Source organism: Thamnophis sirtalis, unplaced genomic scaffold (genome assembly GCF_051295495.1).
Source record: "Thamnophis sirtalis isolate CommonGarterSnake01/CBP01778 unplaced genomic scaffold, rThaSir2_p1.2 scaffold_3, whole genome shotgun sequence".
NCBI classification, from domain to species: Eukaryota; Metazoa; Chordata; class Lepidosauria; order Squamata; family Natricidae; genus Thamnophis; species Thamnophis sirtalis.
In genome coordinates this window covers 94439427-94500119 of record NW_028261383.1, presented here as the reverse complement: position 1 = coordinate 94500119, position 60693 = coordinate 94439427, and the positions used below count along the sequence as shown (strand labels likewise).

The 60693-nt window shown below is 36.6% G+C and overlaps 2 protein-coding genes across 8 annotated transcripts; one reads left to right on the top strand and one right to left on the bottom strand.

Annotated features, from left to right (window-relative positions):
* Positions 1–1001: 1001 nt before the first annotated feature.
* Positions 1002–42417, bottom strand: CDKL3 (cyclin dependent kinase like 3). 6 transcript variants are annotated; one of them, XM_087709536.1, is made up of 14 exons: positions 41397–41544; positions 39483–39664; positions 35309–35503; positions 33822–34000; positions 32179–32291; positions 24185–24324; positions 23805–23860; positions 14453–14606; positions 12534–12862; positions 11936–12029; positions 9255–9417; positions 6163–6260; positions 5128–5221; positions 1002–2170 (listed from the first exon to the last, which is right to left on the bottom strand). In XM_087709536.1, the coding sequence occupies exons 2-13, from the start codon at positions 39645–39647 to the stop codon at positions 5186–5188; spliced, it is 1722 nt and encodes a 573-aa protein (XP_087565662.1). In that variant the 5' UTR covers positions 39648–39664; positions 41397–41544; the 3' UTR covers positions 1002–2170; positions 5128–5185. The 6 variants fall into 6 exon arrangements, with proteins under 6 accessions (XP_087565662.1, XP_087565664.1, XP_087565663.1 ...); XM_087709538.1 differs by lacking the exon at positions 23805–23860 and adding an exon at positions 16591–16679 and having other exon boundaries at positions 39597–39664; positions 41397–41543; XM_087709535.1 differs by lacking the exons at positions 23805–23860; positions 41397–41544 and adding exons at positions 16591–16679; positions 42302–42417 and having other exon boundaries at positions 1004–2170.
* Positions 42418–42593: 176 nt separating this feature from the next.
* On the top strand, positions 42594–54466 carry UBE2B (ubiquitin conjugating enzyme E2 B). 2 transcript variants are annotated; one of them, XM_014065571.2, is made up of 6 exons: positions 42596–42782; positions 47052–47132; positions 47576–47601; positions 52111–52200; positions 53660–53748; positions 54029–54466. In XM_014065571.2, exons 1-6 carry the CDS (start codon positions 42739–42741, stop codon positions 54155–54157), a joined length of 459 nt encoding a protein of 152 aa, XP_013921046.2. In that variant the 5' UTR covers positions 42596–42738; the 3' UTR covers positions 54158–54466. The 2 variants fall into 2 exon arrangements, with proteins under 2 accessions (XP_087565667.1, XP_013921046.2); XM_087709541.1 differs by lacking the exon at positions 52111–52200 and having other exon boundaries at positions 42594–42782.
* Positions 54467–60693: the final 6227 nt, after the last annotated feature.

The following is a 60693-nucleotide window of genomic DNA, read 5'->3' as shown; positions in this document are numbered from 1 at the left end:
CAATGCCTTGATTCTTTTCTTTTTCAGTCATTCTGTTGTAAATTTGCTGATGTGCTTGGGATCATTGTCCTGTTACATGGCCCAGTATCAGTCAAGTTTTAGCTGTCGGATAAATGACCTCACATTTGACTTTAGAATATTTTGCAATACAAAATACTCAACTAATACTCAGTTTTCTGAGCATTACATGATCTGACCTTGGGGAAAATTTCTTGAGACGTCTACTCCTGAGAAGATTGGCAACTGCCTTGAATGTTTTCCACTTATGATGTTCCTCACTGTAGAATGATGGACTTTAAATTGTTTGGAAATGGCTTTATAACCCTTCCCAGATTGTTGGGCAGCAACAATTGCTTCTCTAAGATCATTGCTAATGTTTTTACTCTTTGGCATTGTGTTAACACACATACCTCAGTGCTGGAGACCAGCAAACTCCTAAAACTTTGGCTTTTATAGAGTTAGTCGTACTTACTGATCAATATTTTTTTTTTAGATTTTATTTAACATTTTTTTTTTTTTAGATTTTATTTAACATTTATAGGCCGCCCTTTTCCCTGAGGGGACTCAGGGCGGCTTACAATAATAAGGGAAGGGGAGTGAAAGACAAAATACAGGGGAAAAAAATGTGAGATAACAAAAAGTACTAAAACACAACATTCACTCAGCATTCGGGAGGGGCAAGAAAATTTATCCCCAGGCCTGACGGGCTAGCCAGATCTTGAGGGCTGTGCGGAAGGCCTGGACTGTGGTCAGGGTACGGATCTCCACGGGGAGATTGTTCCATAGCGTCGGAGCAGCAACTGAGAAGGCTCTCCTCCGGGTGGTCGCCAGTCGGCACTGACTGGCGGATGGAATACGGAGGAGGCCCGCTCTATGCGATCTGATGGGACGCAGGGAGGTTATTGGCAGGAGGCGGTCTCTCAGATAGTCAGATCCACTACCATGGAGCGCTTTATGGGTGGTAAGTAAGGGCTCTTGATCAGAAGACTTGGCTACTACCTAGCCTCTTCATACTTATGGAAGAAGTACCAATGTACTTAGTTTTCCACATGGCTTCTTCATTTTGGCTTCCTTTTTGTAAAATAAAATACATGGTGTCATGCATTGTTGTTCATCTGAGATTGAATACCTACTTATAAAAACTGCTAAGGACCAGATGATTTTTACTATGTCCTAATACATAAATCTGTAGAGATTCTCAGTCATCCAGGTCAGGCTTGTCCAAAAGGTGCTTTTTCAGGAGGCAACTGGATTCTCTTGTTTTTTTCTTTTGAAGACATTTTGCTTCTCACAGGACTATGTCGTATGGAATCTATTTCCTGACATCATCTACCCTGAAAGACTGACAATAACTGCTAATAGCCAAACCATCAATGACATGGAAAGGTGCAACTGCCTACATTTAGGCTTGTATCCCGTAATATTTTTATAGTTGAAAATGAGAAATAGCATTTGTAATTAATGTCAAAAAACTCAGTACTGTGAAAATTGTTACTATTTTATAGAATTTAACAGAATTTTGTAGAATTTAACAAAATCACAGAAAGCAACTAATGACATTGAATGTGTGACATTGAATTGCAATAGTAATTTTTCTATATTACTTGTAATCATTAAAACAGCAATAAGAATAGAAAATAAAATTCAGGCACATATTGCTGTGGTATTCTGATTAGCTGCTTTAGAAAATATGTGTTTCTGGGTGTGTATCTGAGAGTGTGTGTTTGTGTATTTGAGTGTGAGTGAGAGATTACCTTTGTGGAGGAAGGGAAAGAATTCTTTAGCAGCCAATACACTTACAGGTTTTCTTTTTGTTATATTTTATTTTTACAAGTGATAGCGTGTTTGTTTCTATAAAAATGATGCTTGATTCAGGTTGTAAATAAACCCTCTGCAAATAAACAACCACAGAAATTCAGCTTATTGTCAATGACATGTATAAGACACATTGAAATATTTTTAATTAGCTAAATGAGAATTACTGTATATATTTATTTTGGAAAAAAATCCTGCAGCATATATATTCACTGTATGAGAAAAAGTTATTTCCTGTTTATTTCCTTTATCAAGTACTTGGAGCTGAATGGTGAAAAACATAATCAATGGAAAATCATAAAGAAAAAACTGCATTCATTCAGTTTGTGTTGCATTTACAGTAAGTTTCTCTGACCTGAAAAATAAAATAAAAAACAGTTTAACAGAGCATTTAAAAATGTACCAACCAAATGAATAATAAAAAATACTATCAATTTGAAATAGAATGTGCTTTGTAATTTCTAATATATTGGCTGATTTTAATCAAAAGAGATTCTAGCTCATGCTGTTTTTCCCACTGCTTTGACACAATGGACTTCTCCACATAATAGTCATTAGAGCAATAACACTCCATTGAACAGATTGCACAATTCTGATTACTGTATTTTTCGGAGTATAAGATGCACCTTTTTCCCTCAAAAAAGAGGGTGAAAATCTGGGTGTGTCTTATTCACTGAATGCAACATTTTTGGCCTCCCGAAACCCTGCCCCCCTTTGGCATCCATAGCCTTTAGGAGGCTTATAGAGTGCTCCTGGGAGCTGGGGAGGGCAAAAATGAGCAAAAAAAATGGGCCTTTTATTGCTCGTTTTTGCCCCCCACCCCCGCCTCCAGGAGCACTCTATAAGCCTCCTAAAGGCTATGGATGCCACTTCTTTGACAAAATAACGGGGCTATTTTCATGAAAAATGGGCTGTTTTCAGGAGGTCTGCAGAGTGCAAAAACTTTTTTTTAATTTGCCTCTTCAAAATCTTGGTGCATCTTATACTCTGGTGTGTCTTATACTCCGAAAAATACGGTATGTCAAATTGAATGTTTGAATTTATGTCAAATTTTGCTTATGTCAAATTATGTACAGAACTGTGCAAATGTCTTAGGCTCTCTTTAGATTTGTTGTTGCAGCAATGGTATAATGACCATATATAATTATGTCCCTGTCTCCTTATTAGAATATAACCAGAAATTACAGGAATTTTGTGTGCAGAATCCAAAACAGGAAAAAGCAGAAAAAAGAGCTTCCATAGGCCAAAGTGACAAGTATATAGTGTGACCTTGGAATTGGAATTTGCTTTATTTGTATGCCGCCCTTTTCCCTGAGGGGACTCAGGGCGGCTCACAATTCAAGGGAGGGGGAAAAACAAACAAATTACAGAACAAAAAGACCATACACTACTAAAAACACAACAATCATACCATTCAGAGTGGGGCTGCAAGTCTTTAGCCCCAAGCCTGTCGGAACAGCCAGGTTTTAAGGGCTGTGCGGAAGGCCTGGAGGGTGGTGAGGGTACGAATCTCCATGGGGAGTTCGTTCCACAGGGTCAGAGCAGCCACAGAGAAGGCCCTCCTCCGGGTAGTCGCCAGTCGGCACTGGGCGGCTGATGGAATTCAGAGGAGGCCTAGTCTGTGGGATCTTATTGGTCTAGTGGAGGTAATTGGCAGCAGGCGGTCTCTCAAGTATCCAGATCCAATACCATGAAGGGCTTTGTAGGTGACAACTAGCACCTTGAAGCGAATCCGGAGATCAACAGGCAGCCAGTGCAGCTCGCGGAGGATAGGTGTTACGTGGGTGAAACGAGGTGCACCCACGATCGCTTGCGCGGCCGCATTCTGGACAAGCTGAAGTCGCCGAATACTCTTCAAGGGCAGCCCCATGTAGAGCACGTTGCAGTACTCCAGCCTAGAGGTCACAAGGGCACGAGTGACTGTTGTGAGAGCCTCCCGGTTCAGGTAGGGGCGAACCTGGGCAAATGCCCCCCTGGTCACAGCTGACATGTTCCTTTATAGCTGAGCAAAGCAGACACCTGGCCCCCATAAACCTAAATGGAATGGAATCCTAATTTGACAGAGATAAAATCATACTGTTGCATCAGCAAGGCTACTCTCAAGGGGAAAAAACAAACTGGATATTCAAGATGTGGTATTCAAGACCCAAAAAATAATTATGGTCATTAAAATCTTGCTAGAACAACAAAGCAGGTGGTGGCTAAGACTTTTGCACAGTACTATCTATAAAATGTATGTTACATGACTGTATAATATTTTGGCAGTGATGTCTATTTTTATCATTGGGCATATCATTTCACAATGAATTAGGTTCACTCACAAATTCACTACTTTTTGATCATAATAAGTAGCAGAAATTATATGTCCAGAAATACAGGAGCCAGGGATTCAGACATTAGTATTTCAAATACAAATTAAGTCACAAGATAAGCTGGAGGCATTTTATATTGGTAGCCAGTGAACAACCAAAGATGGGAAGGTGGCTAAAGGCGGGACCATTAGACGTTTTATGATAAGAGTTGCCCTGGGCTCCAAAGGTTTGTGTTTGTGGATGGTTTCTGTTAGTTTTCTCCTTGCCCAAAGTTATCTTTTGTGGTTGAGACAAGCTACAATTATTCCACAAGTTAGAATCTTCGCATATTATCTTATACAATTTTCTGATGTGCTTTGTTAGCAGTAGCCACATTTAGCAGTATCTTTTTTGGCATGGACCTGAGGAGTGAAAAGCTAAAAAGTATTAATCCCCTTTTGGGTTGTTAAAAATTTTGCATACATTTGCTATTAATTGCTATTAAATAATTATTTCTAAGAGAAAAAATAACATCAAAATTAAAAACATTTGTAGTAGACAACATTCCATAATGGTGTAGGGTTTCCTGCCTAAGCAGGGGGTTGGACTAGAAGACCTCTGAGATCCCTTCCAACTCAGTTATTCCATTATTGTGTTCTGTTCATTGGCAAAGATATGCAAACTTCATAAAAATCTAAAAATGGATGAATACTTTTTCATAGAACTGTACATTGCTAGCAATGTGAGTGAGGGCTGGTGGAGTAAAGGCACTTTGGTATAATTTTGATTATTCTATGTGTGCTTATGTGGAGCTGAATGCTAAGATGTTCCCCTAGTGTCTTAGTATGAGCACTGTGTATATATACTTAGTTTCTTTAAATATACTATATAATTCCATACAAAACGAATAGTTTGGTGACTATTGCATTTCAAAATACTTTATTAGAGGATCTACACATGTTCTGCAGAGTTATCCATGGCACTTTTTAATAAAAAGTTAATTGAAAAGCAAATGTCTTACGCCAACATTCTATATCTTCCCAAGATGCATGCTGTTACATGGTAAAACGTGGCTTTTTTCATTCATTTTGCATATTTCCAGAATTTCTCGTGCTCTAAATATTACATTGAAAAATAAAATTAGTTGACAGAAGAGTTTTATTAGAATTATCTTATTTCTTTATTAATCCAATTTTATAAAAGCAACTCTGAGCAGTGCACACCAATCTTCTTCTCAAACACCCCAATGTTTTACATTGCAATAACATTTCCAGAAGGCTTTTGCAGCAGTTTTTAACAAAAGAATGCAAATGTTACTCATAACCCCATTCAAACAATAACTCAGCAAAGGAGTTCAAAGTAGGTCTGGGAACATGGGAGTGAAAGAGCAAGATTTTCTGGAATTTCCAGGATTTTGCTACCTCAAAAGTAACTTGGGCAACAGTTTTGTTTTATTAAAATCCCAGAAAGGAATCAGGAGAATTTTCTTTTGTCAGCTTCAGGTATGCAACCAAGCAACCCAATGCCAGTCCCTTTCAAGGGAATGAAGGGCTTTGGCACCCACAGGATCATTCATATACCATTCCGACCAGAGGTAGTATTCAGCCAGTTCTCTCCAGTTTGGGCGAACCGATAGTGACAGCTGCAGGAGGCTCTGCTCACCCGCCCCGACGTAATGAGTGAGCACTGCACATGCATGTGCTCACATTTGCAAACCAGTAGGGAAGGTAAATTAATCCCACCTCTGATTCTGACCTATCATTATTGCAACCTGCCTAGCAGCCCACCATCAATGTAAATATCCCCAGCAGTAAATTTATGTCACAACATTTTAATCAAACATATCTGGGTCATTTGAAATGGGTATCACACACCTTCCCATTTTATCCTATCCTTCCATGGACAATCATCCAAAGGGATTGTGTTTATCCCTGGACTTTTTAATTTTTAGTTGAGTTATTATCATTATTGCTTATATAAAGGTCAAGAAAATTTAAATCAAGACTAACCACATTGTTATATGGCTAGAAAATCACAGCAGAGAAATTTAACTTACTTCTTGTTTTTCACGATTCTGATCCGAATTTTGTAAAGATGGTATTTTGGATATTTCAGGTTTCTTAGACTCCCTTTTCAGCACTCTTACCTGTTTAACTTTTACAAGAAAAAATAACTATTTCTAAAACTGCACATTTTCTTTTCTTTTTTTATCTTTCCTTTTTTTTAGAACTATGGGTTTAGATCCATTTGTTGTTTTAGAAATGGCTAGTACATACTATATAAAAGTAAAAAGTTGTAATAACATTATCTTATTCTATTGTGCTAAAAAGAGTCGGAAGCCAATGTTTTTTTTTTCTTTTTCCCTCTTAACACTACCCTTCTTCCCTCTTCCTTCCTCATTTTCCCAATATTTCACCTTTTTTTGTATATCTTCATAATATTATAATTGTCTGTCTGGTTTGGCTCTGTGACCAAACAAGACAGACAGAAACAGACTTCAATGGATAATTAGAACTGCAGAAAAAACAATTGCTACCAACCTGCCTTCCACTGAGGACCTGTATACAGCACGAGTCAAAAAGAGGGCTGTGAAAGTATCTACAGACCCCTCACATCCTGGACATAAATTGTTTCAACTTCTAGCCTCAAAATGATGCTATAGGGCACTGCATACCAGAACAACTAGACAGAAAAACAGTTTTTCCCCGAATGCCTTCACTCTGCTAAACAACTAATTCCCACAACACTGTCAAACTATTTATTAAGACTATATTACTATTTATTCTTCTCATCCTTCCTATTACCTATCTCCTCCCACTTATGACTATAACCTTGTTGCTTGTATCTTTACTATTTATATTGTTTTATTTGTTTCCTAGTATGATTTGATTGCTTATTTAGTAACCTATGACTATCACTAAGTGTTGTATCTTATGATTCTTGATGAATGTATTTTTTCGTTTTATGTACACTGAGAGTATATGTACCAAAGACAAATTCCTTGTGTGTCTAATCACACTTGGCCAATAAAGAATTCTATTCTATACCCATGGCACATTTTCTGTTTTGAAGAAATATTCCAAAACTACAACTCAATAGCTAACAAAACCATTGAAGATTGCAAAAGGAAACCACTGCAAAAGGAAAAAGTATTTGTTTATCAAAGCGTTCATATTTTAATTCAGCTTTCAATACATATATATCTGGGGACCTCAGCCTATATGATGAAAAATAAATGAAAGGACCCACTTGCAGGAGCATAATACCTGTCAGAAAAGCAACATTAATCACTGCCTCTGGTCCAAATTTGAAACTCTTAGCATTTAAAAAATATTTAGGCTGCTTAGCATTTAAAAAATGGCCCAAGGAAGTCTTTTAAAAAGCAACTGAAAACAGAAATCATAGATAATAAACCACTATTATAAACCACTATTAATAAACCAATATTTATTAGTGAAATGAACTCTGGGGAATGTCATTTGAGACTATGAATACATACTTTTTACTTTCATGCCACTAGTCTCTTCAGAATAGGTCTGAAGTTGAATGCAGCAACAGATATCATATCCTTATGTAATGACCATGTGTGACATTACATACTTATACACACACATAAATACTGTTTTCTATTTATTTGGGTGCTTGTTTGGTTATCTACTGCTTATAGACATATACTGCCTCAATGAACACAGAAGTATGATTTGACTTCTATTGCCAGATTCTGTTTCAAATATGCTCTAATGGGGCAGTGGCATGGCTAGCAAAATGTCAGTGTATATTTGCTATCTTGCATTGCATTATACAAAAGATAGTTCACCATTAAAAAAAGTAATACTTCTCTTCCCCTACCACATGTATTGCAAGCCTTTTTAGAAAATGAGGGGGTTCCAAAGCACTTTCTCAGTTGGTTATGGAATTTCTCCAGTTCAAAGAAAATAAACTAATACACATTCTTGGTCATCTTGTGGCCAAACTATTCAGGACTTTACCTTTTAGTATTTTATTTATATTTAAAATATTATAATGGAACTACATTTTTACTGGAGAAAGCAGCATAGGATAGAGGGGCTGTTTAATTTGATCTTTTAAAAAATCAAACAAAAATAAGTGCAAAGGTAGCATTTGCACAATACATGTAGTCCTGTATACAACCAAACCCAAAATTTCTATGGCTAAACAAGGCAATTGTTATGTTTTGCCCCATTTTACAACCTTTTTTGCAACAGTTGTTAAATGAATCACTGCAGTTATTACATTAATAACATGCTTGTTAATAGCAATAGCAATAGCAGTTAGACTTATATACCGCTTCATAGGGCTTTCAGCCCTCCCTAAGCGGTTTACAGAGTCAGCATATTGCCCCCAACAACAATCCAGGTCCTCATTTTACCCACCTCGGAAGGATGGAAGGCTGAGTCAACCCTGAGCTGGTGAGATCTGAACAGCTGAACTGCAGAACTGCAGTCAGCTGAAGTAGCCTGCAGTGCTGCATTTAACCACTGCGCCACCTCGGCTCTCTAAGTAAATCTGGCTTCCTCATTGACTGCTTGTCAGATCACAAAAGATGATCACATGACCTTGGGACACTGCAACCATCATAAATATGAGCCAGTTGCCAAACGTTTGAATTTTGATCACATGTCCAAGGGGATGCTGTAGTAGTCGTTAAGTGTGAAAAACAATCATAAGTTGCTTTTTCAAGTATTGTTGTAAATTCAAATGGTCACTAAACAAATGATTGTAAGTCGAGGACCACAAGTAATGTGTCTAATGGGGAAATATGAAGGCTAAATATAAACACTAAAGCTCCATTTGAATTGTGGGCAAATATGCTTGCTGGCTGTGACTTAAAGTCAGCCATACGTAACTGTACTCCAGTAATAGCTGGATTTTTTCCCATTTCCAATAATTTTTGGATTTAGTTTGTATTCAAGCATCCCTTTACAAAGAAAAGATGCTACTCCAGTTGTGTACTAAACAAAAAGACTGTTTACTGTCAATGAATTTTTGGGGAACTATTTCTTTAAATCTGATGTAATGCTACTTCATATTTAAAGTCCATAATTACAGATACACATTTCAGGTGTAAGGCCCATAATTATATACACAAAGATATTCACAAAGACCTGTAGAATATAACAAACATACTTTCCATTGCTTTCAATTCTTTCTGTTGCCCTGTTGTATTTAGTTCTGGCAAGTGAATTTCTCTTTTCTCACATCTTGAAATGTTGCGTTTCTTCCTGTTTATGTTCACCATTTGATCAATTTGAGCAGCTCTTTCATACAGGGATACTTTCTCCATTTGGTTCTAAACATGGAATAATTATGCATCCAAGGAAACATCTATACCATGATTATAATATAATTTATATCAAATCAGCAACACAACACTTCAGGGAACAATTGTACATACAACACCACCAGATGCCGCACACAAACCTCATTTTAAGAAAATAAAAAAGAATTTAAAAAAATTAACTCATCAGATATATAAGAAATTGACCCTAGTCATGCAAGATAACTATTCTTGGGAGACATCTTTGAGAATTCATTAAGATTTAATTTTTTTAATTATTTTTATTCATTTCTGCCTTTCCTGTAACATACTAAAAATCTTTCCTTTATTTAGAGAAAGCTTATATCAGTAGGAAGTAGAAGTTCTTTAAAAAATATTGGGCAAACTAAATCAATGTATTTGGTGCTTTAGTAACTGACAGCATTCAGCATTATGTCTCTGAAAAATCCAACAATACAGTACTTGCTTGGTTTACATTGTCTACTAAGATTTGTTTATTTTACCTGCTAAAAAATAAGAAGCAGCAACTTCCTTTGAAAAAAAATGGGAAAGCCAAGGTAATGTTTGAAATGTGTTTCCAAGCATATTTCTCTAAAATAATTATTTAACTGGCACACCAAAGGCTATGAATCAGAATTCAATAGTCAATCTTTAAATTTTTTGCTACTTTCAGCTATCACATTCAAATAGGCCTTTTCTGTAACCAAAACCACCAAAAAAAGCCAAAGAGATAGTCAGTGACAGTTATTTATTTTCCAATTCAGATCATAGGAACAAGCTATGGTCCAGAGGCCAGGAAAATGTAGACATCAACCTGTCCATTTAACATTAAGTTGTTTACTCATTTTTAGAAGCCTGAAAAAATGCAAACATTTTACAATGGAATATAATTGAATTGGAATAAACTCCAGGCTATACTAGAACAACAGAACCTATTGGATGTTTTAACACTGGGGATGAACCAGTGGTACTATTCAGTTGGTTCTATCAGGTTCAGGCAAACGGTAGCAGTGGCTGCGGGAGGCTCCGCCTACCCGCTCGGACATCATCATGTCTGGTTTTTGACACTCTGTGCATGCGCAGAAGGTACTGCACATGCAGAGGCGCACACACACATTTGCAAACCAGTAGCAAAAGTAAGTTGATTACATCCCTGGGATGAACACAGCTGGACTTCATTTAGCAACCTCAACTGAAACCAATAACTCAGATGTTAAGCAAAGCAGTCCCTAGGTGAAAAATCATGTGACCTCAACAGTGCTCATCATTTGATTTCAGCTTTCTTTTAGTGGCAGAAAGATATGACTCAAAACAGCTAAGTGAATCCAAACAATGAGGAAAATTTCCAGAATTCAATTTACAAGGAAGCTGGGTAAAAGGAAAAATCTTATGGCCCATTTTTCCTTCTTCCCTCCCCACACTTGGATAATTAGCAAGAAAAGAACTAAGAACTATTTGCATTAATTGGATAGGAAGGGATTACAAGAGAGTAGGTTAGCATACAATGGGGAATACACATCTAAAGGAAGGTCCTAGCACTTTTCCTATCAAGCTCATGGCTGCCAGCTTCCTAGAGGCAAAAGAATCTTCAATGTGAAATTAGTTAGGGTCTGGTTATTGTCCGGCAGCAGTGCAAGCCCATTGGACAGTTCCAATCAACTAATGAAAGTCACAGAGCTGAGTTTGTTAACTTGAGGTTAGCACCTTCTGGAGAGATACTGCATTGTGGAGAAAAGCATCTCAAGAAGAGATAGCTTGCTTAAATAATAATCTCTCCGCCCTGCTGGGGACAACAAAATAAAAACAAAAGAAACAAGTCAGGTGTAGACAATCCAATATTGTACTAGTTGACTATAATAGCAAATGTGACTGAGAAACAATGCGAAGGTCATATATGCAGACATTGGCTGCAAAGTTCCTTTTTTTTCACCATTGTAACTGCAAGTGGTCATAGTAAGAGGCAATTGCTAAATGTGATTACCTATACAGCAAATCAAAACACTACAAAAGTCAGCAAGTATAATATTGACAAATTTGCTTGAGTCTAGCTGAAATCAGAAGTGGCATTATTTCCTCACTGATTTAAAAGGTCATAGGAGGTGTTTTTTAATGTATTCAAATATGAGACCATCAAATAGGAATACTGATTTTAAGATACATAAGCCTCCAAATAGGACGTATCCTGATTTGTTTTTTTTTTAATCCCATCTTTATTACCTTATAAATCTCAAGGTAGTGAACATAACTAATACGCCTTCCTGCTCCTATTTTGCCCATGACAACAGCCCTGTGAGGTAAGTTCAATTAAGAGAGAGTGACTGGCCTAAAGTCACTCAGCTGGTTTTTCATACCTAAGGTGGATGAACCTCCTTCCTGCTTTACCTGTAGCTGGGCTATAAACCATGTTTAAACAAAAAAAAATAGTTTGTCAAATCTAGTATAGATTAAAATTAATTGGAAAATAATTTGATTTATAATTATTTTACTGCATGAACTATAGTATTTTACAAAATATTTTTTTTATCATTACTTGAGTCAGAACTCCATCTTCTTGACGACTGTTTGAACCTATTTGTCCTACTGATGGCCAAGGACTTCGCCGTTTCTTTGCTTTTTCTTGAAGTCTGATAAAGAAAGAATACATTTATTCTTGGACAATAATTGAGCACTTGAGAGTGTAATGTTTTCCTCCAAAATGAAATTAAAAAACATATTTCATATATCATTTTAAAACATTTATCCTGAAAAGATGATTTTTAAATAAGGAGTCAAAAACATATTTAAATCTATGAATTAAAAAAATCCTACTCTTTAAAGCTTTGAATGAGCCCTGAGGGTTGACTGAGATGTTTTCCTTCTATTAATAGAAATTGTTGGTTGGTGGGAATGGAAGTTACTCTTATTCCCAGGATCTAATTTTGTGATGTTTATGAATGCAATATTATAATTACATGTTGTATAGTATAGTATTAATCCAAGTTATGGAGAGGAAATAAAACATTGCTTCAGGTTGGTTGTGATTGAGGAAGCCTATAAACCCTATAAAATGAATAGAAATTAATTCCCTTTCCTATCCTCCATCCAACTCTCCCCTATATATGGCCAGCATTCAGTTTTCCAATCGATACCTTGAATTAGGACACAGGAAATGTGAACTGAAATTCGCAGTAAGATTTCCACAGTTTGGATGTATCCGTGGCATTGTTGTACAGGGTGTCTGTGGAGCTTCATCCTTCATCCCACCAGCATCAATGCCAACTGTTATCAAGCTGGTACCATCACCAATTGTGGGTTTGTTCTCATAAGGTAAGTTTAGAGCATTCTGAGACAAAGTCACCCACTGTGAAACAGCATCTTCTTGTTCATTTCTTTTAAGCTCTGAAATTTCAGATTTTCCCCCTTTCACTTTAATACCTTTGATCTTCATCTCCTTTGACTTTCTGTCTTTTTCCATTTCCTAAAACAAGTAATACATTCAAACTTTGTGCAAATACATCTACTCATACTATACAATGTGAAACATGTTTATGAAATTCATTGAAAAATGAAACTGTTCAAATCATTTCGGAACATGAATTTAAAAGTAGTTATTTTGGTAGATAACAACATAAGGAAGGCCCTGCTTTATTTACTCATAGTTTCAATAGATAAACCTGTGTAAATTTTACATAATCTTCTAATCCAGAATACTAACTCAACAACTATGGAACACTAACTTTGATAGATGAAATGTCATCTTGCCAGTAGAATCCATGAACCTGATTCTCTGGATAATATGCTGGGAGTATTAACTGTGGAATTCTCTTACTAAAATAATTGAGAATATTTTCTTTACAGGGATACTGCATTAAACAAGTCTTTTAACACTTTAAAGCTAATACATTTGTTACATCAAAATACTGTCGCACAAATCCATTTCATCAGGTGATTGTAACAAACTTATATGTTTTGGGGGGTTGCAAAACTCTTTGTTGGTTTTGCTGCAAAAAACATGCCAGCTATTCCTCTGGAGCTCGCTACACCGAAAACAATATTGGAAATATTTCTTCAGTTATAAAGACATTTTATTTTACAATTAATGTAATTGAAAAAAAAGCAGTTTAGAGCTCTCAGTTCAGTAATATTAGAAAAACCAGACCTGAGATTTTCTTATTAACGTTAAATTGTTTGCCTTACAGCCTAATTAAGCAGCCTATTATAAAACCAATTCTAGTGTAAATCAATTATCTAGAATGAACCTAATGCCAACAATTTGGTATCACATTCTATCACATTGTATTTTTGGGATATCTTATTATTACCAACATAGACTTCCAATTTTATGTCTCCCAATTTCTAGCCTGATGCCATAGCCACTACACCAAATGTTTATTATCTATTTTAATACATGTTTTAACAAATGGCTTTGATATTTTATTTGTACACTACTCAGAGTCCCTCTGTGTGGGAGTTGGATGGTTTCTTGAATAAACGAGGGTGAAGATTCGTTCTCCGAGCTTGTGGGTTGGTTTCCAAATATTTCATTACGAAGCTAGGTAACATCTTCAGCAGAGTTTAGGGAATGTCAGTGTTGATATTCTTCTGTTTATAAGGGCTTCGTATGGTCAATAAGTCTTGTGATGAGTAAGTTGTGGGTGTGTCAAATGAGGAATCTTGTAATGGCTATTGTGATAAGTCAGGTGTGAGTTATCAGTGAGTCTTGTGATGGGTCTTAAATTCACAATTCTTTAATCAAAATTCTTAATTAAGCCTTGTTTAACTTGATATTCATGAGCTTTTTTGAGCAAAAATTCCCACAATTTTGGGAGCTGTAATTGCCAATAGACCTGACTTGTTGAGATAAGACTAAATCACTGTATTAAGAGAAGAATAAATTAATTTGTATGGAGACTAATTTAATATAACTATAAAATATGATTAAATAAACCATACATAAAGCAATATAATGGTACAGTATATCTGTAGATATTTAACAGATAATTTGTATATGTTATATGTTGTGTCATAGATCAAACATTTTAAAAGAATAATCATAAATCATTCTTACCTTTACAGTTACAGGACCATTCTGAGACATGTTAATATGAACTATTCTCTTTTCATCTTTGATTTGTTCCATCTCTTTGTTATTGTCTCTGAATTTTGAAAGATAATTCAGCTTTGCTTCTTGTAGTAATTTGCTTTTCAATTCTGGTAGGAATCTGATATGAAAAATGACATTATTTAAATTACCCTGACAATTTCAAGTATAATCTTCTCCAGTTGCTTGATTCCCTACAACAATTTGGTTCTTCCTACTTTCCCAACCACCTACTTCTTTCTAGAGACGAAACTATTGTATATGCAATAAAGTAAGGATAATTCATAGAGAAATTAATGCAATAGACAGTTCACATAAATTTCAGTATCCAGCTTCAGTTACTGCCATATATCTACACTCTATACAAAGCAAATATACTGTACAAAGCATACAAATGACAACACATGTTCTCTATATCATAGATTTGATCTCTCTGGAAAAGACTTAAAGGATTTGCTGGTGTGCTCTCTGTTCCATGTTAAATATTTACTTCTCAGTACAAAATATATGTTCTCTTTCCAATTCTCTTTCAATCTTGACAAATTATGCACTGTTCTATGTGTTGTGTTTAAAAATCAGGATTCTTTCTTGTCCCTTTAGCAAAACTATTTTGAAGTTTGAAAAACAGAACAAGTTCCTAGACAGATTTGCAACAAATTCATTATTCATTCAGTTTTTTCATCTAATACCTAAGATTATTATGTCATCCATGGATACATTCCAAACTATAAGGGTCTGCAAAATAAAAAAAAAGATTTTCACACTGGCTTGTGATTCAAGCTTTCCTTCTATACATTCCATTCATTCAAGCTAATTACTAAAATTGTATCTGAAACCATCACAATATATGCTTTTTGGGGTGACAAGCTAGACAAGGCTAGTAAACTTTCTAATGTAGATACATAACCCATCTTTTGGACAAAGGCAGTAAAACCTTCTTCCATTGTTTATAGCCTTTCTATTGAAAAGATACTGCTTTTCTTTCATCCATATTGTGTTTATATGGTAAGCCATTTGTTGAAACTGAGAACATCTTATTCATTGATCCCTTTTTCTTCTCAGAAAATGAATCAAGCTTCTAACAATATACTTTCTTAGAAAAAAACCAACCACCTGTCTCGTGATGGGACATTCTCTTGTATAGATTATGTTTTCATCCTTCCAAGATGTCTGTAAGACTCAGAGAGGTTTTTTTCAGCACTTGTGTTCACTTTTTTTCATTCTTGAGCCCAATTTGTTCAATAGCAGATATGCAAAAACACAGCTCTCCAAAACCAGTAACCTGGGCCCTGAGATCTGGGTTCAAAAAGTAAGGTTTTTCTTCCTTTTTCATAGGACTAATTCCTCCAATGGGCATTAATATCTTCCTTTTCCTCGTATTAAATTCTAAGTGCAAACCACTCTCTGTAGAAAAGGTTTCCCTGTCTGAGGATATAATTTTCAGATTTGAGCTCTGAACCCTGTCAATTAAGTACATCCCGGAAGCAAGAACATGAGATAAAACAAGAACAATAAGATAACTTCTCTACCTCTTTTTCCCAGGCTAATTCCTAGAAACTTGGCTAATTAGGAAGTTTTGGGAGAAAAAAACTATTAAATTTCCTAAAGTAATACCCTCATGTTCACATTGTTCTGGAATTCCTCAGTTACCATCATTCACATTACTGCCTCTGGCCCACCTTTCAAATACCCTTTTGCCCCCCAGATTTCTTTCAGCTGAAAAAGCCAGAATACCCAGGCAAAGCCACACCAGATAGAAATTTTTAAAAGTAGTAAGCACCTAGAAATCTGGAGAGTACTAGTTAGGGAGGGATGTTCTGATCTACAGAGTACTGGGACATTGAATTACAGCAATCCCACAGTAATTGCATTTCAAATTGCTCTGTTTTGTATCTAGAACATGTGAAGAAAATAAGGTTTCCAAGAAAACAGATATTACGCATGAGAAAAATATAGCGTCTCAGCAACACAAGCAGTATTGTGGTGGAGATTTGACCCTCTCCAATCAATAAATTAACAGCAATTTTACATCTGTCATACAAAAAAGCCAACCATCTCAAAAAGCTCTTTGATTAAATGCTGAATGTTATATCCAAATAGCTTACTTTTCAACAAAACCATCTCTGGTGAAATATTCATGCTGTAGCAAATCAGCAGATGATATCCTGTCTGCAGGATCCATTTGTAAACAAGCCTAGTAAATAAAAATTATTATGTTAGAAATAATATACTACAGAAGAATGTTGTGTAATAAAGTTTGTATTATATTTTTTTCTATTGTTTAAAAATGTAAATGTAATTGTCTTTTAGTTTCAATAATGAGTATCTCTTTATTGCTAGAAAAATCTTGCTCAATTTTTCTCTACAAAAATTCATATATTAGTACACTGATATGAATAAGTCTCAATTCTTTTAAGACAAATTCTCTCTTGCTTGAAACAGAAAACAGCTATCCTTCTCGTGATCTTTGAAAGGATTTCTAAGAGCATTTTAGGAACACAGGCCTATTTTATAGCATAAAAAATGCAAATTGCTGATAATTTATTGTCTAGAATCCTGCCATCTTACCTAAAGGAAATAAACTTTTCATCTATGAAACAGTTCAGCATATTTTTTTAACAACTGAATTATTTTTAAAAAATCCTAAAATTACAAAAGTAAAGAAAGGACAGCAGATGTTAACAAGAATAGAACCTTCTCAGTACCTCACAAGGCCCCTAGAGCCCCAGACCTGATACCAGGTTTTAAGGACTTCCTGAAAATCAACAGGGATGGAATCAGCCTCACGTCAGAGTCCATAATGTAGGCGCCATGGCAGAGAAGGCTCACCACCTGAGACCTGTCAAGTATAGTTCCCTAACATACAAGACCTATACAGATAGTCTTCGACATACGACCACAATTGAACCCAAACTTCCTGTTGTTAAGTAAGACATTTGTTAGGTGGGTTTTGCCCCATTTTACCACCTTTCTTGCCTCTGTTGTTAAGTGAATCACTACAGTTAACAACCCAGTTGTTAAGTGAATCTGGCTTCCCCATTGACTTTGCTTGTCAGAAGGTCATAAAAGGGGATCACATGACCTTGGGGGACAGTAATCAACATAAATATGAACTAAGCATCCAAATTTTGCTCACATGATCATTGGGATGCTGCAAACATCCTAAGTGTGAACAATGGTCATAAGTAACTTTGAACGGTCACTAAATGAACTGCTGTAAGTAGAGGACCCCCTGTATAGCATGCCTCTCTTGGAGGATCTGATTGAATTATCAGATATAATTGAAGAGAGGCTGTCCCTCAAATAACCAGGCTGAAAGATTTTAAAAGTAGAAAACAGCACCTTGAATTGGATCCGGAAGCAGACTGGCAATCAATGCAGCTCAGGGAAATGATGTTCTAAAGGCACACATAACTACCCTGCTTCGCCATTTTGCACCAACTAAAGCTTTCAGATACTCTTCAAGGAGAACCCCGTATAGAATGCATTAGATAAGTCCAGTCAAGAGATGACCAAAGCATACGTGACAACAAGCAGAGCCCCTGATCTAGGAATAGGTGTAAAACAAAGATGTGCAATGGTCCTTCTAGCCATGACTTCCATCTATTCTTTGAGCAGGAATCATGAGTCCAGGAGGACCTCCAAGTTGTTCAGAAGTCTGTTTGGGGCAGTGCGTCAAAGATGGTATAGCTTTACAGCCAACAGGCCCCAAAACCCAGTCACTCAGTCTTGTAAAGATTCAGCTACTTTTGTTCCCCATCCAGATATTCACAGCCTCTAGATACCAAGATAAGATGTCTATGGTATTGCTTAATTCACCAGAGGCAAAGATATATCATCAGTGTATTGATGATACCCACCCAATGGCAATGAATGAGCTCTCCCAGCGGCTTCATGTAGATGTTGAATAGGAGAAGAGAGAGCACCAATCCCTGTGTCACCCCATATAGTAGCTTCCAAGGGCAAGATCCCCCTCCCCTCATCACCACTAACAGGAATTAATTCTGGAGAAAGGAGATGAACCAGTACAACACAGTGTCACCTGCCCTCAATCCTCTGAGCTGATCTATCAGGATACCATGGTATATCAAAGGGTTGAGTAGGGCAAGGATGGATGTTCTCATAAAAGCCTCAGCTAACATTCTTAATTTTCAAACAATTCTTAACTTTTTTCTGAGGAAATGCTGTTTTTCTCCTTCTTAGCGCATTAGCTGATTCAAAAAGTGAATCAAATTTTCTGATAGCGCCAGGGATAAATTCAAACATCAAAAAGAATGATAACCTCTCCTCTGGGCTATTGATGATAACTTAGCAATTCTGCCTTTCTCAGCTAGAGGCCTTAGATGTGGATGTCACCATCCATATCCAGGGTAACGCTATCCAAGGATTATGAGTGTAGTCCAAAACACCCAAAGAGTGCAATGCTGGGGGAAGCCTACCTAATTTTTATTCCAGAGCATTATTTATTGCAAACCTAGAAACAGTAAGAAATGTGCAAGGAGGAATCTAAAACAAAGGGGCAAACTGGATGTTATGCTGAATTTATAATTAGGAAACACATTTGCAATTTGTTTATACGCATAGCCAGTTTTAATTAGGAGGACTACAGCACTTGATCTTTCTTTTCCCAACTACATTCCCAATTATAATTGGCCATTTATGCCCTTAGTTGCTCTGAATGATTTCCACCACCACCACAAAATGGGGGGGCGCGTCTCCTATGTTAAGGCAGACTGTGAAAAAACTAGTCTCATTCTCATTCCTAATAGCACTTTTCCCCCACTCAAGGCACTAGTTCTGCCACTGTGAACCTGACATCACTGGATTTTCTAAAATGCTGAGACCAGCATGGTTCCCTTCATTCCCAGAAAAAGAAAATCTATTCATATTATCAGGTCCTGTCTTTGAATAGGCAGAACTAGCCAGTCAAGATGAAAATGAAGAAAATGCATAACTTCCACAACCTGCGGCTCATTCAATATCTTGAATTGAACTCCTATAATCCCCAGTTAGCAAAGAAAGCTCTTCTGCCCTTTTAAAAATAAATAAGGGTATTATTCCTGAAGAGTACAGCCCTTGTTTGCCAGGAGTGTTAAAGCTTATATTCTATTAGATGTCACATAATCCTCTGGTTACAAAGTTGCTGATCTTAATAAATTAATGTAAACATATTTAAATTTAACAGCAGTGAACATTTGCAAGAGCTGCCTCACAATCATTTTTCCAAAAGCTGTTTGCAAACAGAATTGATCCTCAATAAGAGCTAATAGCTAGTTGTCTCCCACCCCCCTCTGAGTGTGTGTGTAATAATTCACTAGGAAAAAAATGAACTTAAGAACTTTAGTAAATCTGGGGAAGGAAAAGTTCTTTAGTTTTGAATTTGGCCAAGACAAAGATGTTGCAGGAAAGTCTTCTGCAACCTAGACAGGCTAATTGTATTCCAGCATATTGGAAGGGTGTCAGGTTGGGGATACTGGCTGAAAACTAGAAACTGTTGGATTGGAAGCAGCCCAAGAGCCTTCAGATGTATGCAGAATTGCTTTGCTGTGTTTATATGGTCCTATTGGTGCAAAGGGGCTTTGCTGGAGGTGGGGTGAGGGTGGCTTTTCGCCATCAAAAAGGTCAGGCATTTCATAAAGTGAGCAATAGGAAAATACTTAATTTGCCCTCTTGCTCTAGCTATATAATTTAAAAGAAAAACAGAGTTGATTGTAAGCTTCATACTCCCCCATCCAAAGTAAGTTAAGAACTGTAATATTATTCCTAGAATTTTTCTCTGCCAGAATCGTAGGGAGAATGTAAAAACATTTCTCAGAAGCAGTGTTATCAATCCAGAAATTGCTTTCTACCGGTCAAGGAGCAAGCATTGTTTGAGATGACTAAATTGTTCAGAGTCCCTTAGAACTCTGTGGGTAGCTGACATGATGATACTATGGAATATGAAAGTTAACATAGAGACATCCCAGAATTACAATCTAGCACTTTCTGTATTATCGGTGAAATTTCATATGTACCAGCATTGCATAAAGTAGAAACTGAAGCAAATTTCCATGTTTGGCTAACACATTTTAAATTTGTCAATACCATCATTCTGCTGCTTGCAGCTTTGGTGACCTTTCACTGAATGAATGAATGATAAGCCTTCATTTCACTGAAATGAAGAAGTCTATCAGTGCTAAAGGAGTTATTGGCCTCATTACTTTATGCTGAATCAAATACTTCAGACTTTTGTTCAACAATAAATGATAGCTGTACAGTATTATTACAAATGTGCCTGCCACTGCTATTGCCATCAATGATGTAACTGACTCTTTGTTACTATGTGTACAATTCTTTAGATTTAAGATCTGATAAGCAGCCACTGTCTTAAACAATATTTGTAAAATGTAGATTTCAGAAATATAACAGAAAATTTTGAGAAAATCTATATTATGGATGAAAAATTATAAAGAGGCCATCAATCAGCCTTCAGGAAATATGTCATTATGTAATAGATTAAATCAGGTTTCCTCATTTCAATAGGGCCTTTCACAAAGAGTTCAGGCAGTTAAACCATAGCAACTCCCAATCTTATTTGGAATGAGGATACAACAGAATTAGTGACAAGACAACAAAAGCCAATACTATTACGTCTGTGATCTGAGTAATGGTTACCAAAACAGAGAGGAGACATGGGAAAGAAAGCTGATGTAACTTGTCAGATTAGTCACAGCTGCATTGTTACATTGCATAACCACTTAATATACCTGCCTGGGACTTGCATGGCCCAAACATAATAGCAGGTCTTTCCTCTTATTTTAAGCATAACCAATATACAGTCAAAGAATCACTAAGTTGTAATATGGTTAAGACAAAAAACAAACTATGATAAGCAGAATTGACACAAATTTATTTATTTCTGTATTTCAAGATCAAGAGGATCTACCATATCTCCCTTTTTTCCCTAGGGAGTGAAATGAAGGAAGCTTAGTGGTTTGGGGAAAAAAGGCAAATTTTAGGCCAGCACAATTTGCTGATAAGAGTAAATGGGTTCCACTTCAAACAATTTATTCAGGAAAGATATAGAAATAATATGCATACTGAAATTTTCTATAAGCACAAAGAAAATCAGCTAATAATATTTCAGGGAAACCTTTTAGCTAAAATTTTGATTAAACAGAATTAAGATGTTACCCTTAAATTTTCAAATGACTGAAAATAGATTTGCAGATAGCCTCTACTTCTTTAACAAAGGTTTCTTTCCTCATATAAGCAAACGAGATGTGAGTTCAATTATCGGAAGTATCAGAAGCATGCAAAAGCACCATTCACTGCTAAACTAATTACAAGACACAAAATAACCCCTCTATTCACTAAATACATCAGGATTCATCCACAACAAATGATCATCCATCATGAAATAGCTATTACTACAATGTATGTACAAACCTTCTCACATCACAAATAAATAAATAGATAAAAGGCTAACAATAATCCTCCAGAATCCTAAATTCCTGCCAAACTATCATGGATTTTTTAAAAAAAACAATACTTTAGCTGTCTTAAAAATGTTAGACGTTGTTGTATAATTTCAAACTCCCTTTCCTCAGTGAAAAATAAAATTATTTATTTATCTCACAACAGTGACTCTAGGCAGTGTGGAAAGTTTAAAACCAATAATTATTTACAAATTTATTCTGTAATGTTAACTACAAATTTTAGTAAGAAATAACTAATGATTCAAAGCTAGAAGTGTACAATTTCCAAAATGTTTGTATAAGTGGCCAAAAGGGTTAGTAGAGCATGACAGTTTTACAAAGAGAAAACTAATTAACAAGTTGATTTGGATCCTATTAAAAACTGCAATAAAACCCAAGCTACAAAACAAAAAAGCTATGAAATGGATAGAAAATTGTACAAGTGTCTTTTAATTATTAATATAGATTTGTTAGGAAACATTTTTAAGTTAATTATCTTCCTTGAAAAACAATTGTTTGAATTTTTATGTATTTTAATCACATTATACTTTTAAAGATGCTGAAACTGTGATCACCAATTCATGCCATAATGAAAAAGAATTAATACTACTGAAGGGTATACGTGTAATTAGTAATAGCATTTTTTAAAGAAAAAGTATGTCTAATTTTGAAGCAGTAGCTTCCAAAATTGTATCTATTGGTTAATAAAAGTTAACAATATTTGAGACTTAGAAAAATAGTTTTCTGTTTTTGGTAAGATCTTTAAAACCCAAGAAGAAATAGGTAAGCAGGGGGAAAGGTTTTGAACATTAAGTATTTTTTAGTATTATAAGTGGCCAGATCATATTGAGCTGCCAATGAAGATACTTTGAAGATAAGTTTAATTTTTTCTTTTAATTTTGTTTATTATTATTTTTAACTTGAGAGAAGATGATGGAGAGACTATGTTTCCACTTAGTAAATTCATTTTGATTAATTAGTATCTTCTTATTTTCAATATTCCTCCTTACTAAAAACATCTCCTATGTTAACATATGCATTACTAGATGTGTATGTTTTCTAAGTAAAGATGAAAATGATCAAAGGATACTTTTATCTTCTGTTAGTACAATATCTTGTTTGAACCAAAGTAATGCCAGTTGTGTGCTCTTCATCTTAATATTTAATAATGGTTACTGGTTTCCATAATATTGTGCCAACTTATAATCCACTCATAAGATTTAATAAATGGCTAATAGTTTCCATAATATTATGCCTTAAACAGTAGAACTATGTAGCATGTTCAATTCCATTCCAATGTATACTTTGGAGTATGAAGGAACATAAATATAGCATCTGTCTGCCACTCCTTAAGGTAGTCGTGGTTTTCCCCAGGATCATAGATTTGGAATCAGATTCAAAGCACTACACTACCCAAATAAACTTACAATAAACTCGCCATCTTTTCCCCAAATGCTCTACCCTATGCTATGCAACTAAGAAAGCAACAATGACGCTCTACTTACACATAAAATCTGAATCTGCTTACTGCAAACACAGACAATCTTCACCCTCAACTACAGAAGTAAGCATTTATTTAAAAAGTCTATTTAATATTTATTAGGATGTGTGACAAATATATCTAAAATATATTTACTCCTGCATATTAAATTGTCAAGTCAATAGGAATTTCATCCAAAAATATTTGATTCTTCCAAGGCTCATATGAATGTGTCCATGTAGTTATTAGGAGTCGAGACTGATCTGAAGGTACTTTTTTAAAAGTGGTACTTGCTGTAGTAAAATCACATCTGTTTATTTAAAAGCATATATTTTTCTCTCTCATCCATACATATAGATGCATAGGCATGCACATAGAGTACCTCTCTCTGCCTTTCAGTACATTTGAAGACATACTCAAGAGCTTTTCTACAACAATCTGTTGGATAAAAATGGAAAATAGCATCTTAGACTGAAAAATTAAAACTTCACGGACTTACTTGCAAAAATATCTGAAATATGCAAATACCTCTCTTTATTGACCTGAACTGAAATTTCAAATATCAATAAAACCTCTACTGAATATGAAAAGGGCAGTGACAAACAAATCAACAACAAAGAAGTTTTTATATCATGCAGCAAGTCTCTTTCCCATTTTTAAATACAACTGATAATTCAAGATGTATAAATTATACATAAAATAATGTTAGGCTACAATTAATAATCATCAGTAAGCTTGATACTCAGACCTCTTCTGACATACATGAACCATATCTGCAAGTAGTGCACTGAGTTTGGGATATTTTTTTCTTGCACTTTTAGGATGCTGAACTTCAGGAAGAACCATCCCTGAGAAAACTGGGCTCCTTATAAAAATACTCTGAAAGTGAGGTGTCAAGTTTCCTGAAAGACAGCAAACATTATTTATTTACAAATAAATAATTCAACTTACTCCCACATATTACTCTAGCAGTGTTGATATTTTGTAATAAATTAGTTAACATTGATTTTACATCTATAATTTAAGATTCAACTCAGATTAAGGGAATTCTATTCATATTACGAGATAGATCAATTTAAAGTCAGTTTCATTACTGACTTTTTAAGAAATACCAAATAATTGTTTAGTGAATTATGGTTTCCAAATAGTTAAATCATTTTAAAGAAATATTGTTATAGTGAAGGAATATTAATAAAATCTTAATGCTGCTATGGTAAGACCAGTTTAACAAAGTAATATTATTACTAACTTTATTAGTAACTTTATTGTTTTAATGTCATAACATGCCTTAAAAAGGTAAAGGCGCACACTGTACAGGCTACAAACTATCATTTTCTCTAATTTTAAAGCAAGTCTACTGATTGATGTATATCTGTAAGATTATGTTCAATGTTTCCTTTATGTTTAATTTCTATGAAAAAGTAGCATTCACACAGGCAGACAAACAGAGAAACAGACACACACACACAAAAGAACTTATTAGCTATTGTGTTCTACTTGTTCATATTTCTAAGAATTGGGATCTCTGGTTTTCATGCTACATATTAAGCATTCATGTAATATGCAATGTTTATAATGCAACATAGGATTTTGTCCCAGCCTTGCTTTATACATTCTTATTGATCAGGACATACTCCCAACTTGTCTCTACCTAGAACTCTATTCTAAAGCTCTAGATACAGGTATCCCAACATCAAATTTCACTCTAAAAATTGAGAATACCACAATATTGCTCACATTATTTTTATTTTACATACATTTTTTAAAAGCACAGCAAGGTCATAGTTTCCCCTTTCCCAGTGATATTCTAAATTCTTGTGTCCTTTTTGAGACTCTAATAAATCACTGGAGAACACTTTGAACAACTACTGATCCGTTTCATGTCTTGAATCATAAACAAGTAATTTGATGTCTACTGATCATCGATTATGCTGGTAAGGTCTGATGGAAGCCAAGTCCAAATCATATAAGGGGTATTAAATGTCTTTCCCCATCCTGGATCCTTGGCAATTCAGCTAATGTGATTATTTTACTGGGTGGAATTGAAACCCATGCATAAGGTGAGTTCTAGGTCTTTTTTACAAGGAACTTGGCCTAGAACCAGTGTGGATTATGTATTGTCTGTCTTCTCTTTCTTCCTTTTTTGTGTGTGCTATTACCATAAAAGTAGTGCCTCTAGTGAGCAGAGGGAAGATAGAGCCCAAGCCTAGGAAGAGGATGATGGTGGTTAACAGAACTGCTAGTTGTGGTATAGGAATTAATGAAATAGGGACACCAAGATGTGATTTTTCTGGGTTAGAGATATGATGATAATGATGTGTATTTGCAGCGGTTTGTTGTTAATTCTTGAATGTTTCACTTACAATTTTGTTTCCCCCTCCCCTTATTCAGGATTGAAGAGAAGAGAGTATAATGGAGAACGTCCCAGACAGCTATCCACATTCTTCTGTATTGTTTCATTTGTATTTATTTGTGTTTAACCATATTTATGTTTAACCTTCTCATCAGAATATAATACTATTAGCATGTGAGATTAGACAGACTAATAACAAGTATAGTAGCATCACATGCATGATGGAAGGGAGAAACGTGAGAATTAGAACTGTTCTCTGTGCTTTAGAGAAACAGCATAAAAACATTGAATGGTGTGGTTGCAGCCATGCAGAAACGCCACCCACCCCACTTCCTGAAGCTAAGTTAAGCTCACCCCTTCCACAAAGGGACACAGGTTTACAGTCTTGAAAATATGAGTGCTCAATTCCCTCCCTCCCCCCCCACCCCGGCCAGCTGAGAGAGATGGACTGAGAACATCCATCCATAGACATCCACACCTATATCTCTGCTGGTCATTTGGGCACACCCAGCGCTATTTGACTGGTATAACAACATCCAATTTGGATAGCTGAGCCACCCCCTAGGCTTTTCCAGGAATATACCAATATCCATGAACAGCAACCGTATCCCATTCATGCCCTTAGGCTAAAAAAAAGGAAAGCCAACACGGAATGTGCATCTGTATGTGTGAGTGGGAGAAGAATACACAAAGAATGGGCATCTAGAAGATGAGGAAGTACAAAGTGACATCCAGGCACATATAACAACTACAGGCAAGTAAGATGGCTAACAGTCAACTGTCAAGACAAAATGCAGGGTAAGTGGCCCATCTGTGCTTGATCCCTGCCTGGAATTCAGCTTGGATACTCAATACCAACATTGCTTAAGAGCAGAGCTTGCCCTGGACCTTGGCAACAATTATAAAAGGAACAGCCACGCTAAGGAAGCATGTAAACCCCAATGAATGCAAAAACCATTGGAAAGAGACAAGGCCTGGATGCCACTTTACAAACTTTTAGCTGTTGTAAGGACTGAGACCCACATCTTTACATGCTAAACCAACTTGTCAGGGTAAGAGGGCGGAGTTAGGGTAACAGCCAGGGTAACAGCGTGTTGCTGAATAAAGTATTTAGTACAATAAAGATTATGTAACGTTTTTATTCTAAGCTGTGGTGTGGCGGCATCATCAGAAAGAATTCCTCATGAGAGATCACAATATCATGCTCCAAGCATGCAGACGATACTTTAGACATTCAAATAAGTGCATGAAGAAGGAGGTGAAGCAATGAGACCAGTACTTGATACATAATTCCTAGTACCCTGGGATCACAAGCATGCCCTCAAACTCAGGGATGCATCAAGGGGGCAGCAGATACAGCAAAAAAAAAAGGATAAGGGGAAAAGGGAGAGATGGTTACTGAGGAATACACAGATACAGATCCAACAGTGGAAGCATACAAAGCAGAGAGTTAAAGCAAATCCAGCCCAGCAGAGTCATGAACCAGTAGTATGAAGGAGACACTGCACCAACAGCAAACAGACCCATCTCTTAAGGGGAAAAAAGGAAATTACATGATGCGAGGTTGAATGTAGGGATTGCCTAGAAAAAGAAAGGGGGAAGAAAGAAAAGCTCAAAGGAAGGAGCATAGTGTTTCTTCCCTCCTCAGGAAAACAGAAGTCACTGTAGGAGAAGCTCCACCACTGGGAAGCTCTACCCTTAGTAGGGTATGTTAGGTATATAAAAATCTATCCATCCTTAAGTGTGTGATGAAGACACAGAGGCATTATTAATGATGTCTGAATGTGCAATAATGTCATGTAAATGGGAGGGGAAGACTCGGTGGCAGGAGGTGGTGGATTACAATAAAGTAAAAGAGGTGATCCTCTACTATTATGAAGTCACAAAATATGCAAAGATTCCGTGAATATAACTGGAATAGGAAGGAGTGAGAGAACTCTAAGTAAGGCTGAGAGACCTAGCTAGAAAATGATTGCAGCCAGATAGACATGGTACGGATGAAAGTATTTTAGAATAATTCCTACAGATCCTGCCAGCTCCTGACTGATTTTGGGTGAAAGAGTGTCACTTAGACATAGAAACAATGGCAGCCTCCTTAGCTGAAGATTATCTTGCAGTCAGAAAAACTGAGGGAGCTAGAAGGGGGCATGGAGAGGTTGGAAAAAAGAAAAAAGGACTGAAAAAGGAGGTATGCAGGGGAAAGTGAGGATGAACAAACCAAAGAGAAAATAGATCCTGTTATAAATGTGCAAGATAGGGCACTTAGTTCAAGATTGTCGAATCTGCCAAGGAAAGGGATCTTTCACAGCCATGTTGCAAGCATCCAGAGAATAAGAAATAACAGGTGAGCTAAGATCAATGGAAACCCAGTTGCAGGTTTAGGAAGCAAATGAATGGTTTGTCCTTATTTGATCAAGAAAGAGTGGACAATGAGCACTTTAAAAATGTTTATGTCCATACTAGTCTTGTACTACAATGTAGAGCAAATATACAAGTTAAGGACAAAATAGAAACTATGGAAGCTATGCTTGCGGTAGTACTAAACTGCTCCATTGACAGCTAATATGAACAGATTTTCCCAGCTAGACATATCCTCAGAGGGAGGGGTAAGAATAACTACTGAGGTACCAGCATGTAACAAGAAGAGGAGGTTTCAAAAGCAATAGATGTTTTCCCTTCTCATCCTGATTTGAGTGGGAAAGGATGTGCAAGCCTCCAAAAGGGAAAAAAAGAAATAGGGAAGCAGATAAAACTAGCGGAGAGCTCCTGAATACTGGAGATCCCCCATGGGATAGTGATATGGTAAAAAAGCAGAGAAGACACTTCTTTAAAAAGATTTTGGCAGGAAGTGACAATGTATACAAAGAAGTATCTACTGAATACTAGATACCGTATTTTTCGGAGTATAAGACGCACCAAGGTTTTGAAGAGGCAAATTAAAAAAAAAGTAGGTAGGTAGATAGATAGAGGGATAGAGAGGGAGAGGGATAAAGAAAGAGAAATACAGTAGGTAGGTAGGTAGAGAGAGTCAGTAGGTAGATAGGTAGGTAGGTAGGTAGGTACGTAGGTAGATAGGTAGGTAGGTACGTAAAGGGATAGAGGGAGAGAAATAAAGAGAGAGAAATACAGTAGATAGGTAGGGAGAGTGGGTGGGTAGGTAGGTAGGTGTAGGTAGGATAGAGAGAGAGAGACATATAGTAGATAGGTAGGGAGAGAGAGAGAGTAAGTAGGTAGGTAGGTAGTGGGATAGAGAGAGAAATACAGTAGATATCGTGCTTCCCTGAAAATAAGACAGGGTCTTATTTTCTTTTTACACACAAAATATGGCTTGGGCCTTATTATCAGGGGAGGGCTTATTGTTTTGAGATTGCTGGCAGCTGCTCTCTTGCGAGCGGGCTCCCAAACAGCTGGGCACAGTCTCAGAGGTGAACGGCTGTGTTGCGCTATCACAGCAGTGTAACACAGCAACCATGAAGCAACCACACTCAGGAGCAGCCACCCGGCAAACCCCCTTTCCAGCTGGGCACAGCACCATTCACTGACCTAGGGGTATCGCAAAGCCACGTGAGCGCCTGTTCGCCGCCTCCCGGCTGTCGTGCCTTGGCACCTTCGAAATGCCAGTGAAAGGCACTCTACATGGCTGGAGAGGGGGGTTGCACGAGTGGCTGTTCCGCTCCCACTCGTGAGCCTCCCAGCCTCACAATGCCCTGGCACAGCTCTCCCTGCAGAGACAGAGCACCTCTGCTGCCGCTGCCACCGCCATCCCAGCAAGGTTTTTTCAGCAGCTTCTAAACCGAGTCTTCCGGCAGCGGCCGCTCTGGGTGTACGCTCTATGGTTGTGAGTCAGCTGCTGGCAGGGCATACTCCCAGAGTGTACAACCATAGAAAGTATGCCCAGAGCGGCAGGTAGGGAGAGAGAGAGTAGGTAGGTAGGTAGATGTTTCCAGGTGTATTTATCCATGTGCTGGAGAAGGAAATCACTGACAAAACTTAAGTCTTTGTTTCTGCTGGCACAGCACTTGATCAATGTAATTCTCATCAGTTAAAGAGCTTTCCAAAAGGGGGGGAAGGTTTTGCACTCTGCAAACCTCCGAAAAATGGCACGTTTTTCACGAAAACTGCCCTGTTTTTTTTTCAAATAAAATGCATGAATAGCTTTGTGGGGGGCTTGCAGAGTGCTCCAAAGAGGTTGGGGGGGAGCAAAAAACGGGCCTGTTTTTTGTCAAAACAATTACATGCATAGCCTTATAGAGGCTTACAGAGTGCTGCTGGGGTTGAGGGGGGGGCAAAAAACGGCCCATTTTTTGCTCATTTCTGCCCTCCCCAGCCCCTATGCACGGCCATTTTGGTGAAGGGGCAGGGCTTCGGGAGGCAAAAATGCTGTATTCGATGTATAAGACGCACCCAGATTTTCAGCCTCTTTTTTGAGGAAAAAAGGTGCGTCTTATACTCCGAAAAATACGGTAGGTTCTGCTGGTCAGAAATTGGAACAGATGTCAGTAGACACCGTCAGGTAGTGTCAAGTATGTGGGGAAGGCTGGTTAGCCAAACAGGAGGCAGTACTCATAGTCCAAAGGTATGACTACTCATCATGCCAGAACCAATTATAAAACCCTCACACCCTTACTGACCCAAACTGCACCCTCACATACACTGCACCCTCAGCCCTAATCACACTCTGCATACTCTTCCCAATCCTCACACACCCTCCCCAATCCACACTTTTCTCATACACTCCCTAGCTGGAGCTGAACCTCTGGGCCACTCCCTCCCCCATCCAGCAGCAGTCACTTAGCTGCCTGAAGTCCTGGGTTTTACAGCTTCCTGCCAGCTTCTGCACTGACTTTGGTTGCAGGAAGCTGGGAGGAGTTGCCTTGCATAACACACTTGGAACTCAATTTACAATGGTAAATGGGACTGCAGGGATTGCCATCACTTAGCAGTGCAGTTGCACTTTAAGATGGCATCACTTAGTGATGGAAATTTCAGTCCCAGTTGTCATTTTCAGTTGAGGACTATCTGTAGTGTAATGGAAATAAATTCCCCTGTCTAAGACCTTGGATTTATTTCATTATAATGAGTATTTAGTAATTATTTAAAGTCCTACAGATTGTACACGTACAGTAGAGGTACAATAATGGGTACCTTGAGTAGGGCAATTTCTGAAAATCCAGTTAGGCCAGAACACAAACTAACATTACCTGTCGTAAGGTAACTCTAAGACAATCTGTTGGCTATATCTGTAAGTCAACACAAATTCTCTCATCTTGAAGTTAAATAAGGTGAAAAGCTGAAGACTTTTATTTCTTTAAATTTTCTCACAGAAAAAACATGGAAAGCGAGGGAGAGAGAAACCTAAACCACGCAGAGTTAGAGGCAACACTTCCAGAACTCTGGATGGAGAGTAACACACCTAGATTTCTAAATGTGATTAAGCCTCGGGCAGAAAAGTAACTCTGAAGGAAATTGGCAACTTGTATTTAGTACATGCAAAATAAAAAAAATCTGATGATTAATAATTACACTCTTTATGCAAATAACACAAGCAATGTAATTCATCTCAATTGCATGTGTCATCATTTAAATTCTTATGTTTGGTATCAACTGCATTTCACATCACTGAGTGATGTCAGGCCCTATATTATTTAACAAACAATCCTTCCTTGCAAGTCAGTTAAAATAAGTTTTACGTTTATAATCTGTATGTGTATACATCCCAAAGGGCATACATAGTAAAAATTGATAGAATATATATTGCATAAAAAATAAAGGAAGGAGTAAAAAGATAACATATATATTTAGGTCAGTTCTACAATTAATAAATTATGTATCTTAAAATGATTTTATATATACATTTCTAGAAAGCATTTGCTTCTGGCTTTTGGAGTAACCTTGAAGATAATTTACATTGAAATTAGAAATACAGGAAGAAGTATTTAAACATGGTGGGATCAACATGTTCCAATGGCTTTGGAGAGGTTAAGAGATGAGAGGTAGGTACAAATAAAATAAAATCTGTATTTGAAGTCAAGGAAATAAGATAGCATGAAGACCGGATCTACAACTGTTTATGAGGTTGGCGGAAAAGAGAAAGTTGCAGGGAGCAAAGTGGTTCAGAAAGTCAAGCTTTGGAAGAACCGAAGCTATTTTGCTTCACACTATTTTCTAATGTATGTATCATAAGAAAATATGGAAACGTTTTGAAGCCAAGGAGAATTTTTCAAGTAAAATGTTTACTGAAAGTGATTTTTTTCAGATAAAGAATATGATTCACCTATTCCCCATAATGAAACTTTTATAGAAATTCCAAAGGCTGAACATAAAGATATAAAGGGCTAAATGCATTTATTCTGCACCAATAGATTTGCACCGTATTTGGAGTAACATTAAGAACAGCACTTACCAACTTTGGTCACAATTTTATGAAGTAGATCTAGGTCAGAGCTGCTGGGTAGATAGGGGTTGCCAGTGGCCATCTCGATAATCATACAACCTAAAGCCCAGATGTCCACAGGTCTAAGATCAGGAAATGAACAAAGTGCTCAACAATACAAAGACTAAACTTACAAATGTTTACTTCTTGTCATATAAATGTTCTAAAACAAATTTCTTTCTTTATTATAAATCTTACCATGAAAGGAAGTTCACCAAATTCACATACCTGCTTTAGAACCAGAATTTGGCAGCATTCCTATCATAATACTCGTATAATCATAAGACTGATGATGTATACAAATGTGTGCGTGTGTATGTGTGTGTACACACACACAAACACTATATTGCCAAAAGTATTCACTCACCTGCCTTTACTCGCATATGAACTTACTGTAAGTGACATCCCATTCCTAATCCATAGGGTTCAATATAACGTCGGTCCACCCTTTGCAGCTGTAACAGCTTCAACTCTTCTGGGAAGGCTGTCTACAAGGCTTAGGAGTGTGTTTATGGGAATTTTTGACCATTCTTCCAGAAGCGCATTTGTGAGGTCACACACTGATGTTGGACGAGTTTACATGGCCTACCACTTCATGGCTGAGTTGCTGTCGTTCCCAAACACTTCCACGTTCTTATAATACAGCTGACAGTTGACTGTGGAATATTTAGGAGCGAGGAAATTTCATGACTGGATTTGTTGCACAGGTGGCATCCTATCAGAGTTCCATGCTGGAATTCACTGAGCTCCTGAGAGCGACCCATTCTTTCACAAATGTTTGCAAAAACAGTCTGCATGCCTAGGTACTTGATTTTATACACCTGTGGCCATGGAAGTGATTGGAACATCTGATTCTGATTATTTGGATGGGTGAGTGAATACTTTCAGCAATATAGTGTATATATATAATGTTTCATATTGATACCAAACTGTGTGTTTACATCCATCTGGCAGAACCTACTATAGCCCAAATCTCCTCAGCTGAAATTTTTGGAATTGTTTTGCTTGTGCTTTTGTAATCAAGAGTTTACCATAATGCAACATTTATAGCTCTCTTCAAACTGTAGATTATGTCTATGATATTCTGCAAATTGCTGAGACTGAATACTTTTTAGAATTTATCAAAAGGAAAAAGGAAAAAGGAAAGGAAATAAAAGAAAAGAAAAGAAAAGGAACTCTTCAGCATGTAGCAACAGCCCCTGTCTGACCTGGGAAATTAGGCAGGGTTGGGCGTGATTAGTATTTGAATGGGAACCTGTAGGGAATGCTAGAGTTAAAGACCACAATGGAAAGCAAACAAACAAATAAACAAGAATCCAGAATAAGCAATGACAAACCATCTCTTATTGTTACTGTACAAAGAAAACTACGGGGCTATTCCCAGAAGTTAATGAGGAGTTGAGTCTAAATCAAGGACTTTTTAAAATCAAAACAAGAACTAGAGTATATAAATGTATCAGGGCGCCCTCTAATGTTCCTTTACTATTATTCACCACAAGTAAGTTTATAGATTTTTTGCTTTTGGAGTATTCTGTGTGGCTGTAATTTAATTAAAAATAATTAATGATACATATTTAACAGCCATATGTATTATTTTTTTAAAAAATACCTACTTCCCATATGTTGTATCTCTTAATACCAGTTCTGGAGCTCTGTACCACCTTGTAGCTACATAATCAGTATAAATATCACCTGGGGCTGCTAAAGTCCGAGCAAATCCAAAATCGCAAAGCTTAGTTATTCCAGTTTGTGAAACCAAAATGTTTTCAGGTTTAATATCACGGTGAATGACCTAACAGAAGAATAATGTAGAATCTGGTTTAAGAACAAAAATAGGTTGTTTGAAAACAGAATATTAAAAATTAACTAGTTCAGTAACAAGAATACAAGTTCAGACTACTAAACATCTAAGAATAAAATAATAACTTCAATTATCTTTTGGGAGGTAGAAAAAAATCTAGATGAATTAGTTGAACTGATGACAGGCTTAAAACTAAAGCCTATCTATATTATTAGTAGTATTAGTCTTATACTGGTTCAAGCAATAATAGAAAGGATTGAAAAGCAAGTTACATACTGAGATCTTAATATGACATCCATTTAATTATTTTCAAAGATGGGTCCAACAAGCCTGCTTATTATCATTTTGGGAACACTACATTCCATTTTATTTAAACCTAGACTTTTTCTGTTAGTGGAGCAAAGCATATTTGAAATAATGTTTGGTTTTTAATTATAGCTTTTGTTTTAATATACTAGAAGGAACAATAACATAACTGTTAATTAGGAATTCAATTTCCTATAAGCCAATGTTGAAAAAAAGGGAATTATCCCTTTGTTCAAGAATGTTGAATGTTTGGATAGAAAAGCAAATTAATTCAAGAGCTCAGATGAAAGAAGTCTGTGACTCAAGGATGTTTGCTGCCTTGTTGGATTTTCTACATAGAATTTTAAAAGATCTATATCAGGGATGTCAAACTCACATTGTCACGATGGCATCACGTGACGCATCAGGACTTTTCCCCCCTTCCCTAAACCGGATAAGGGTGTGGCCAGCATGTGATGCATCCAGCCTACGAGCCAGGAGTTTGACAGCTCTGACCTATATGAACAAAGCTGGAAATTTTAATCTCAGAATTTTTTTTAAACTACCAGGTTTATGCTGGAGGTCCAGTAAGAGGAAGTATGGGAATAGTTTGCTATTATACCAAATTGACATAACAAAGTCCACTTCCAGAATCCCAAGAGATGCCATTGTTTAATTGAAGAAACCTAGAGAACACTATCTCTGCCAGTTTGATTCAGTCTGGCAGATACTATGGGAGATAGGCAGCCTTCAAGTAACCAGGTCTTATATCACTGAAGTGCTTTATAGGAAATTACTAGCACCTTGAATTGCACCTAAAAGCTAAATGGCAAACAGTGCAGCTTGCAAACCAGAGGAGTTGCATGGGCATACTGAGGTACGCCCATCAATGCTCGTGCTGCTGTGTTCTGGACTTGTTGAAGCTTCTAAGTGGTCTTCAAGGGCAGCTAAATATAGAGTCCATTGCAGTAGTCAAGCTGTACAATACTTACAAGATTTTTGTAAAGTACTTACATTGTTGCTGTGGAGGTAGTCAATTGCTCGAAGAATCTGATAAAGATACCTCTTAAGTCTTCTACTATCCAGTCCATGAGAATAGTGTTGCAGCTCATCTAAAACTGTGTGGTCAATAAATTCAAACACTAAATGAATTTTCTTTTTTTGTCTGAAGACTTCAATCAGATTGACCAAGTTTTCATGACGAAATTGCTGTTAACAAAAGAGCAAATGAAGAATATTGTGTGTGCTCTACCCTGCCCTCAACACTCAATTATTTTTTATAATAATTAATTTAAACCAATATATTTTATATGTTTTATTAAGTAATTTAATAAAAGTATCACAAACACTACTGTTAACTAGGAAATCTATGAAAGAATAACTAAAAACTTGGCTTCATCTACATTACAATTTTTTAAAAATGGAATTTACCTCACAAAAGCCAATTCTTAAATTAAGAATCTTTGCACAAAGAAAACCAAGCTAGGGGGCGGGGGGACCCTCATCTGCCACTTTACTGAATTGTAAAACCTCCCAAAGTTATTGGGAGCCAAGCACCCTATAAATTGTTACAGTATTTACAGGTAGTCTTTGACTTACAATAATTCTTTTAGTGGCTGTTACAATGGCAGTGACTTATGATTGGTTTTTCACACTTACGACACTGCAGCATCTCCAGGGCTACATGTTAAAAATTTAGCTGCTTGGCAATTGGCATGTATTTTTTGATAGTTGCACTGTCCCGGGGTCATGTGATCACCATTTGTACTCTTCCCAGCTGACTTCCAACAAACAAAGTCAATGGGGAAACCAAATTTGCTTAACACACATGATTTACTTAACAGTGATTCCCTTAACAACTATGGCAAAAAAGTAAAATGGGGCACAATTCACTTAACTGCCTTGCTTAGAAATGGAAAGTTTGGACTCAGTTATGGTTATAAGTAAAGGACTACTGTATATACTCAAGTATAAGCCTAGTTTTTCAGCCCACTTTTTGAGCTGAAAAAAGCCGCCTCGGCTTATACTCGAGTCAATGAAAAATTTGCCCGAAATGGAGGAGAAAAAGGGGCGGGGCCATGCCGCTGGGTGACGCTCATGAATGGCCCAGCGCTCCTGAGTTTCCCCTCCCTCTGTGTCAGTTTGCCGTGCAGCGTGCACTGCACCATCCCCCCTCCTCACGTTCTAATGTAATGCAGGGCTATCTTACGATTCCCCTTCCTCCCCCTCCTGCCGCTCTGCAACGATGTCCCACCTCCTCCTTGTTATGGCAAGCAGCCACATAGCGATGTCCCACCTCCTCTGGTACAGTGATCCAATGATAGGAATCACTGTGCCGTGTGTCATAGGAGGCGGGACATCATCATCACAGCGGGACATCAGCATCATGAGGTGAGTGAAGTATTTCATTGAATACACCGGTATTGTGTGATAATAATTTGTTATGCAGAGCAAATTTTTACAATGGCTACTGTATATTTAATGGGCACAGGCAGGCTGTATATGTTATTCAATGGGCAATGGCATTATTGGTATCTATTTTTATTTTTGAAATTTATCGGTAGCTGCTGCATTTCCCACCCTAGGCTTATACTCGAGTCAATAACTTTTCCAGTTTTTTGTGGTAAAATTAGGTGCCTCGGCTTATATTCGGGTCGGCCTATACTCGAGTATATACGGTACCTATATTAACATATTTGTAGCCCACCTATGTGGTAGATTGAATCAGGAAAACTATACAATAGCAATTCCAGTTTTAGAAAATCACTATAAAAGAAACACTACTATGGAACATAAAATTATATTGATTTCAAGGTTTACATAATTACATCTTAACATGTTTTTGAATTAATAACAATGTAGCATGAAAGGCCCATTAAAAGGAGTCATTTCATAACTCAGCTATCACAGCTGAAAATCTCTTCATCTCTTCCTAACATATACCTTCCATAAGGGAACAAAGATGACAGACTAACAGACCCTAATATTTAGGCAAATACTTATAGGAGAGATATCCCACTTAGGATTCTATGTGTTATTATCAACGCCACAAACATACGCCATAAACGTAGGGCACTGGTGCAATTCTTTTGAAATTGGTCTGATGGAAATTATATGTGCTGTTACCAGGATCTGCAGAATTTGTGAGCCCTATCAGTGCCTTGCAGTGTCTAAAAGAGCAAAATTGGTCTGTCCTCTCTGGATCAAGTTTTGTCAAATAATCTTGAAAACCACCACCCAAAACTTGCTACCAGAATCAGAACCATCTCTTAAATTAGCAAATAAAGATCAGGTGCAATGCAAATGGTTACACATTGCTTCCGGTTGTGAGGTGGAATCATCTAAAAGAAACTGAGAAATCATTTATGATGATCTGTGACACATCACTGCTGTTTTCTTTTTGCTTGTATGACAGTACCAAAGAGCCACTGATCTTAAATGTGGTATTTTCAATGAATGTGAAAAGTTTGCCACTTTCAAATATAACAGCATAGATATCCAGAAAGGAAATTTCAGAGAATGAATATTCTATCCCTGACTAAAAATAGATATACCTGGCTAAAGGGGCTCCTGATCATCAAAGTTACTTGCTTTTTCAATGACAAAAAATTGATGAAAAACACCCTAAAACTATTGACATCTTTAAAAGTGTAATCCTAGCTAAGTAAGCTATTTTTCAAACGTCCAGATCTGAGAACGCCAATTCTATCCAGCCTCCAATTTATCAGGAGTAATTTCATGTCTCGGTCATTCGAGTATCCAGTCAGTAGTCCCTTTCCTGCGCAACAGCATATAACTCCAATAAAAGGGAGGAATATAGTTGAACAAAATCAGGATACCAATAACATCCACATTCAAATCCCAGATCACCTCACCTAACAGATTTATATAGAAGTTAAACAGCATGAGGGTATGAAAGGAAGTCCTGTGTTTACTACACTGAAACAAAGCTTTGGAAACTGAGGGATAATAAAAATAATTCTATTATTAAATACTGTATAATTAATATATAGTTGCTGTATTTCTAATTGTTATATTTATTATCTATGAAAACAACAGCATAACATAAGTATATCTTGCTGCAGCCATATGAAGAAATGAAGTAGCTGCAGCAGGATACTTTTAAAGAGTTTTTTTTTTTTCAAGAGGAAGCTTCCACTGGGACAGCCAGCAGAGCCAAGCCGGGATAACTTCAACATTCACTGAAACAATGTCACTGAAAAATATATTATTTAAAATATTTAAACACATATTTTAAAAATCTAAATCTGTAAAATAAAGAAAGACTGCCAAATACTGCTACAGATAATATAAGAAATGTATAAAGTAATAAATGTAATTAATTTCTTTGGAACATCAAGGTGAGTGTTAAGTTCTTTAAAAAAACCTGCATGCTAATTTTAAAAGGTTTACACAAAATAAGCCTGGCATAAACATAATTCCTTTACTTATACTAATATGTATTTATATACATCCCCACCCTATGTTACCAGTGCCAAACATGGACATTTGCAATAAAGCATGAGTGAAAGTTAAACACCAAGGAAATGAGATGTTTGAGGAAAGCTGTGGAGTGACCAGAAGGGATAAAATAAAAAATGAGATCATAAGAGAAAGAACTGGAATAGAACCAATCTTAAATTACAAAGACAGCGTTAAGTGATTTGCTCACCTGAAAAGAATGTCTTGGGATTCTATACCATACAAGGCATATACAAAAAGAGAAGGCAAAAGAACACAAAGCAGACCCAGAAGAAGATTGAGAGACAACATCAAAGACACACTACAACAGCATCAAATAACAATGGTTGAGGCTGCCAGAAGTTCAAGAACCTGAATCTTGTATCTTCGACACCCGAAGTGGTAAGAGGCAGTTAAGAAGAACATGTATTTACTAGGTTATAAATCAAAATTTTAATATCAAAACACCTCACACAACATGTGTCCTCAACAAATAAACTGCCACAGTCAGTGCAAAGATGCCTTGCCAAATACTTTCTATGCCTCCAGGACTCACTGTCAGTTCTAGCACTGCCACAGCTCTACTAGCTGGTGAACAACTGATTGGCATTTCTTTGCATGTTGTGATTATTTTTCATTTACGGTATCAATGTTGCTCTTTTCCCCCTACAAGTTGTACAGGCCTCTATTAAAAACACTGATTTTTAAAAGAATAAAAGAAGCAAACCTTCAGGAATTTTATCTCTCTCATTGCAATTTTGTTGACAGATTTTTCTGTTTTTTCATAAAATATCTTAATGGCAACTATATGTCCTGTTTCCTTGTGTTTACATTTCATTACCGTTCCGTAACTTCCCTCTCCCACTTTTCCAAGGATCTCATACATTTCCATACTCAAGTCTGAAATCTCTGGAAGAAAAAAAATAAATCTTGTTAACCAGTCTTATTTTTGTTTGTTTCTTAAGCCCTGCTTATAAACATGAGCAGATAAATTATGGCTACACTCACAGGCATACTGGCCTGATAGCACATAATCAGAATTAAACATATCTAATAAGCTATATAATGGTTAAAGACACTGATTTATCCAAATTCCACCAGACTAAAGTGGGCAATTAATATCAATACCTGTTGGGTTTTTGAATATTTATTGTCAATGGAGAGGACTACTGCAGGATAAGGCTATCTACAATTGTTTGTCATGATGGTATATTGCTCCCACCAGTATAAGAAATAATATGCTTCCAACTGACTGTTGCTGAGGACATAAAACTGTTATTGAGCCACTGCTTATCAATTTTCTATAAGTAAGTTGATTACTGAAGGAACGGATTGTTGAATAAATTGGCTATAGCTCTGATCCAGGATGACTGAGTTGTTAAGACTAGAGATTTGGTGGACCATATCCCACGCAACACAAAGGGTAGCTTGCATTTAAATCAGGCAATTAGTTTATAGTCTACTCTTGACTCTTAATACATTCCATTTCTTAATGCTTTTATTTCAGATCCACTTGCAAACTACATTATGGCTCCAAGATTTATCATGTGACTATAATATATTAGAAATAGCATATTGTCTGGATTTATTCTCTGTTAAAAATGTTCTCTTTTTCCAATAAGATTATTTGAAGAAACTATTATTTATATGAATATTAGGGAAATTCATTTCCAAAATGGTTAATTGCTGAAACATGGAAAATGTCATACATAAGAAAAATGCCCAATTGGGTAGAGGATCAAAAGCAGGGAATTCTTCCCCTGAAGAGGATTGCATTTCAATGATTATTAATCTTTATCAAAATGGTAAATAGCAAAGAAATGTAGGAAAGCTAATCAAATTTCTGCCAGGGACTAGCTCATCTCTCCCTCTATTGAACTAGGTTGTGTCTGCATTCTTTGCAGCTTATCCTTATTTACTTATTTACTGTACTGGGTACACTCTGCTATAATGGAGTAACTCCCACTTCTCAAAAAGAAAAAAGAAAAGGCAAATGTTTAACTCCCTGATTTTTGCAGGAAGCATTAAAACTATTTAACAGATGGAAATGAGATGAAGCCCATCAAATGGTGCATTTGATTGCTGTCGCCAGCGGGGCACAGGGAGGTTATTGCATTTTATTTATTTTTGTATTGAGCTTTTATCCTTGTAAGCCTCCGGGAGTTACTGAGAGTGAGTGAGTTGGGTGGCCATATAAAATAAATCTTAAATAAATACACAAGGATCCTTCTGCCCACCATGGGGGATATCAAGAGTGGAAACTTCTGATTAATCTACATTGCAAATGTGTCCTTTGGTGCATTTGGATGTTGCATAATGCATAGCCAACTCAATCCCCTGCACATTTATTTAGGTACTTTTGAGTATACTGAAGGTTTCTCTGGAGCAAGGGATTATTACAGGACTGCAAAATAATCCTTTGCTTTTAAACCTGCATTTGGATTTTGATGATTTGCAACGTTTTTCCTCACTTCCACCACATCTCCCCTCCCATGCTACAGTATTTGGAAACGCAACCTGAGCAAGCTTCATCACCTCACACCCCACCCTGCCTGCTCTTTTCCGGGCCTCAAGGAACCTCTTTTCCGCGTCACACCAGGATATCCCACAGCTGCCCTCCCTTATCTAGGGCGCTCCTGACCTGCTCCCGGGAAATCCCCATGTTGAGTCTTCCCAGGTCTAGCCAAGCAAACCGGTCCAGTTCCATGGCAACCGCCGCTATGTCAACAGCCAGGCACGACGTCATCGCGTTCGATAAGGTTTCGGGCAAGGCAAGGTCCTGGGTGACGTCAGCTCCCGGGTGGAAGACGATGTTCTGTCCCGCCTTATGGGGTGTTTCTGCAAAAGCCGCTAATCGGCAAAAATTCATTTGAAAGCACCGGACAACGCCGAGTGCCCACAGCCCGGAAAAAGCTCATTTCTTTGCCCTCACGTAGCACCTTTGTACCATCAGATGATCGAAAGTGGGAAACATCAGATGTTTCAGGGGCGGGTGGTTTCGGCCGTAGTTACGTTCGTAAAACTTATTTTCTAAATTAATAGGCAATATGCTGGATCGAGGGTGGGTTTTTTTTAACCCGCTTTAATCGGGTCTCATTGCACACAATCAGAAAGCTTGCAATATTTCCGTAGCTATAACTAGGCATTCTGCTAATTGTTTTTTTTTCTTATACTCATTCACGTACGTCCCTGTCGCTTCAGCTGCATTAGTATAGTTGCTTAACTCTTTTTCATTTTGCAGATCACCGTTTTTAGGGGATTGTTGCCTCTGTTACCCAAGCAACCCCGATTTTATCGTCGAATGGAGATGTATCTAAAAACAACATTGGAAGATTGGCAAAAAAAAAAAAAGCACTCCTTTACTGGGCAAGGTCACTACACACACAGTCATACACCTATAGGTTCGGTTGTTGGTCACATTAGGCGGCAAAAATAATCCTGTGACATCTTAAAAACCGACCCAATTTTTCACGCGATAATAAATTAACTCTTAAAAGCACAGTGAGACTTGTTTATCATTAGATTCTTCACAGGCTTATACCACACCTCCACAATTTAACGATCAGGGAACTGTGGTTAATATATAGAAAGATGAATAATAGACGCGATCTTTTGAAATCAAAAATCAGAACGTGCTGCAATTGAAATCTGCAAAAACATCGCCCGCGCCGCCGCAACCGCGTCCCTCCGGCTTAAAAAGCGAGCGGAAGCTCCCCAGAGGGAGCTCGGAGAAAAGGGTGCTCCCCTTTTCACGTCGGCTCGGTGGTACGTTCCTAAGGCGTTCTGGGTCTCCTCCGCAAGCAGGCCGAGTGGTAGAGTCGCGAAGGGTGGCTTCTTTCCCTCCTCCCACCGGCGGAGGGAGACGCCATTGCAGAGTTGTTTGTGAAGCAGCGCGGGGAGCGAGGCAGCTGCGCTAGGAGCAGTGCTGAGGCTTTTGGGGGAGGGGGCCACCGGGAGTCTTCGATCATCGGGGCGAGAAGATCATGTCCACTCCAGCCAGGCGGAGGCTAATGAGGGATTTCAAGAGGTAAATGATTCCTATGTGTCTCCCGATCGCTCTTTCCAGGGCTAGAAACCCTTTTTTTAGTGCTTGAGCTGGGATTGAACAACCCCCCCCCTCCGGGCCGGGTCCCCCTCTTCTAGGGGGAAAGAGATATATCTTTCCTGGGGGCTCCCTTGGCTGGAACTTAATTACTTCTTTGCCCTTCCGGGCGGCGGCGAGTATGGGCCTTGGTAGAGAGAAAAAAGCGAAAGAGGAAATCTGGATTGTTTTCTGCTCAAAAACTGGGAGGCAAAGTGTTTCCCCTCCTTTGTAAGAAACTATTTCCCTTCTCTTAGTCGTCCCGCGTTGGGGAAGAAAACAACGAGGATGCTAAAACTAAGGAGGATTATTTGAGAAACGAGATTTAAACCATCGGATTATTGGATGCATGTGGGTGGTTGTTGTTGTTTTTAATAATCCTCCCAACCCAAAGAACCTCCCATTAGAGACCGTGAAAGCATTGGGTCTCTAATGCCTATTTTGTAAATAAAGTGAGCCGGATTAAAATGGTCCGAGTTGACCACGTAGTACAGCTGACGGGCGCCTGTAGTTGAGAGAGAGAGAGAGAAAGCAAGTGCCAGGTTTTCTTTTAACTATTTCTTGGAAATGGTGGCCAGAAGCCTTGCTTTAAAAAGCTACTGATTTGCTGCCAAGTACTGAGCTACCTGGGGAAACGAAAGCATGTTTTTTTCTCTTTCTAAACCCCCAGACAAGAAGATTAGAAGCGTTGCATGAAAACCGCAAACTTGATTTAAAAAAAAAAAACATTAGGTGCTGGTTGATGGGCCATAGATTGTGTGAACTACGTCTTTGGCTTCAAGTGTTTATTTGGTATGCTTTCCGTTCACTGATTACAAAGCATTTTGCCAATTCTGCACAATTGATTAAAAATAATAAAAGAAAAGCAGGCATGGCTGAATCTCAGGCAAGGAAACCCTGAAGTAGGATCCTCCTCTTTCTTTAGTGTGTTGAATCTTTTAATCTCTTAACTATTCGTTTCCGTATACCTGAAATTTATTTCACTTAGTTCTTTAATACATATACAAAGAGAATAGTGCACAGCTTTTATTTCAGGCATGTAAAATCTTGGAAAGGCTGGCTAATGAATTCTATAATTGAAAGGAGGAAATGGAAAATGTGGATGGAAAAAAAACAGTTTATGAGCCTGTGATTTGTTTTTTTTTCTCTGAATCGTTCTGAAAGTACTTTTTTGATAAAATACTTGTGAAAAAGCCAGTTGTGCTGAAGCAAATTCAATAAATATTCCAGTACTGTATAGTAATTCTAGCACAAGGAAGCTATATAATGTTCTTTATGGAAGGGGGTACTTCCGTGTTTGCTTAGGTTGCTTCCTTCTGTCTTCTTTGCCTCTTGGCTTTTAGTGACATCTGGAGGCATCTGAGCTTGTTATTGCTAGTTGGCAGAAATATGGCCATTCCCTTTTCTCAAGCAAGCTGTTAAGAAAACTGTCCAAAATGTCTTTCCTGGCATAGCTAATAAAGTTCACCAATAAAACCTAAAATCCTAATTAAACAACAGCTCGTAAACTGAACATTTGGATAATATGTATATCACTATATTAAAATTACAGCTGCTCCATGCAATGTTAATTAGAAAATCAGTAGAGCTATAGGAAGTCCAACATTCACTTAGACTGAAATAAGTATAGGAGGGAATGGCAAAATTTTAAAAAATGATTTTTATAAGTGTAGCTGTTTCAGAATGGATGCTATAGCTGATAATCAGCACATATTTGCATATATGTAGAGCAGTTCTACCCTGATATTTGGTTAGGATTTAAATTGCACCTCAGTCATTAGATAAACATTTGGATTTAGCACTGTGTAGAAAGAAACAATGTGAAATAGGCTTCATTTGTGGTATCTAGCGAAGATAAATAAGAAAGCCATACTAAATATTAAATGAGATAGGTATCTCAAAATGGAGTTCATTTATTCCACAGTGTTTTCTAAGATAATTAGGTTGGTACATGTGATGTACCTGGATGTGATTTCTTGTCAGAAAGCTTTTGTGCTAAGCTCAGAATGCTGTTGTTAATGGGAGAAAGTTTATGAATTTAAACTGGAGGTAGTAAATAGCATTTATGTATTCAGCGACCTTCAGATGACAGTGTTCACATATGAAATCCCCATTTAGAGTACAAAATTTAAAGAGTAAAAGGCTTTTCACAGCATGGTGTTAATGAAGTTTTAATAACCAAAGCTATCTCTGAAATGCACATGGCAATTAATAATTTGGCGTGACATTGGTGTGGAAACTTGCTGTCTTGTAGCAGAGGGTCACATTTTGCTATCCAGCCAAGGCTTTTGGTAGCCTGTGTTGTTGACATTAAATGGATTGAACTGAGCATGCCTGAAAATCAGAGCTGTATAAAGTTCAGAGTAGTTTTAAAGGACAAAGAAATATAGATTAGCAGGATCATGTTATTAATTTCCTCTTATGCTAATTACTAATTTGCATTTACTTTCTTTCCAAGAAACGAAAGTGTATGACTACAGTTTTATTTTAGATACAGCTCTGTATAAAACATGTATAAAAGATTGTGAACTCTTAAGTGTAAATAAATGAGAATAATGCAATATAGTTAATGCTGCAGCAAATACATTTGCATATTACAGTAACTGAATTGTTTGTCAAGGATAAGGAAAGTTTCATACAGTAAAAGTATAGAGGACATGTTTGCCACATGGTGGAACTTAGTGCTGTTTAATTTTCCTGTAAAGGATGGCCTGTTGATAATTCCGTTTGAGAGATTGAATAATGTAAAAAAAATAAGATATTTCCTGGATATGATACAAAAAATACATGAGTATTTTGGAGAGATGGGATACCTCATCAAGGTGATTGAATGGAATGGGATAGCACATCAGAATCAGGCTGTTCCACCCCACCAAAATAAAATGGCATTATTTGATTATTTTTTGGATACAAACAAAAGACTTAGAAGTTTCCAATCGGTACTAATTTATTGATGCTTCAGAGAGATAAACTTAATGTCCCCTTCTTGGAGAGTTACAATCAATACCCAATACATGGAGATAACTATATGGAAAAGTACAGATAGTCCTCACTTATTGACTGTTCATTCAGTGGCCATTTGAAAACATGACTGCTGAACAAAAGAACTTACAATCTGCACCCAAAGTTAAGATTGTTGCAGCTTTCCTACCCTCAAGTGATGAAAATTTGGACACTTGGCAGTCCACCAATCCTTACAACTGACTGCAGGAGCTCGGCAACTCCCTATCTGTCTGTCTCTCCCCCCCCCCCCCCAGCTGCCCACCTGGTCCATCAGCACCTGCAAAGCTGCTGCAGCCTTGGACACATGGATCTGCTCCCCACTCCATCATATCCAGGAAGCATCAACCAGTTACAGGGCAAGCAGTGCATGTAACTTGCTTCAATTACCTATAGTTTTTTCTGCAGCTGCTGACAAGCATATGCAGTTGATGTGTGGTGTGGACTTCCTATAAAGACCATCCAAATCATTCTCCAAGCAGGGGCCATTCTCAATCATACAGAAAGCTAGAAAGAGCTCCTTCTCCAAATCATATTTTTTTTAGAAACGTTTTCAAATGTCCATTAGAATAAAGGAAGTCTCTGTCCCATTTTGGCTGGGCATGCCAGTAAGCAGCTGCAGAAAAATGCAAAGGTGAATGGAGGAATCTACATATGCAACTGCAGTTGCAGTTACTGCAACTGGTTGAGGCCTCTCAAGTCTGGTGGGATATGGAGAGAAGGCCTAGATCTGTGGCAGTTTTCTATGCATTGCTGAGCTCTGTAGTCTGCACCAAGCCTCCTAGTGCCTCTACCACCACTGTGCTCCACTTAATGACCTGCATGATCATTTAACAACCACAAGTGATACATCCAGGATTATTGTGTTTGAGCAAAATGCTCAATGGTTGCTTAATGACCACTGCACTCAACAACTGAAGATTCCAGGCTCAATTGTAGCTTAGAGAACTATCTGTAATATCAATTGTCCCCAAGAATTGGATTCATCTTTTCTATAAAATTCTGTTTATAGAAAGGAGATTCTGACCAATATTTTTTAAATTGGAGAAAATAAAAAATATTTTATATTTTTCTTAACAGGTCAACAGTATTTTTTTAGAGCTAAGTAGTGAAGTATTAGAATAATATGATTTTGAATACTTTCAAACTGCATAATTGGTGTTTGCACACTGTCAGATTTTATATTTTTGTTTATTATATTTTGTTTATTGGAAGATTACAAGAAGATCCACCTGTTGGGGTCAGTGGTGCACCATCAGAAAACAATATAATGCAATGGAATGCAGTAATTTTTGGGTAAGTAAAGAATTCAGTTGTAAAGAAAATATATATTTGATAATTCTCTGTGAACATGATATAAATACCAAATAATAAGACTACCCAACATAAATTTGATGAAAGTCCAAAGTTTTCAAAATAAAAAAAATGTTCTTAATAATTTTAAGTATAAATGGGGCATAATAGCAAGGCTATATATGTTTCATGATGTTGAACATTTGTAAGCAAATCCCATTTGATGCTTATTTTATCTCAAATTATAAATACAAGAAAGACTCTGAAAATAGATGACCTGAGGTACTAGAAAATTACATTTATCTTCAGTTATACATTCTATATATTTATGGGATACCCAGTTGTAACAGATTAGTTATAAATGTAAGTTTTATTTTTGTCATTTATAGTGCAGGTATAAAATAAGTGCAAGAGTTAATCACTATAGATCTTGTTTCTCTTTTCAGGCCTGAAGGTACTCCCTTTGAAGATGGTATGTTTCTTTAAACTTTATCTTTTTTTTGGTTTTAGTTTCATGAGCCTATATAGTATTTCCTGCATTTGATACCTGAAGCAGATGCTGAAAAATAATATATAAGAAGCAGTAACTGACTATGTAACAAGCATTCATTTGCTGCTCAGTGACAAAAAAAAACCAATTGAGAAAACATCTATTGGCAAATAATATTAATTGGAAATTAAATGCATATTTGCCATATGCACCAAAAAAAGCTAAAATATATATTTTTAATAAAAATAAACAATTCTGCAGGAAACATTTGTAGATTTAAGAACCACAATATTTTTTTTTACCCCTTATATCTATTTTTGTCATCTGAATGTGAGCCAGCAAGAGATCTCTAGAGGTGGGTAGGATAAATAAGATGGTAAATAAATGAGTAAAACTCAAAAGCTGCAGTAAGTACTACTCAAATCTATGGTTCGCATGGGATTATAATTAATTGCATTGCTCTACAGACTTGATAATTCTAAAAATGAATTTAACCACATTAGAATCTTTAAAATAAGCATTATTACCTTATATTCAGAAGAAGAAGAAACCCACTCTCTTTAGCAAGGTCAAATTTCTATACACTACTAAAGCCACTCTTTGGTTCTCACCTGTGAGAGGCTCTCTTAAGACCTTACCAAATTTGAGGTCATTGATTCAACTGGATTTTGAGAAAAATGACTCAGAGACAATAAAACATCAAAACATTAAACCAAGCTTTTGTATTCTAATTGTTTGGTGTAGTCAATAAGCACCTGGGTTGAAGGGCCACTTTATCTTTCATACAGATTTCCATTTTTGTCAGTAATACCTTGGGTTTTGTCAGTAATACATTGTCCTAATTCATCTTTGGTCACTTGGAAATGCAAATGTCCCAGTATATATTACATTATCTTGATACAAACAACCACAGTAAAATATGAGACTATTATGGCAGTGACAGACATACAAGATAGCCACCCACTTCTCACTTTTAAATGTTATGTCTTGAAGAAGTGTTTTTAAGGTTGTGCAATGCTTCAGATTTAGTTCTGAAAAGCTGCCACTGACTCATTAACGCAGATGCATCTGTTTCCAGGATCAGTCCTGCTTTAAAGACTCACCAACAGATGCTATACTCGCATTTTGCAATTCTTTTCAATTGAAGCCAGTGTTGCACAGCCTTTACAGCTTTAATATAGTTAAAAATATGCTTGTTTATAACTGAAAACATATTGAAGGATAATTGATGAGAATGTAGTTTTAAGTAACAAATATAGGCAATAAAGTGCCAGTTTAATGGTTGAAACTATTTTATGTTAATATTCTGTATTTATACAAGAAGATGGGAATGGATGCATTCCCATCTTCATATTAGTGAAGTCTAATAATTTTACAAAAGCTTTTAGAGCAGATGTATTTGGCACTGGCGCCTGTTGTAATTGAAAGGAGCAGAATAATATTGTGAATTGTCCCTTCCTGGAAACCATTCTTATTCAGCTCCCTCATAAAGGTAAATGGCTATTCACAACCCAAGTTGCTTGGGCTTTCCACATGCTGCTGTGTTTTTTGGGGTTTTTTTAAGTGGGGGAGTTCAACACTCCTGTGGATGACATGCTTCCTGTTCTGCCATAGTATATAGATCCTATTACCTCTTTCTAGCAACTGTATTGAATATTTTAACGCCTTCTAAAACTTCCCACAGACTTATCAGTTTCATTGAAGGATTATTTTTGGATTACAAGTAAAACTGCATAAGTAAATTCAAATTGTTGTGAAATAAACTCTACATTAATATATTTCTGAGGGTTAAAACAACAATAATGAAATAGTTCTTTGGAAGTCAGTGATGTTTATGTCTATGAATATACTGGGGATTGCACTCCAGAAACTCTTAGTTAATACAAATTGAAATCCCTTTGTCTCAAAAAAATGGAAGAAAGAATAAATCCCTACTACATTTTACACCAAGGAAGAATTCGCATTACAAATCTTTTTATTCATTCTGTACAAAAGTGGAAGATTTATTTCTGTGTGTGTGTATGTATGTATGTATGTATGTATGTATGTATGTCTCTAGTTATTTGGGTTTTCTCCTGCGTAAAATTGGAGATGTCTTGGCGACGTTTCGACGAAGTCTCATTCGTCATCTTCAAGCTTGTTTGCTCCGCTTGGTGCTTCCAGGAGCAAACTTTATATATATATAAAGCCCCTCCCCCACCAATACATTTGTGTTGAAAACAATGCCATGTGAGTGGCTTCTGATGAAGTTTCATGGTGAACTAGATGTCTGTGAAGGGGCAGGGATGGCATTGTGGAGGAGATTCACAGCCAGATGGTGATAACAAAGTCCAGAAAAAGGGGAGGTTATCAGATTGCTCATTTGCACTGCAGGAACTGAGATTTTTGTGGTCGATTTATAAGTTGAATAGCTGAGAGTTGAGGGATTTTAACTAAGCTCACAGCTCTATTGTAGCCTATATGGCCATAAGATTTGCCAAAACTCATTTCTTCACTTTGGAAAATTGCTTAACTATTTGAAAATTTAGACTGACAAGTTTATTTTAGAACAGCAGGTGTTTTTCCTTCAATTCTTAGCAAAAGAAAATTTAAATACAAGTTTAAAAAATATATACCCCCTTTTTGGAATAAGCAACAAAAGAGGGATTAGAATCATGATTTTTAAAAGTTACAAATGGACTAAGGGTCCAGCTACCATAGGTTTGAAATAAGATTTTGAAAGAATTAGTCCTGCAGGAAGATGCTGGTATTTTGAATTATTTAAAAAAAGCAAGTTTGTTAGAAATTAAAGCAACCCATGACATATCGGGACATTTTTTCCCCCTTTGCTAAGCTGGGTGGGGACAGCATATGACGCATCCCGTCTGCTGGCTGTGAATTTGACACTCCTGAATTAAAGGAATATAAAGCTGGTTTATTTGACCAAAGTTAAAATAGATATTCTATTAACTCTAATAACCCTTAATCAACTTTTGCTGACTAGGACTGCAGAGTTGTAAGGATATGTTTTAAAGAGAGATGGGAAGAAGAGATCATTTGTTGTATTTTAAGTGAAGGTGATAAGTTACCAAAATGGTTTATACTTGTTGGGATGAAAGGGGAGATCAATTTTCTTTTTCTTTACCATATTTTTTTTCTATTGCATTTTCTAGTTTTCTTTTATTTCTTACATACTGTATTTAAATCTTTTTTAGTTTTTACCTTTTTAATTGTAATTGTTTTTTTTTAAGGAAAAAATACTGTATGTGTAATGGAATGCATGGATGACCTTGGGGAACAAGCGGGGAAGAGATGCTGCCAGGGAAACAATGAGACAATTGAGACCGGCGCCCCAGTGGCTTAACTGTCAGAGAAAGAAACTTAGGAATAGTGGTGGGTTGCAGGCGGTATGCCCCAGTACGGGTGTACCGGAGCCAGCCCAGAGCACCGGATACCGTTCCGGTACACTCTGGAGGGCCCGTCCACCCGAGGAGCTCCTTACCAGTGTTTAAAGGCTTCTGCCGTTCCATGCAGGCGCATGGCACATACAGTGCCTGAATAACACTCTGCAGGGCAGCTGGAGCGTCACGGAGGCGGTAAGACTCATGCATGTGCTGCGCGTGTCCATGAGGACGCCACCGGCCCCATTCCAACCGTATCAGTTTGCAACCCACCACTACTTAGGAAGGATCAGCCCTAATTGATTAGGCTGCTAAATGTGGCAGCAGGAAGTTTGTATCCTTAGACTTAACAAGATTCTGTTAATGTAGCCTTACAATAAAAGTAGAATTATTTCATCTAGTTGTATTTCCTGTCTGTTTACCTGGGAGGACTATGAAATTCAGGTGTAGGTTATTTATATATATTTTCTGTGTTTCCATATGTGAGAAGGAGGGAGAGAAACACAGATGATCTTAAATTTTCTAATGCAAAGCAGGATTTTTTTAGTACAGGAATGCATAATATGTAAAGAAGTCTTTAGCAGAAGAATTAATACCTATTACAAATGAGGTGCTTATATATTTTTTCTTCTGCACTAGTTAGTCATACCAGTCATACATGCTCTTGCATTCTACTTTTGTATTTGATTTCTTCAGTTGTAGTAATATCCTACCATAGTGATTTGCAGTGTTTCCCTTAAAATTGTTGATAGTTAATTTTTAATTTGTTTTAGGTCTTGTCCATAATCTTTTAGATGGATTGCTAGAGGAAGCTGAAGTTATTTCTATTTACATTTCAGTGCTTTATTAATATTTGAAATTAAAATAAATGTTTAATCTAACTCTTGTTTTTACAATGGTAGGCCGTTTTGCAAAAATGAAAAATTAGGTTAGTTTTCAATTGATTTACTGTGACCATGTTTCAAGATATTTGACTAAGATGACATAGGAATGCATTCTGTTATTAAACTAGAATAACAATTGTTATTCTACTTTTTTTAAAAAAATGCATATATTTCTTTATTTCCTAAGCTCCACCATAGTTCCTTATTGCTTACTTTTTTTTACACAGGAACTTTTAAACTAATAATAGAATTTTCAGAAGAATACCCAAATAAACCACCAACGGTTAGGTTTTTATCAAAGATGTTTCATCCCAATGGTAAGTTTTATCGAAGATGTAATAATAAAACCTTCATTGTAATAATATATTCAACAATGTTCTATTTCTGTATGTTGAAGACAGGCTTCTGGCAACTGGTTAGCGCAGAAATTCTTTGCAATCTGCCAGTGATAATTTATAAAATGAATACAATATTAATCATTTAGGTCACAAGAATAATCAAGAAATTAAGATGATAAATTTTTGGCTCTCTTAGAGGTTATTAACAATTCTTCAGATACATTCTTCTTTTCTTGAAGTCACTGTAGGCAGTTAACTGGAAGCAGTAATTCAGTCATTTGCCAAAATACCAAGGACCTGCATATAATCAGACTTAAACATTATATTTTTTCCTTTATTGCCTTAGCTAAGCCTTTTTTAAAGGTACTTTACAATGTATTAATTCAAAAGTAATGAGTAATAAATTACTATTATCCTTAATACTATATGGTGCTGTTAAATATAATAAGTTGTGATATAAAAATGTTTTAAAATAAGCAGATAAGAAGATGCAGAAAGAAACTAAACCTTTAGACTCTTTAAAGGAGTATGTTTCCACTGGGAGAGAAATTAAAACTTCCTATTTTGTATGGAATCGTAAAGGAAGTATAGGTATGTCAGATATTTTCCTGTTGTAAGGAGATGCATTAGACTACAGTAAATACCATCTCGCATTCTGTTACTATAAATAAAAATAAACCTTAATCTACATTAAACCACAACTTTCCTTTGATTTAATTTTATAAATCCATGAGTTCCGAATCTCGTACGTTAAATTACTAATCATTGCAGAAATCCAAAATTTGGAAAATAAACTTCATTTGGGTCCATATCTTTATAAAATATGGGCTTTCTTCCTGTGTGAATAATAATACTGTAATTAAATAAGTTATGGTATCTAAATATAATGACTGGTTAAAGCTAGTCCTGCTTATGAAAAAATTAGGTGTCACCTCTTAGAAAGAAATATGTTATACATTTTCAAATATTTATTGTTTGGCAATAAGTCTTTGAACTTCTTTACAGAGACTTCTGGACTGTTCAATTAAAATTATACTAAAATATTAAACCTTGGGAGGAATATATTACTGACTTGCCTTAATAAGATATCAAAATAATTTAAAGTTTCTCCATGGTGCTGAAACACTTAGTTCCTCTAGAAACAGTTAAATCGGGGACTGACTCTCTGAGATTGCATTCTTCATTTTTCCCATCAAAATCCGAAGCCGTGATTGCCCATGATTTTTTTCTAATTAGCAAAAAGAAAGCTAGCACATCTAGTTTGGATGTAACACTAAAAAAAATTATAAACATTTTTAATTACTTTTAAGAGGAATCAGAAAATGCATCGCCAATTTTTAGATGATCATTGAATCCAATTTACTTATTCTGTGTTTGTAGTAAACTGGAAATTAATGATCTGAAACAAATTACAGAATTCTAATATCTTCTATTTTAGTGTATGCAGATGGAAGCATATGTTTAGATATCCTTCAAAATCGTTGGAGTCCAACATATGATGTCTCATCTATTTTAACTTCAATTCAGGTAAGTTTAAAACAATAACAAACACTTTCTTCAGACTTGATGTAGAAGTGCCAGCTGTTAAATCTTCAGATGTAAGTTACGTTATATGAGCTAGTTGGTATATGACTTCATTTGTCAAAAAAGATTGTTTTGTAGAATTTTAACACTATATGAAGTATCTATAGTATCAGTCTAGCTGTAATTTCTGTCCAGTGTTGCATTGTTTTATATTTATTTTGTCATTATCCTTTTAATGCTAATTAATACTATTTTTCATGTTTTTTGTTTCCTCTACCTTCAGTCACTGCTTGATGAACCTAATCCTAATAGTCCTGCCAACAGTCAGGCTGCACAGCTTTATCAAGAGAACAAACGTGAATATGAAAAACGAGTTTCAGCTATTGTTGAACAAAGTTGGAATGATTCATAAGAAATGACTTTCATTAACAGACACCCCATAATCATCATGTACAATTTAACTTGCGATAGGAAATGCTACCAGAACTCAAGTGCCACGTTTGACTTGCGTACAGATGCATTTGCAAATGCTCTTCAGTTTCAAAACTTTAAAAGCTTGTGTACTTTGATTAATGTACTTTTTATTGCATGTTATGACCTAAGTTATTGCTACATAAATTTGTAATATATCCTGTTTGTATTTTTTTCAAAGTGTATAATGTTGGTGTGAAGTTTTCATGACAGAATATACATATTTTGTAAATCTGTACTTTTTTCAAAATATTGAATGCCTTATTTTTGAATTCTTTAGATTTTTAAATTGGACAAATCACTTAGAGTTTTATATATAAAATATTTCATGTAAAGCTGAAATACATAACCTCAGTGCAAGACATTTTTGTCACTATTCTATTTTTGACACAGATTTTAAAGTTGATTAATTTTTATATGCTTTTTTTAAGGAGCATGCTGCACAGCCATTTTTCATTAGTCCTATATGGCAGATTTAATATAAGACACCTTACATCTGACTAGGAAATTGCACCCAGGTTGCTCTCCAAAAGGAATATTTTTGCCAAAGCTTGCCCAGTGCCATTAAATAAAGTACGAACAGCTCTGAACAAGGAGAAACAAATTACTGCCCTCTAGGGACTTAGTACTAAAGTGCCAGAGCAGTATATTTAGTCGCAATGAATTATGGACATTGTAGTCCAAAAACTTTGTCTTCCTGGGATTTCAAATAATTTGTATTTGTACCTTGGCTGTTCAAGTCTTCTGTGATGCTATTCCTCTACCCTTACTTGGTGATTCTACACTTGATATTAGCCAAAAGGCTGAGAAGCTATTCTTGGTAAGTCTGTGAATGTGATTACTGAAGAAAATTTGTGTGAATTGCAGTGCTCTTGAAGACCTTTTGAATGATTGCTTGACAAATCAGTTTTTCCCATTTTAAAGCAGGAAACACATGGAAAGCCACAATAGTCTCCCTTAAATAACCATTTTGCAGTTGAAATGCAAAGAATACCCAGCACTTCCCTCAAACCGAGACCCACAAACATTAATCCCTTGGCCACTGGAAAATTGCCCACTCTGCTTTAAACATATACAGACTTAAGAAGCAAGCCTATTCCTTTCTTTTAGATCACTACAGCTATTTGTTCAAAGAGCTAATTCATTTTCCTTGACTGCTGTGCACATGTGATTCTTTGTTGTGGTTAAGGTCATATTACATCTATATAAATAGTAGTCATGTACTGATATCAAACTACATGTTACTATAACAACCTTATTAACAGGCATAGTAGGTCATTTAAGGCTTGTGTTTGCTAAATGAAAGAAACATCAACTGAATATGCTTAATGAATTGCAAAGATCCAAATCCTTTTAATAGTTTGCTAAATTCTCAGGCTTGTCATTGTTTCATATCTGTAACAAGTCTAAGTAAAACACTCAGAACATTCAGCAAATCTAGGAGTTAATCATCCCTTAAATATAAATAACTTAAAATATACTAGAAGCATCTGTGTACAGCGAGATCTCCACAAGGAATTATGTTGCATCAAAAACAATGGGGAATATTGGTAAATTGGATTTTGAGCAATGGTTTTTTTAAAAAAAAAAACAATTATTCTTTGCTGGGGTGTGAAAAATACATACTGGTTTCTGGCTTCTTTTAAGAAAAAACAAAAATTGCAGCAATTTTCTTCAGCCTTTTTTCTACCACCCAAGTTCTTATGATAAAATTACTCCTAAGTGGCTGCTCTCTTCATATAGAGATACAATGCTACTATGTTGGGCTTAATTTGAAACGGAGAAAGGTACAAGGCCTCACAACACATTTCAAAAAGCAACAGGATGTTTTCCCTTTGACTATTCTGCATCAAATCTGCCATGAGAGTTTGCAGTAGAAATCCTGCTAACTCTTCCAAACTGCTGCGAAATGGTAAGTAGATACATTCTAATATAAAACAGCTGTGTGCTTTTCTGGAATTTTGCTGGTATATTTTCCACTCCATGTAGCTCTACTCAGAATAATTACTAGATTTTTATCCTGCCTTTTCTGTATATAATTCAAGGCAATGAACATGCCTAATAGCTCTGCCTTCTGTTTTTTTCCCACAACAGTCCTGTGAGGTGGGCTGAAAGGCCAAAATTAGCCAGCCAGCATTCTTCCCTAAGGGAGACCTAGGATTCACAGTCTTGACTTCTGCACCAGCATCTTAACCACTACACCAGACTGCCTCATTTGAGAATGAAAATGTAGTCTCATTGATGATATGAGAGCAAGTTTCTAGATCAGGGCTGTCAAACTCCTGGCCCAGGGGCCAGATGCATCACATATTAGCCACGCCCAGTTTAGCAAAGTTTAGTCCCGATATGTCAAGTCATGCCGCTGTGACAATGTGAGTTTGACACCCCTGTTCTAGGTAGTCACAACTAGAGGTATCGGCTGGGAAGATGGCTGCAGGAATATGACACATGCACGTACATGGGAGCACAGAATACGTTTTGAAATTTGAAGTATTAAAAATTGGATTGGAAAACATTTCGGTATTGTTTGTTACCCCTTTTTCTGAGCAGTTTTTTCAGACAAAAATGATTATTGGCTAGCCCCATTAGATAACAGGAACTAAGTTTTGTCATGCACAAAACACATTTCTCTAAACATAGTTCTCCATTCAGTGTGGAATACATTTAGTCAAATAATCTCATTCCTTCTGGGGAAAAATCCCTCCATTTGTCTTCTCCAAAAGGTTTCCGTGTAGCATTCAGCAAGCCAGAATTTATATGGGATATACAGATTGGGGGTGGGGGGTGAATCCTTATTTGTACTGTACCAATGATGTGATCAGGGCTTTATCTAAGTTGTACCCATTTATAGATTCTGTTTAAATAACACTCCAAACAGCGCAGTCTGTCATGTCCTTATTGAACATACTGAGTCAACTTTCCCCCTCCTTTTGAAAATCAGCTCTCTTAAGAGGCTGTCATATCAGAAACTCCAATCACAGGTGTGAATTTGAGGAGCCCTTTCTTAACAAATCCAACTGTGATTATTGTTAACATTGGAGTTTGCTCATCATAGCACAGGTTTATGAAAATGAATCATGCCAGGCGTTGCTGCAGACTCAGAAGAGCTGGTGTTCCTGAGCCTGGGGCCCAGTGGACTAGGCCACAAAATCATAGCTAAAGATTTTGGCCTCCAATTAAAATCTAGTTAGTAGACGATGTACAACTGGAGAAAATGTAATAGCATTGCTACCTCTTCCTAGTAATTATCCAAGAAATCATTCAAGAGAATACAAAACCCCTGGAGGTCACAGATCCATGGTAACAGCAAAGGATTTGCAGGGCATGTTTGATGTCAGTTTTCATGAATCCACATAAGAAAAACACTAAACTACAACAGTTTGTGGGGGGGGAGTAACAAGAACGAAATTGCTGTTCTCCAAAAATCAAAATGAACATTTGCCCAAGACTACTTGCACAACCTAGTGTACCATTTAAAGAACAAGATTCTGAAGCTACACAAGATGAAAGTGGAACTTTGGGTTATTAATGAGAAACATTTATTTTAAAAAATATGTTAAGATGTTTCCCACACCAATAAGATTAATAAACGTAGTGTAAACAAGATCCAGTGGTAGAATGGTCTGCTTTCTCATAAAGATTGCCTTCCTCATTTTACCCTGAAAGGGCTGAAGGAAGAAAGCCAAAATAAAACCTGTCTAAATAATTTTATATTTGAAAACAAACTTATTAGTCAAAGTATTATCACTGCATTACTATTTCTAATAAATCTCACTAACCCATAGCCAGAGATAATTACTCTTTCCCCTAGCTTAAATGCTACTACGGAGATCTGACATAATACACACCAATCCTGAAATAGGACAGCGGATCATATCATGATTTGGGGCTGATTCTCAACCTCAGGTGTCTTGCAATTGTTAAGGGAACAGTGGAGTCTAGATTGTACTAGTGGATTCTACCAGAAAGTGTCCAGTATGTCTTTCCGGCAGCTGAAATTTAAATTTGAGTTATATGCTCTTAAGACATAAAATAAATATAAAACAGAAGCCAATTGAATTGTTAAATTTGAAATGGCTGAATCAAAGCTCTGACCTTACTCTAACTGAAATGATGTGGTATGACTTGAAGCAACCAGTTCATGTAAATATAGTCCCAAAATATCACATGAAAGCAGTTCCTTAATAGACGTTGCTCTTGTTAATAGACACAACATAGGCATGATTGGTCAACAGGTACAGAAAACATTCAGTTGAAGTTATTACTGCTACAAATTCTATAAAGTTTAATGTTTCCCAACAAGATCGGTGAATGTTAGTTCAGAGTGTTCAATTAAGACATGACATAGCATACTCTCAATTGTTTATAATTTTTGTCTATTAATAGGACTTAATGTGTCAGATTGTTATAAAATTGCAGTATTATGGATAGCATTAAATGATTCCAAGTTATCTCAGAGAACCGGCAATGTAAGTCAGATATGCCTAGCCAAACTTTTACCATTATTTCAGAAAGGAAATAGCAAGCTAAACAGCAAAATAGGCATGGACTTCCCTTTATTGTAATAATCTGGGTTAGTTGAAAGCGAGTGGTGATGAGAAAAAACCAAGCTGCCTCCATTTTAGAGGGATATCATACCTCTTTGTAAAAATGCTATCCTCAAATGGAGGAGGTTCATGTTTAAATAGACACAACATAACAGCTAATAACTGAAAAATCTAGTTAGGCTGGCTTTTTTTCTGTAAACATGCCTTAGAAATACCTCAGGCTTGCAGCTGCATAATGTACAGAGGGTGATTTAGTGTCTTCAGGTCCACCAAATGGAAATCCAGCTTATATTACAGGTATCTAAACAAGGCAAAGGCAGTTAGAACATACTTTCATATCAATGATGAAATCACAGTTGTTTTTTTGTGATCTGATGACTCTGCGACAGTTAAATGTCTGACATTCCCTAATAGGTGCCGTAATGTACAGTATGATTAGCCATTCGTAAATGTAAGAGGTTGAGAACTGTAGGCCTCTAATGATAATAGCACCATATTACATTCCCAGAAAAAGGTTTTGTCTGTCCCATCCTTTCTAAATATACAACATGCAGTAGGTTGCATAGATTGCAATTGTGCACCAATATCACTTCCGGTGATGCCAATAAGCTGCCATCATTCTCATTTATCTTCAACAGAAGCAGTGCTCATCCAAACCACTCCAGGTCAGGTTCATCAAACATACCGGCAGTACTTTCAACCCAGAAGAAAGGGCACGCATTTCAAAGGCCTTGAGCTTAGATGGCTAGATAAGAAGAAAAAGTAAATTCATGAAATAGCTATCAGCTGTCAGCTGTCATGGTTAAGGGAAATGCCACTTGCTAGCAGCCAACAAAGGGAGGGGAGCATATGCCTGCTTGTAGGCTTCCCAGAAGTATCTGGCTGACCTACTGAAAACAAATTTCTGGACTAATCGACCTTGGGACTAATCCAACAAAGCTTTTACGTTCCTATGAAATCACATTCAATTCACTCCCATCTTCCAACTCCAGCAAAATGTTGATTAATAAGCAGAGCAGTACCATATGAACAACTTTGTGGTTGGAATCTCTGCGGAGTCCAGAGGTCTACACCAAGGGAGAGAAACTTACTTCCCTTTCCTAGGTCTTTTTAAACAAATGTTTAGCTGTTTTCCTCACAATAGTTGCAATACAAAGAATATTTAGACTGGGATGGGCAACTTTGGGGGAGGGGGGGGCTTCATGAATCCTAATCCTTTTTCCAACCCTTAACCCACATCTGACCATACAGTAGTTGCTAAGAATTGTTTCATAGTTCCAGTCATTTTGTAGTAGGCTTACTATTAAGTGTAAAATATATTTTTTTTAAATCCTCAATAAGGGAAAAATCTTGGTCATTTTTGCATCATCATCATTCCCACCAACTGCAGTTTTCAGACACTAAAAACATGTAATGTTCCACTCCCAGTTGTCAAAATATTGCCTAATCCTGAACTGTATTAAGAGCAGGGATAGAGTAATTCCTAACCTAATTTTGATGTATAGTAGAAATATGCCAGGATAAACGCTGTAGAAAATTTCTGCAGAAAAGAAAAAGATGCATCCAAAACTGAATTTCTCCCACCCCACAATGGTAGAGCTGCTTGAATGGGAAACTTTCTATAATCTTAGTTATCCTAAATAATTACTGTATTTTCAGGAAGAATAAGGCAAGACCTGAGACAAAAAAGAAAAGAAAAGCTGCACATTTATTTTGAGGACCTATCTTAAAATTGCAACATTTGGCTCCTTTTGCCTTGTATGTCAGTACTTCTATAAATTCAGATTAAGGCAGTACTTTGTATTCACTGAATCAATTTAAGGTCAAAATGTACTGTTCTTTTACGAAGTCGTCAACTTAACAATACTACTGGTTTTTGGAATATTCTAATGGTCAACAATATCTTTGAAGTCCAAGTGTTCAGAATAGT

What these genes read in the sequence shown, in the direction of transcription:
- CDKL3 (XM_087709535.1), bottom strand. Translation starts at nt 39,647, where the DNA reads ATGGAAATGTATGAGATCCTTGGAAAAGTGGGAGAGGGAAGTTACGGA. An exon ending in TAAAATTGTGACCAAAGTTG is followed by an intron (nt 24,325 to 32,178) that starts GTAAGTGCTGTT and finishes GCTGTCTTTCAG; the next exon opens with GAAACTTGACACCTCACTTT. An exon ending in ATGGTCCTGTAACTGTAAAG is followed by an intron (nt 12,863 to 14,452) that starts GTAAGAATGATT and finishes TACTTGTTTTAG; the next exon opens with GAAATGGAAAAAGACAGAAA.
- UBE2B (XM_014065571.2), top strand. Translation starts at nt 42,739, where the DNA reads ATGTCCACTCCAGCCAGGCGGAGGCTAATGAGGGATTTCAAGAG. An exon ending in CTAATGAGGGATTTCAAGAG is followed by an intron (nt 42,783 to 47,051) that starts GTAAATGATTCC and finishes GTTTATTGGAAG; the next exon opens with ATTACAAGAAGATCCACCTG. An exon ending in AAAGATGTTTCATCCCAATG is followed by an intron (nt 52,201 to 53,659) that starts GTAAGTTTTATC and finishes CTTCTATTTTAG; the next exon opens with TGTATGCAGATGGAAGCATA.